The following is a 72,089-nucleotide window of genomic DNA, read 5'->3' as shown; positions in this document are numbered from 1 at the left end:
TTAGGATTCGCGTCAATTAGGGTGTCTGTTCCCTAATTCTTAGATTACCAGACTTAATAAAAAGGGGCATATTCGATTTCAATAATTCAACCATAGAATGTAGTTTCACGTACTTGTGTCTATTTTGTAAATCATTTATAAAACCTGCATGTATTCTCATCCCAAAAATATTAGATATTAAAAGTGGGACTATAACTCACTTTCACATATTTTTACTTCGTCGGGAAGTAAGACTTGGCCACTGGTTGATTCACGAACCTATAACAATATATACATATATATCAAAGTATGTTCAAAATATATTTACAACACTTTTAATATATTTTGATGTTTTAAGTTTATTAAGTTAGCTGTCCTCGTTAGTAACCTACAACTAGTTGTCCACAGTTAGATGTACAGAAATAAATCGATAAATATTATTTTGAATCAATCCACGACCCAGTGTATACGTATCTCAGTATTGATCACAACTCAAACTATATATATTTTGGAATCAACCTCAACCCTGTATAGCTAACTCCAACATTCACATATAGAGTGTCTATGGTTGTTCCGAAATATATATATAGATGTGTCGACATGATAGGTCGAAACATTGTATACGTGTCTATGGTATCTCAAGATTACATAATATACAATACAAGTTGATTAAGTTATGGTTGGAATAAATTTGTTACCAATTTTCACGTAGCTAAAATGAGAAAAATTATCCAATCTTGTTTTACCCATAACTTCTTCATTTTAAATCCGTTTTGAGTGAATCAAATTGCTATGGTTTCATATTGAACTCTATTTTATGAATCTAAACATAAAAAGTATAGGTTTATAGTTGGAAAAATAAGTTACAAGTCGTTTTTTTAAAGGTAGTCATTTCAGTCGAAAGAACGACGTCTAGATGACCATTTTAGAAAACATACTTCCACTTTGAGTTTAACCATAATTTTTGGATATAGTTTCATGTTCATAATAAAAATCATTTTCTCAGAATAACAACTTTTAAATCAAAGTTTATCATAGTTTTTAATTAACTAACCCAAAACAGCCCGCGGTGTTACTACGACGGCGTAAATCCGGTTTTACGGTGTTTTTCGTGTTTCCAGGTTTTAAATCATTAAGTTAACTATCATATAGATATAGAACATGTGTTTAGTTGATTTTAAAAGTCAAGTTAGAAGGATTAACTTTTGTTTGCGAACAAGTTTAGAATTAACTAAACTATGTTCTAGTGATTACAAGTTTAAACCTTCGAATAAGATAGCTTTATATGTATGAATCGAATGATGTTATGAACATCATTACTACCTTAAGTTCCTTGGATAAACCTACTGGAAAAGAGAAAAATGGATCTAGCTTCAACGGATCCTTGGATGGCTCGAAGTTCTTGAAGCAGAATCATGACACGAAAACAAGTTCAAGTAAGATCATCACTTGAAATAAGATTGTTATAGTTATAGAAATTGAACCAAAGTTTGAATATGATTATTACCTTGTATTAGAATGATAACCTACTGTAAGAAACAAAGATTTCTTGAGGTTGGATGATCACCTTACAAGATTGGAAGTGAGCTAGCAAACTTGAAAGTATTCTTGATTTTATGTAACTAGAACTTGTAGAATTTATGAAGAACACTTAGAACTTGAAGATAGAACTTGAGAGAGATCAATTAGATGAAGAAAATTGAAGAATGAAAGTGTTTGTAGGTGTTTTTGGTCGTTGGTGTATGGATTAGATATAAAGGATATGTAATTTTGTTTTCATGTAAATAAGTCATGAATGATTACTCAAATTTTTGTAATTTTATGAGATATTTCATGCTAGTTGCCAAATGATGGTTCCCACATGTGTTAGGTGACTCACATGGGCTGCTAATAGCTGATCATTGGAGTGTATATACCAATAGTACATACATCTAAAAGCTGTGTATTGTACGAGTACGAATACGGGTGCATGCGAGTAGAATTGTTGATGAAACTGAACGAGGATGTAATTGTAAGCATTTTTGTTAAGTAGAAGTATTTTGATAAGTGTATTGAAGTCTTTCAAAAGTGTATAAATACATATTAAAACACTACATGTATATACATTTTAACTGAGTCGTTAAGTCATCGTTAGTCGTTACATGTAAGTGTTGTTTTGAAACCTTTAGGTTAACGATCTTGTTAAATGTTGTTAACCCAATGTTTATAATATCAAATGAGATTTTAAATTATTATATTATCATGATATTATCATGTATGAATATCTCTTAATATGATATATATACATTAAATGTCTTTACAACGATAATCGTTACATATATGTCTCGTTTAAAAATCATTAAGTTAGTAGTCTTGTTTTTACATATGTAGTTCATTGTTAATATACTTAATGATATGTTTACTTATCATAGTATCATGTTAACTATATATATATATCCATATATATGTCATCATATAGTTTTTACAAGTTTTAACGTTCGTGAATCACCGGTCAACTTGGGTGGTCAATTGTCTATATGAAACATATTTCAATTAATCAAGTCTTAACAAGTTTGATTGCTTAACATGTTGGAAACATTTAATCATGTAAATATCAATCTCAATTAATATATATAAACATGGAAAAGTTCGGGTCACTACAGATATTGCTTCTGATTCTGAATGGAGCCCGAGTAACTGTCCTTGTATTCATATCATGGATCTCGCTCTTCGTGTAATTCAACGAATGGTTGCACATAATATTACACATAGAAGAAGTGGGAACGAGAAGGTCTCTTTACCGGATCTTTGGTATGTGAACCAATTCCGAACCAAAACACCTACTTCGGTTGCTTATGGAGTGGCTTATTTTCTTAAACACCAGGGTAGTGGACTTCATTCTGGGGAAAGTCCGATTAGAGGTGGTCATTTTATCACGAGGATTGCATCGGTTTTTGAGATTGATAGATCGGATATGGAGCGAATTATTACTGAGGCGGTTGTGTTAGGAGAAAATGTTTTTCGAGGAGCAAGAGTAATATCTATTGAGCATGGTCAGGTTATTCCGTATAGGGTTCGTCGTCGTCGTCCCCGAGATGCGCAGGGGGCACAGGAGAAGGATGAAGAGATGGCTGAAGGTGGTCAAGATGCGGGTCAAGGTGTCGGGGGTCAATGTTTTACTAACCGAGATTTAATGGAACAGATGCGTAATATGCAGCTTTATAATGAGGAAACCCGAGCACGCTCGGAAAGTCAGATTGCATATGGCATTAGTGAGGTTACGTATCATCACGATTGGCATTGACACAACATGGAGCTTGTTTCTCCTAATACCATCTTTACTCCTTATGGCACTCGTGTTCCATGGACTCCGGAGTCAACAGGTCCTTATCGGGTTTATGATCGCACAGCAGCTCAGGAAGTTTGGGAGGATATGGTTTGACGTAGAGGAGCAGGTTCTAGTTCTCAGTATGATGAAGGTAACCAGGGAGGTCAGTCAGGTGGTGGAGGTCCTTATGGTGGGCAGTATGATGGCTCTTATGGAGGGTATAACCCTTGGTGATTGGATGCGGTGGTGATCGTGTGGTGGCAAGCAAAACAAAAACTTTTTAATATCGTTTAATTGTTTTTTATTTTGGATGACTGTAATCTTAATTAGGATGATGGTAGTTGTTAGTGTTTAAACTTAATACTTTGGATTTATAATGGGGCGTTTCGGTACCGTGGTGGTACCACCCCATTAGTTATGGTATGTTTTCGTTTCAGGTTCCACGGTGGTTGTGCTTTATTATTTTTCAAAGTCTGGCAGTAAGCTCAGCACCTTACTTAATTATGATGTTTTGGTGATCGAGTGGATGCCGATGTTCTTATGCTGGCAGTAAGTTCAGCACCATCGTGCACCGTCTTTCCGCGATCTACGGATCTAAAAATCCGGGTTTTTCTTTTCTTTTCTTTTCCCTTTTCACTATTTTGTCCTCTCGAATTTATTTTTGATTTTCTGATTTCATGTAAATGAGGGCATTACATGATCTTAAGTGTGGGGGGAGAGATAAATTCTCGCGGATTTTTGAAATTTTTGCATGTTTTAATTGCCTAGTGGTCAAAATTTGTGGAGTTTTTAAACTTTTTAAGGTTATAATTGAGATGTTTACCCATGAGAGCACCCGTAGTGATTAGGGGTTGACTTGGAATTTTTGGTTTTGGCCGGTGAGGTTTATTAGTTTTAAGCTAATTGTTAGTGGTTTGTTAATTATGAATGACCTTTTTGACCATGACTTAGGAATTCTGAGTGTATAAGTGCTTGAGGAAAGATAATTGATGAAAGGTGGAAAGTAAAAAGGGATAAATGTTGGATAAATTTGGTTAAAAATGTTAAAAATTTAATCTTATTTTATCTAGTTTAGTTTTTGTTTCAAAGATGACAATGCAACTTATTTGTGTCAAGAAATGAAGAATAACGGTATTTAGGGCTTTAGGGTAAAATGCGAGAAAAATGGTTTAATTAGAGATTAGGATATAAATGGCTTCATATTTTGTGTTTATGGCTTTTTGACTCTCTTAAAGAAGTGTTATGCTCAAAAGTGCTAGGTATGTAAGCTTGAAGAGGAAAAATCACAAATCTCTGACTCCAATGGACCCTTTAAGGGGTGGCTGTTGCTGACTATGGTGTGAATGGTATTGCTTTATGTCATGAGTTAAAGACTTCCTACAACAAATCATTCATCATCATTGATCACATCATTATCCATCTGCTACATCATACATTACGGGTTCTACAAAATCACAAATTGAAGACGAGGAAGACATTCAAAGAGAGTACTATTGAAAAAAAATGAAAAAAAAAGAAAGAAAAAATGCTTATGAGATCCGAGCTTAAGTAGTAGTTTCTAAGACTCGAGCCGATAGATCCTTTGGGGTGCTAGATCACCTAACCACCTAAGACCTTTTTCCGGTTTGGGATCGGTTGGTTGAAGGTTCGCTACACGGGTCAAGGACGTTACTATCTCAAGGCAAGGTGATCATCTTTAGGTACTCGTCTCATATTTATGCAGCAGTGATCCTCTTTGGCTCATGATGTGGGAAATGCCTAATAAGACTAGACCTTGGGAAGAGTTACCTTTGCGGGGTACTTTGGATAAGAGAGATGTGACCAGTATGTGGATAGCTTGCATATTTAGAAATTATCAGCATGAAATGGAATCAAGAGAGTTAAAAAGTTAAACGGATTTCTCTACATAAACACATGTATGAATCTATTTATAACTGGATCTTTGATTAAATTGTGAAGTATTGGTATTTGCAATAGCGCCTTAAATATTGTTAGTAGGCTATCTTGATGCGAATAAGGGTCATGTTACAAATACTAAACCTTATAACGTAAGATTGTTTTTACCATTTGAAATCATTTTTACACCAATTATTATCCGAGTTATACCTACCTCATTAAATAAACACAGGTGTAGAAACAACCCGAAAATGTGTGTTTCTTTTGACACGATGTGTAGGAATTTGAATGTTTATTGGTGATTAGTTATTGAGGTTGGAAAGTTAAGTCTTAAGGGTTGATTAATGCGAAGAAAAGAAGGATATTGAAAGCCTAGTAATGTGATTTTTAAGGAAAGTTAAGTGAGAAGAGTTTAGGCTTTGAGATGAAAGGTTTTTGTTAAGAAGTAAAGTTATGGAAATTTTTGGAGTTTGAGTTCTCAACCCAAATTGTCTTTACATCTCAATTCATGACCTAGAAAGGATGTTTTATGAAAATTTGTTTGCAATAAGGGCCACTTAGGATATTGATTTTGAAAAGTGTTTGAATGAAAATGGGGGAGAAAGGGGGGTGCGTTTGATGGTTTGTATGTTGTTTTGTAAGTGACAGGAATGTGAGGAATTGTTTTGTGAGGAAATAAGCTTGTTCGTGAAAAGATGAAGAGTACGAGAGCTTGTGGAGGATTGAATTGAAGGCTTGAATCTTGCGGAAATTTGTTGAAGATTATACGTACAGTTATTGGTTCGAGATTGACTTGCTTGAGGACAAGCAAGGTTCAAGTGTGGGGGATTTTGATAACGCCATTTTCATACATATATTTTGGGCGTTATCTTGTTCCATTTGCTAGTATTTTGAAGACTTTGATTAAGATATCGAGTTGTTTGAGTTTAAAATGAAGAAAGTGTCAAGATATGGTTCGTTGGCTCATTATTGTTGATTTTATTGAAGATATAGCCAAAACGAAGTTAGAGTTGAAGATAAACGTGCCCCGGGTGAAAAAGTCAGTTTCCATCACTTCAGGATGAGTTTTATCGCGTTTTGGTCATCGTGATACGTGACAAAGTGCATCAGAACACGACATGGAAAAGGGGCCGTTCTGACCAATCTGTCGCGTAGTAAGCAGCTTTGTCGCATCCTGTTTATCGCGTTACGCGATGAGGATGTCGCGGATCGCGATGATGTGTCGCGAAATGCGACATGAGTCGGTTTCAGCTGTTTTTCCAGATTCTATAAATAGACGAATTTTACCCCAATTTAGGGTATGCAGTTTTATTTACGAATTTTCTTCCACAGCAACATTAGTTACGAATTTCTTTGTCTTTCTTCATTATTTTACAAGGGTTTAAGCTACAATAGCATTCTTGGTTAGTTTTATCTTTGTATTAACTTTAATTACTTTTATTAATTTGTTCTTCAATTCAATGATTATGTTTAATTGTTCTTCTTATTTATTTGTTCTTTACTTTACCATGAGTAGCTAAATATTTAGTATTCACTTAGATGCATGAACCTAGGTGATGGATTGCGATCTTTTGGTTAATAACAATTAATTAAAATTACACAAGTTTATGTCTAGCTAAGATCCACCGTTATTAAAGCTTATTGATTGTTAGATCGCGGAAGTTATTGGTTAACTAACGACAGTTAAATTGATTAATAGCTTTTACTAGATTATTGAACGTGAATAATTTAGGAATACGTGAGATTTTATGAGGGACACCGATAATAAAATTAATCGTATAGTGGTTGAGCTTGAAATTAGTTGCAATAATTGTGAGGTTGTAAGGGACACCAAACCAACCTAAGTTAGATTATAATCTATCATTGTGAATTGGTTAGTAACTCTAGGTTAACGACAGTTATACTTAGGTTATTAGTCTTAAACTGTAGGAATCGACAGATAAATACAGTGTCACATCATTGTAATTGTTTAATTAATGGGTTTAAACGAGCAATCCTAGCCTAGGGAATTGAATCTAAGTGGATACGTTTGCTTCTTATTGAGTTAAGTTTAATTTACTTTCGCGTTTAATCAGTTTTACAACAAAACCCCCTTTTAAATCTTAGAATAATTAATAGTTCAAGTTTTCAATTACCTGCTCTCTGTGGAACGAATTGGTCAAATACTTGTTTAATTACTACACGAACTGGTTATAGTTGTCTGTATTGTGTGATAATTGATAGGTATTTAGCTAATAATTTAGAGTACGAAATTACACATCAGGACTTATTCGGACATAGCCGGGTATAGCATAGTTTAATAGTTGGTACTGATATTTAGACTAGACTTTCAAGTTTGCCCCGTAACAAGTTATCGTTTATACTTGTTGGTTGGGGACTTGCTGGTCATAGCCCAACATATCACAGTTTAATAGTTGATACTTGTGTCTAACGTATAAAACAGTTATAAAAGTTTCGCATGTATTCTCAGCCCAAAAATATAGATAAAAAGGGAGCTATGAAAACTCACGATACGATACGATAGTTGTAGTAATTATACGTTTGATGGCACTGAACAAGCACAGAGTTGTCCTCGGATTCACGAACCTATATCCAGTTTATATATTAACACGTATAATCGTAATCGAACACATTTATATGTATTATTATTAATAATATGCTTGTTGTATTGTATGTTATCTTAAAATAGTGAATTAAATATATTTATAGGATATATTTTAAATAAATGAGCAATGTTTATTATAAAAATATAAACATAGTTATATTATAAGTTTTAAACTAGTATTTAGTTGATAAAATAATATTAATAGTTATAAATAAAAATTGTATCTTTTTATGATAATGATAATAATAACTTAAATGAAATTTTAATAAGGTGAATTTGGTTGGTGGAAGGGATCACCTTCTTCTTGTCTCCATTGATTGAGTCGGCTACGAACCCATCCCCAATTCATCCAGAATAGATGATGGCTGATTGGTTCGTTTGTTCCGGTTACGCTGCCGTTGGAGCTCAAAGAGTTTGAGGAATCCATATTATGTGTTTAGAGTAGGGTTTGATATGAAATGGGTATTGAATACCGAATGATATATTCGTCTCCTTGAATATGTATTTATAGCAAAAATATTTCCGTAATTTACGAAGGAAATTTAGGAAAAGTGTTAGACAAAGTCCATTGGGATAGATATGATAAGATATGATGTGTCCTCCATTTATGTAATAATGGTGGTATGACGTTGAGATTATAAATAATAAGTTTATAACCAGATATTGATTAAAGAATTTCAATTCGTATACTGTGATAACCCAATGACATTTTCTGGTTCGCAAACCGATGCATAAAGGCATAAGATACGTGAGTATTTGGAGTAGTAGCAGGAGCTTGTAGACGAACCATTATCTTCAATAACATAAGGGTGTATAGAAGTTTGATAATCTGATAGGTCATAAGTTTGAAAAAAAATTAAGTGGGATAAAGATGAATATGATATAAACGAAACACTTTATTTTATTAAGAACGAGGCTTTAAACAAGCCTTCTTATTACACGATTCGGGGATAGAAATAGTTTAAGGCCTAGCCTTTACATAGATAGAAAATAGAAAAAAATAACTAGGAAATATTAAGATTGAAGTAGTCTTCATATTTCTTTTTCTCGTCCTCAACCTTCTTCATAAACTTTTCAACTTTCTCGTTCTTCTCCTTTTGTTCCTCATAAAGATACTCGAGGTTATCATAAAAATTGGAAACATGATTGTTGATTACATGGTACATGTAGTCCCTCATAGAAAGTTGATTATTCATGTGGTCTTCCTCCATCTTAAATCTAAGGTCAACATCTTCTCTCAAATAGGCAAGAGATTGTTTTCCCCAGCGGGTATTGCGTTCTTCATCGTCCTTCACTTTCATCACCTTCTCCATCACTTTTTCTGTGTTATACTTTACAAGTTCTTCTAGCCTTTCAGTTTGAGTTTCGAAGGATTTTATGATGATCTCTTTCAAGATTTTGTTTTCTTTCTCTAGGTTATTTAGACGAGCCTCTATCTGAGCGATGTTTTCACGAGATGGTGATCTAACCCTTTTTGATGGACCGGTTTCATCAGCAGTAGCGGTTTCGGTTTGCTTTCTCTTTAGAGATAAGTTTTTAGATGATTCCTCAATAGGCTCTTTTTCGGGCTCGTAGCCTGAGTAGTCACCATTGTAGTTAGGAAGGATTTGAATAGCTTCCCATTCAGAAGTACTCGTTGGTTTATATACCGGTGAGTGATTAGAGCCAGAGTCAGCAGAATCAATAGGTGTCGCATTTGAATGTGGTGGCATAATTGGAGAGTAGACAGAGTTCTCGGATTGGCTCGGCATTCTAGAAATATTAAAGAATTTAATAAGCATAGTTTCTAAGGCATAGTGTAGCATTTAACAGTTAAAGGCAACAATTAAAAGAACTATGGTCAGAGAAAGTTGTAGTCCTATATTGCTAAGGTACCTAATTGTATAAGGCATACATAAAATGCAATCCTGGTTCTCTACAACAACCTGCTCTGATACCAATCTTTGACACCCCCAAATTGGCCTTGGGTATTTGTGTCTAATTATATCAAATCACAGTTGTATAAACGAGAACGACTCTACATGAGACGTTTTGTTGAGTTTTGCAGTGGAAGATAAATATGTCTTTAATTGATATGATATGAAATGAAGACTCCAAGCATAGCAAGCAATCATCATCAAAGCAGTAGATATACAGCGGAAGCAATATTTAAGTACCTGAGAATAAACATGCTTAAAAAGTCAACACGAGGTTGAGTGAGTTCATAGGTTTGTCATAAATAATGATTTTAGTAATAGTGTTAGACCACAAGATTTAGTTTGTAAAGTAGATCTCGCAAGATCCAAAAGTTGATCTCCCGCAGGATCAAAAAGTTATGCCAGTGCGTGATATTTAGACTAAACGTTCAAGTTTGCCCCGTGACAAGTTGTTCTGTCCTTGTCGTTTAATTTCATTATCAAGTAATACAAAGACTTAGTCAAATGTATCGGGGATGTTACTCCCGATGGGCCTATCCCCAATAATTAAGAATGCCGCAGCAATTAAAAATATCACTGTAGGGACTTAGTCAGACATAGCCGGGTATAGCATAGTTTAATAGTTGGTACTGATATTTAGACTAGACTTTCAAGTTTGCCCCGTAACAAGTTATCGTTTATACTTGTCTGTTGGGGACTTGCTGGTCATAGCCCAAAGTTTAATAGTTGGTACTTGTGTCTAATGTATAAAATAGTTATAAAAGTTGATCATGTATTCTCAGCCCAAAAATATAGATAAAAAGGGAGCTATGAAAACTCACGATACGATACGATAGTTGTAGTAATTATGCGTTTGATGGCACTGAACAAGCACAGAGTTGTCCTCGGATTCACGAACCTATATCAAGTTTATATATTAACACGTATAATCGTAATCGAACACATTTATATGTATTATTATTAATAATATGCTTGTTGTATTGTATGTTATCTTAAAATAGTGAATTAAATATATTTATAGGATATATTTTAAATAAATAAGCAATGTTTATTATAAAAATATAAACATAGTTATATTATAAGTTTTAAACTAGTATTTATTTGATAAAATAATATTAATAGTTATAAATAAAAATTGTATCTTTTTATAATAATGATAATAATAACTTAAATGAAATTTTAATAAGGATTATAACTTTAATTAAAATGATACTTTTAATAAAATGATAATAGTAATAATAATGCTAGTAGTACATATGATAATAATAATCGTAATAATAATACAGTTTTAATAATAATAAAATGTTATATGTTAATAATAATAATAATAATAATAATAATAATAATAATAATAATAATAATAATAATAATAATAATAATAATACTAAATGATACTAATACTTAGTAATAATAATACTAATAATAATATTACTGCTTAATAACAATAATAATAACATAATAATAATAATGAGAATGAAACTACCTTATTCCAAAAAAATTGCCCAAGACGGGACTCGAACCCACGACCTCTCGAATACCCGAACACTCACAAGACCATTGTGCTATTTCTGTCTTTCTGTTTATATTTATAACTTGAATATATTTAACTCGATTCTTTATTTCATCTTCTTCTTCTTTTCAAATTAAAATCGACCAGAGGTAACGATCATTACATCAAGACTTTGAATTGGTTTTTAAGATTTATAAATTAAACAAAAATGACTTGGTTGAGTGTTTGAAATTAACAGAAGAAGAAAATTAAAAAAAAAAATTAAACAGCTGCTACTGCAGCTCGTAAAGAAAAACAAAAAAAAAATCGTGATTTTGGATTCGATAACATTTTAGACAAAGATTATAATACGAAATGTGTTTCAAATCACTCCTAGAATGTTTATCAATCATCAATTTAACTGGAACATTAAAAACGACCTCGAATTTCTTGATTGAACAATTGTTTGACTTTTTACAATTAACTTTGACTTCGAAAATTAGAACTCGAAATTAGGAATTAAGATTTGAAACTTTACAGATAGTTTGAGTAATCGATTACTAACCAAACTACATTTACAGATTTTTGAATTTAAAACGAAATCAAGGTTTTGAATTTTTTTATCATGAACAGAGGTATTCGAATATTTTTTTCTGTTTTGTTTTCCCTTTTTTCACTAATTACAGCAAATTATATATAGAATCAGTTGTGGATTAGTGTTGTATCCATTTAGATTAATCGGTTGATTTATATAAATAAATGGGTGTCGATAAGGATTCAATCAGTTGATAAAAAAAAATACCACGATCAATAATAACAAAAAACATATAATATATAAAAATATAAAAACATGTCATAACCTAAAAAATATAATAAAAGCTGCTAATGGTGATACCTAATTTAGGTATATGTCCGATTTTTTTTTTCTTTTTATATTTTTATTTAGTATTAGTAATTAATAGGTACTTTAATAATAATACTAATAATTATTATTATTATGTTAATAATAATAATAAATATAATTAATAATGAGAATAATATGATAATTAATAATAATATTAATAATAATGATAATAAGTATATAACAATAATATTAGTAATAATAATACTAATAATGATAATAATAATAATAATAATAATAATAATAATAATAATAATAAATTATGTTAATAATACTAATAATCATATTAACCATAATAATAATAAATGATATGATAATGATAATAATACTTTTGGTAATAATAGTATTAATAATAATAGTAATAATGATATTTCATTACTTTAATATTAATGTTAAGTATTAATACTAATACTAATATATTAATAATATATTAGTAATTATATTAATGATAATGATAATTAATAATAATAATAATATTTATGATACTTGATAGTAATAATAATGATGTATATACACACACAATTATATTTACATATCTTTTACAACCGGTTATTCGTGAATCGTCGAAAATAGTCGAAGTTTTAATGAAATCATATAAAGTTTTTGTTTAAATCAACTCGGAAATTTCCGTGTTATCACAGTATCCCCCTGTTAATAGAAATTTCGTCCCGAAATTTTAGTTGTTGCCATCCATCGGCGTTGTTTGTAAACAGGTGAGGATATTTTTGTTTTATTTGGTTTTCACGTTCCCAGGTATACTCGGGGCCTTGCATGAATTCCAACAAATAGAATATCGTTTTGTTTCTAGCGTTTAAATCTTACGATCATAAATTCTACGAAGTGTATTTTATTATTAATGTGGAGGTTATCTAAAGGATTTAACAAGAGTGTCATTTGATTAGGTTTCCTCAGAAGGATTGATGACGCTATACAAGCATTTCAATACACATGAAATGTGTTATGAATAATAGTGAGCTTATTTAAACCTTGAGCGTTTATGTCACAATATTTGGGTAGATAAACAGAGAGGAATTCATGAAAATCACGGTCATGAAATTTTGATAGAGATCATCATTGTTTACAACAAGAATGATGAATATGAGTTGAAAATTAGAGTTTTATCGACATTAAATAATATGAATAAAATGATTTGATTATAGAAAGAGTATAAACGAAGCTATCGTAAAAGAGTGAATGAGAAAACTAAATGTTCGCCTTAATTTTTAACGTAGTTACGATTGATTTCCGGATTTCAAGGAATTAAAGAAATCTTCGAAATCTTTATAAGATTTGATTTTCCGGTAATTACGGAAATTAGGATTTTCTTTAATTAAATGCGGTGAATTACCTCGATTGCTGTGTCTGGAATTTTGCTATAAATTAGCTTCTTCCATTTCATTATCTTCACCACTTCTATACTTTCTTTCTCAATTCATACTTCCAAAAGTTTTGTTAATATGCTCAATCCAGTTCTTGTTCTTGACCTTATATTAGTTATCGCCACAATCATCCTTCTTTTCCAACTTCCACCAGAGGAGCCTGTTTACTTCTACTATGCTCTAGGATTTATTGTGTTTTTAGTTCTCCCGTGTCTTTATATTGCTATACGCATTGATATACACGGTTTGTAATTTCGGTATCGTTATCGGGCTTTATATTTTCCCTTATATGTCGAAGCTTCATGCTTTTGTAAAGCAAGTAACGGTCCAGAATTCGTAGGTATGAAGTTTCAAATGAACCTATTGTTCTAAGCAGTAATTTCACAATTTGATTTGTTAAATTATCAGAATTATTGAGGATAGAACTATCAAGAAAATATGTTCTTGATATGTTTAGAGATTTAAGTAGAATGTAAGAGTCGTGTAACATGGCAAATGATGATTATAAAGTCTATGAATCATCATCTTCCATTAAAAATTTAGCATGACTTACTGTAATATAATCACGTCGGCCTGACGTCATTATATTATACTAACTCATGCTTCAATTCCCAACACTTCTTCGAAACATTTTTAACTTGAATTTTACAGAATATAGAAACTAATATAGTTTCCTTTATGATGTAATAAAGATATCGCAAAGAGATAATTAATTGCGGACAAGAATCGTTATGAAGATATCTTCATAAATATAGAGGATATTTATAACGAAGGATACGATGATATCTTAGAATTTCTAAGATCCAATGACGAGGAAAATTCTTTTGTTTCCTCTGCATTTAATGCTACCATATCTGAATCATTGGTTATCAATCCGAGATGGTTTCAAGAAATTTTATTTTTAGATGATTAAACGCTGATTGTAATCGTTAACAGATCTAATGGTTAACGAATAGGCGTTGTTGATTTCAAAAGTAATGAATGATAATTTTGGTGGTTTGATGTGATAATTCATTGCAGAATACAAATGAATATAATTCGTGAATGTAGTGATCTTTAGGAAGATAACACTTGCTAAAGCTTTACTTGAATTCCGATATGTTAATTTCAGAATGTGTAATTGATTTTGTATGAAGATGATTGTGTATCATTGTAAAGGTAGTGCGTATAATTAATGATTTATGAATCGAAATTGAAGAATGTACAGTGTATTAATGTGAGATGTAAATATTTCTCGGGTATTACCTACCTGTTAAAATATTTCCACAATTAACAGTTTGTACAACAGAATTTACAATCTTTATGAAGATATACGTTCATATATGTATTCTTCATATATAATCATGGATTTAATGTGTTAATATATATTAAACTCATCTGATTTGCGGTTTGGAACGAGAGTAAATAATCTCCAAAACCTTAGAGATTTCATAATTGTCGCGAAATATTTCGCTAATGAAGTTATGAATCAATACATTCATCGTTACACTTGATTTATTATGAAATGGAGTTTATTGTGTTGAAGCAGTGATTAACAATTGTTTAGTCATTAACGAAGGGTGTACATCATAGCATACTAGTGATATGAACTAACCAAGTAGTACATACTAGTTGAGATTCTCATGTAATTGCTTAGTACGATAAGATTTATTATTGTTTCAAATCATATATATATAAGGTATACATATATAATTCTTCACGAAGAATGAGTCAATACATCTTAACTCTTTATTATTAATATTCCTTGGTATCTATGGGCGTATGATGTTGATGTTTGAGGTACTGAGTGTGATGTTGAGGCGTGGGATGCGGATGTTGTTGTTGATGAAGCTGATGTTGTTGGTGGTGATGTTGATGGTACTGTTGGTACTGGTGGTGATGCTGGTTATGCTACTGATGCTTGTAGAATTCTCACCATATTCTCCAGAGCCACCACTCGAGCGCGAAGCTCGTTGACTTCTTCTACTATTCCGGGATGATTGGCGGTTGGAACAAGGGGGTGAATAAGATCTAAAATCTTCGATATTATATATTCGGATATCCTGGAAAGAAGAGAGAAAATGGTGTTTCGGACTGGTTCGCCGGTAAGTGCTTCAGGTTCTTCGCCAAGAGGTGAATTTGGTTGGTGGAAGGGATCACCTTCTTCTTGTCTCCATTTATTGAGTCGGCTACGAACCCATCCCCAATTCATCCAGAATAGATGATGGCTGATTGGTTCGTTTGTTCCGGTTACGCTGCCGTTGGAGCTCAAAGAGTTTGAGGAATCCATATTATGTGTTTGGAGTAGGGTTTGATATGAAATGGGTATTGAATACTGAATGATATATTCGTCTCCTTGAATATGTATTTATAGCAAAAAGATTTCCGTAATTTACGGAGAAAATTTAGGAAAAGTGTTAGACAAAGTCCATTGGGATAGATATGATTAGATATGATAAGATATGATGTGTCCTCCATTTATGTAATAATGGTGGTATGACGTTGAGATTATAAATAATAAGTTTATAACCAGATATTGATTAAAGAATTTCAATTCGTATACTGTGATAACCCAGTGACATTTTCCGGTTCGCAAACCGATGCATAAAGGCATAAGATACGTGAGTGTTTGGAGTAGTATCAGGAGCTTGTGGACGAACCATTATCTTCAATAACATAAGGGTATATAGAAGTTTGATAATCTGATAGGTCATAAGTTTGAAAAAAAAATTAAGTGGGATAAAGATGAATATGATATAAACGAAACACTTTATTTTATTAAGAACGAGGCTTTAAACAAGCCTTCTTATTACACGATTCGGGGATAGAAATAGTTTAAGGCCTAGCCTTTGCATAGATAGAAAATAGAAAAAAATAACTAGGAAATATTAAGATTGAAGTAGTCTTCATATTTCTTTTTCTCGTCCACAACCTTCTTCATAAACTTTTCAACTTTCTCGTTCTTCTCCTTTTGTTCCTCATAAAGATACTCGAGGTTATCATAAAGATTGGAAACATCATTGCTGATTACATGGTATATGTAGTCCCTCATAGAAAGTTGATTATTCATGTGGTCTTCCTCCATCTTAAATCTAAGGTCAACATCTTCTCTCAAATAGGCAAGAGATTGTTTTCCCCAGCGGGTATTGCGTTCTTCATCGTCCTTCACTTTCATCACCTTCTCCATCACTTTTTCTGTGTTATACTTTACAAGTTCTTCTAGCCTTTCGGTTTGAGTTTCGAAGGATTTTATGATGATCTCTTTCAAGATTTTGTTTTCTTTCTCTAGATTATTTAGACGCGCCTCTATCTGAGCGATGTTTTCACGAGATGGTGAGCTAGCCCTTTTTGATGGACCGGCTTCATCAGCAGTAGTGGTTTCAGTTTGCTTTCTCTTTAGAGATAAGTTTTTAGATGATTCCTCAATAGGATCCTTTTCGGGCTCGTAGCCTGAGTAGTCACCATTGTAGTTAGGAAGGTTTTGAATAGCTTCCCATTCAGAAGTACTCGTTGATTTATATACCGGTGAGTGATTAGAGCCAGAGTCAGCAGAATCAATAGGTGTCGCATTTGAATGTGGTGGCATAATAGGAGAGTAGACAGAGTTCTTGGATTGGCTCGGCATTCTAAGAAATATTAAAGAATTTAATAAGCATAGTTTCTAAGGCATATTGTAGCATTTAACAGTTAAAGGCAATAATTAAAGGAACTATGGTCAGGGAAAGTTGTAGTCCTACATTGCTAAGGTACCTAATTGTATAAGGCACACATAAAATGCAATCCTGGTTCTCTACAACAACCTGCTCTATACCAATCTTTGACACCCCCAAATAGGGCCTGGGGTATTTGTGTCTAATTATATCAAATCACAGTTGTATAAACGAGAACGACTCTACATGAGACGTTTTGTTGAGTTTTGTAGCGGAAGATAAATATGTCTTTAATTGATATGATATGAAATGAAGACTCCAAGAATAGCAAGCAATCATCATCAAAGCAGTAGATATACAGCGGAAGCAATATTTAAGTACCTGAGAATAAACATGCTTAAAAAGTCAACACGAGGTTGAGTGAGTTCATAGGTTTGTCATAAATAATGATTTCAGTAATAGTGTTAGACCACAAGATTTAGTTTGTAAAGTAGATCTCGCAAGATCCAAAAGTTGATCTCCCGCAGGATCAAAAAGTTATGCCAGTGCGTGATATTTAGTCTAAACGTTCAAGTTTGCCCCGTGATAAGTTGTTCTGTCCTTGTCGTTTAATTTCATTATCAAGTAATACAAAGACTTAGTCAAATGTATCGGGATCGTTACTCCCGATAGGCCTATCCCCAATAATTAAGAATGCCGCAGAAATTAAAAATATCACTGTAGGGACTTAGTCGGACATAGCCGGGTATAGCATAGTTTAATAGTTGGTACTGATATTTAGACTAGACTTTCAAGTTTGCCCCGTAACAAGTTATCGTTTATACTTGTCGGTTGGGGACTTGCTGGTCATAGCCCAACATATCACAGTTTAATAGTTGGTACTTGTGTCTAACGTATAAAACAGTTATAAAAGTTGCGCATGTATTCTCAGCCCAAAAATATAGATAAAAAGGGAGCTATGAAAACTCACGATACGATACGATACGATACGATAGTTGTAGTAATTATGCGTTTGATGGCACTGAACAAGCACAGAGTTGTCCTCGGATTCACGAACCTATATCAAGTTTATTATTAACACGTATAATCGTAATCGAACACGTTTATATGTATTATTATTAATAATATGCTTGTTGTATTGTATGTTATCTTAAAATAGTGAATTAAATATATTTATAGGATATATTTTAAATAAATAAGCAATGTTTATTATAAAAATATAAACATAGTTATATTATAAGTTTTAAACTAGTATTTATTTGATAAAATAATATTAATAGTTATAAATAAAAATTGTATCTTTTTATGATAATGATAATAATAACTTAAATGAAATTTTAATAAGGATTATAACTTTAATTAAAATGATACTTTTAATTAAATGATAATAGTAATAATAATGCTAGTAGGACATATGATAATAATAATCGTAATAATAATACAGTTTTAATAATAATAAAATATTATATGTTAATAATAATAATAATAATAATAATAATAATAATAATAATAATAATAACAATAATAATACTAAATGATACTAATACTTAGTAATAATAATACTAATAATAATATTACTGCTTAATAACAACAATAATAATAACAATAATAATAATAATGAGAAGGAAACTACCTTATTCCAAAAAAATTGCCCAAGACGGGACTCGAACCCACGACCTCTCGAATACCCGAACACTCACAAGACCATTGTGTTGTTTTTATCTTTCTGTTTGTATTTATAACTTGAATATATTTAACTCGATTCTTTAGTTCATCTTCTTCTTCTTTTCAAATTAAAATCGACCAGAGGTAACGATCATTACATCAAGACTTTGAATTGGTTTTTAAGATTTATAAATTAAACAGAAACGACTTGGTTGAGTGTTTGAAATTAACAGAAGAAAAAAATTAAAAAAAAATTAAACAGCTGCTACTGCAGCTCGTAAAGAAAAACAAAAAATAATCGTGATTTTGGATTTGATAACGTTTTAGACAAAGATTATAATACGAAATGTGTTTCAAATCACTCCTAGAATGTTTATCAATCATCAATTTAACTGGAACATTAAAAACGATCTCGAATTTCTTGATTGAACAATCGTTTGACTTTTTACAATTAACTTTGACATCCAAAATTAGAACTCGATATTAGGAATTAAGATTTGAAACTTTACAGATAGTTTGAGTAATCGATTACTAACCAAACTGCATTTACAGATTTTTGAATTTAAAACGAAATCAAGGTTTTGAATTTTTTTATCATGAACAGAGGTATTCGAATATTTTTTTCTGTTTTGTTTTCCCTTTTCTTCACTAATTACAGCAAATTATATATAGAATCAGTTGTTGATTAGTGCTGTATCCATTTAGATTGATCGGTTGATTTATATAAATAAACGGGTGTCGACAAGGATTCAATCAGTTGATAAAAAAAATACCACGATCAATAATAACAAAAAACATATAATATATAAAAATATAAAAACAGGTCATAACCTAAAAAATATAATAAAAGCTGCTAATGCTGACACCTAATTTAGGTATATGTCCGATTTTTTTCTTTTTATATATTTATTTAGTATTAGTAATTAATAGGTACTTTAATAATAATACTAATAATAATTATTATTATGTTAATAATAATAATAAATATAATTAATAATGAGAATAATATGATAATTAATAATAATATTAATAATAATGATAATAAGTATATAACAATAATATTAGTAATGATAATACTAATAATAATAATAATAATAAATTATGTTAATAATACTAATAATCATATTAACCATAATAATAATAAATAATATGATAATAATAATACTTTTGGTAATAATAGTATTAATAATAATAATAATAATAATAGCAATAATGATATTTCATTACTTTAATATTAATGTTAAGTATTAATACCAATACTAATATATTAATAATATATTAGTAATTATATTAATGATAATGATAATTAATAATAATAATAATATTTATGATACTTGATAATAATAATGATGTATATACACACACAATTATATTTACATATCTTTTACAACCGGTTATTCGTGAATCGTCGAAAATAGTCGAAGTTTTAATGAAATCATATAAAGTTTTTGTTTAAATCAACTCGAAAATTTCCGGGTTGTCACAGTATCCCCCTGTTAATAGAAATTTCGTCCCGAAATTTTAGTTGTTGCCATCCATCGGCGTTGTTTGTAAACAGGTGAGGATATTTTTGTTTTATTTGGTTTCGGGGCCTTGCGTGAATTCCAACAAATAGAATATCGTTTTGTTTCTAGCGTTTAAATCTTACGATCATAAATTCTACGAAGTGCATTTTATTATTAATGCGGAGGTTATCTAAAGGATTTAACAAGAGTGTCATTTGATTAGGTTTCCTCAGAAGGATTGATGACGTTATACAAGCATTTCAATACACATGAAATGTGTTATGAATAATAGTAAGCTTATTTAAACCTTGAGCGTTTATGTCACAATATTTGGGTAGATAAACAGAGAGGAGTTCGTGAAAATCACGGTCATGAAATTTTGATAGAGATCGTCATTGTTTACAACAAGAATGATGAATATGAGTTGAAAATTAGAGTTTTATCGACATTAAATAATATGGATAAAACGACTCGATTATAGAAAGAGTATAAACGAAGCTATCGTAAAAGAGTGAATGAGAAAATTAAATGTTCGCCTTAACTTTTGACGTAGTTACGATTGATTTCCGGATTTCAAGGAATTAAAGAAATCTTCGAAATCTTTATAAGATTTGATTCTCCGGTAATTACGGAAATTAGGATTTTCTTTAATTAAATGCGGTGAATTGCCTCGATTGCTGTGTCTGGAATTTTGCTATAAATTAGCTTCTTCCGTTTCATTATCTTCACCACTTCTATACTTTCTTTCTCAATTCATACTTCCAAAATTTTTGTTAATATGCTTAATCCAGTTCTTGTTCTTGACCTTATATTAGTTATCGCCACAATCATCCTTCTTTTCTAACTCCCACCAGAGGAGTCTGTTTACTTCTACTATGCTCTAGGATTTATTGTATTTTTAGTTCTCCCGTGTCTTTATATTGCTATACGCATTGATATACACGGTTTGTAATTTCGGTATCGTTATCGAGCTTTATATTTTCCCTTATATGTCGAAGCTTCATGCTTTTGTAAAGCAAGTAACGGTCCAGAATTCGTAGGTATGAAGTTTCAAATGAACCTATTGTTCTAAGCAGTAATTTCACAATTTGATTTATTAAATTATCAGAATAATTGAGGATAGAACTATCAAGAAAATATGTTCTTGATATGTTTAGAGATTTAAGTAGAATGTAAGAGTCGTGTAACATGGCAAATGATGATTATAAAGTCTATGAATCATCATCTTCCATTAAAAATTTAGCATGACTTACTGTAATATAATCACGTTGGCCTGATGTCATTATATTATACTAACTCATGCTTCAATTCCCAACACTTCTTCAAAACATTTATAACTTGAATTTTACAGAATATAGAAACTAATACAGTTTCCTTTATGATGTAATAAAGATATCTCAAAGAGATAATTAATTGCGGACAAGAATCGTTATGAAGATATCTTCAGAAATATAGAGGATATTTATAACGAAGGATACGATGATATCTTAGAATTTCTAAGATCCAATGACGAGGAAAATTCTTTTGTTTCCTCTGATTTTAATGCTACCATATCTGAATCATTGGTTATCAATCCGAGATGGTTTCAAGAAATTTTATTTTTAGATGATTAAATGCTGATTGTAATCGTTAACAGATCTAATGGTTAACGAATAGACGTTGTTGATTTCAAAAGTAATGAATGATAATTTTGGTGGTTTGATGTGATAATTCATTGCAGAATATAAATGAATATAATTCGTGAATGTAGTGATCTTTAGGAAGATAACACCTACTAAAGCTTTACTTGAATTCCGATATGTTAATTTCAGAATGTGTAATTGATTTTGTATGAAGATGATTGTGTATCATTGTGAAGGTAGTGCGTATAATTAATGATTTATGAATCGAAATTGAAGAATGTACAGTGTATTAATGTGAGATGTAAATATTTCTCGGGTATTACCTACCTGTTAAAATATTTCCACAATTAACAGTTTGTACAACAGAATTTACAATCTTTATGAAGATATACGTTCATATATGTATTCTTCATATATAATCATGGATTTAATGAGTTAATATATATTAAACTCATCTGATTTGCGGTTTGAAACGAGAGTAAATAATCTCCAAAACCTTAGAGATTTCATAATTGTCGCGAAATATTTCGCTAATGAAGTTATGAATCAATACATTCATCGTTACACTTGATTTATTATGAAATGGAGTTTATTGTGTTGAAGTAGTGATTAACAATTGTTAAGTCATTAATGAAGGGTGTACATCATAGCATATTAGTGATATGAATTAACCAAGTAGTACATACTAGTTGAGATTCTCACGTAATTGCTTAGTACGACAAGATTTATTATTGTTTCAAATCATATATATATAAGGTATACATATATAATTCTTCACGAAGAATGAGTCAATACATCTTAACTCTTTATTATTAATATTCCTTGGTATCTATGGGCATATGATGTTGATGTTTGAGGTACTGAGTGTGATGTTGAGGCGTGGGATGCGGATGTTGTTGTTGATGAAGCTGATGCTGTTGGTGGTGATGTTGATGGTACTGTTGGTACTGGTGGTGATGCTGGTTATGCTGCTGGTGCTGCTGATGCTTGTAGAATTCGCACCATATTCTCCAGAGCCACCACTCGAGCGCGAAGCTCGTTGACTTCTTCTACTATTCCGGGATGATTGGCGGTTGGAACAAGGGGGTGAATAAGATCTAAAATCTTCGATATTATATATTCGTGATGGGATACCCTGGAAAGAAGAGAGAAAATGGTGTTTCGGACTGGTTCGCCGGTAAGTGCTTCAGGTTCTTCGCCAAGAGGTGAATTTGGTTGGTGGAAGGGATCACCTTCTTCTTGTCTCCATTGATTGAGTCGGCTACGAACCCATCCCCAATTCATCCAGAATAGATGATGGCTGATTGGTTCGTTTGTTCCGGTTACGCTGCCGTTGGAGCTCAAAGAGTTTGAGGAATCCATATTATGTGTTTGGAGTAGGGTTTGATATGAAATGGGTATTGAATACTGAATGATATATTCGTCTCCTTGAATATGTATTTATAGCAAAAAGATTTCCGTAATTTACGGAGGAAATTTAGGAAAAGTGTTAGACAAAGTCCATTGGGATAGATATGATAAGATATGATGTGTCCTCCATTTATGTAATAATGGTGGTATGACGTTGAGATTATAAATAATAAGTTTATAACCAGATATTGATTAAAGAATTTCAATTCGTATACTGTGATAACCCAGTGACATTTTCTGGTTCGCAAACCGATGCATAAAGGCATAAGATACGTGAGTGTTTGCAGTAGTAGCAGGAGCTTGTGGACGAACCATTATCTTCAATAACATAAGGGTGTATAGAAGTTTGATAATCTAATAGGTCATAAGTTTGAAAAAAATTTAAGTGGGATAAAGATGAATATGATATAAACGAAACACTTTATTTTATTAAGAACGAGGCTTTAAACAAGCCTTCTTATTACACGATTCGGGGATAGAAATAGTTTAAGGCCTAGCCTTTGCATAGATAGAAAATAGAAAAAAAAATAACTAGGAAATATTAAGATTGAAGTAGTCTTCATATTTCTTTTTCTCGTCCTCAACCTTCTTCATAAACTTTTCAACTTTCTCGTTCTTCTCCTTTTGTTCCTCATAAAGATACTTGAGGTTATCATAAAAATTGGAAACATGATTGTTGATTACATGGTACATGTAGTCCCTCATAGAAAGTTGATTATTCATGTGGTCTTCCTCCATCTTAAATCTAAGGTCAACATCTTCTCTCAAATAGGCAAGAGATTGTTTTCCCCAGCGGGTATTGCGTTCTTCATCGTCCTTCACTTTCTTCACCTTCTCCATCACTTTTTCTGTGTTATACTTTACAAGTTCTTCTAGCCTTTCGGTTTGAGTTTCGAAGGATTTTATGATGATCTCTTTCAAAATTTTGTTTTCTTTCTCTAGGTTATTTAGACGCGCCTCTATCTGAGCGATGTTTTCACGAGATGGTGAGCTAGCCCTTTTTGATGGACCGGCTTCATCAGCAGTAGCGGTTTCGGTTTGCTTTCTCTTTAGAGATAAGTTTTTAGATGATTCCTCAATAGGCTCTTTTTCGGGCTCGTAGCCTGAGTAGTCACCATTGTAGTTAGGAAGGCTTTGAATAGCTTCCCATTCAGAAGTACTCGTTGGTTTATATACCGGTGAGTGATTAGAGCCAGAGTCAGCAGAATCAATAGGTGTCGCATTTGAATGTGGTGGCATAATTGGAGAGTAAACATAGTTCTCGGATTGGCTCGGCATTCTAAGAAATATTAAAGAATTTAATAAGCATAGTTTCTAAGGCATAGTGTAGCATTTAACAGTTAAAGGCAACAATTAAAGGAACTATGTGAAATGTCCCGTTCTTATTGATTAAAAACGTTCCATATTAATTGATTTCGTTGCGAGGTTTTGACCTCTATATGAGACGTTTTTTAAAGACTGCATTCATTTTAAAACAAACCATAACCTTTATTTCATCAATAAAGGTTTAAAAAGCTTTACGTAGATTATCAAATAATGATAATCTAAAATATCCTGTTTACACACGACCATTACATAATGGTTTACAATACAAATATGTTACAACAAAATAAGTTTCTTGAATGCAGTTTTTACACAATATCATACAAGCATGGACTCCAAATCTCGTCCTTATTTAAGTATGCGACAGAAGCTCTTAATAATCACCTGAGAATAAACATGCTTAAAACGTCAACAAAAATGTTGGTGAGTTATAGGTTTAACCTATATATATCAAATCATAATAATAGACCACAAGATTTCATATTTCAATACACATCCCATACATAGAGATAAAAATCATTCATATGGTGAACACCTGGTAACCGACATTAACAAGATGCATATATAAGAACATCCCCATCATTCCGGGACACCCTTCGGATATGATATAAATTTCAAAGTACTAAAGCATCCGGTACTTTGGATGGGGTTTGTTAGGCCCAATAGATCTATCTTTAGGATTCGCGTCAATTAGGGTGTCTGTTCCCTAATTCTTAGATTACCAGACTTAATAAAAAGGGGCATATTCGATTTCGATAATTCAACCATAGAATGTAGTTTCATGTACTTGTGCCTATTTTGTAAATCGTTTATAAAACCTGCATGTATTCTCATCCCAAAAATATTAGATTTTAAAAGTGGGACTATAACTCACTTTCACAGATTTTTACTTCGTCAGGAAGTAAGACTTGGCCACTGGTTGATTCACGAACCTATAACAATATATACAAATATATCAAAGTATGTTCAAAATATATTTACAACACTTTTAATATATTTTGATGTCTTAAGTTTATTAAGTCAGTTGTCCTCGTTAGTAACCTACAACTAGTTGTCCACAGTTAGATGTACAGAAATAAATCGATAAATATTATCTTGAATCAATCCACGACCCAGTGTATACGTATCTCAGTATTGATCACAACTCAAACTATATATATTTTGGAATCAACCTCAACCCTGTATAGCTAACTCCAACATTCACATATAGAGTGTCTATGGTTGTTCCGAAATATATATAGATGTGTCGACATGATAGGTTGAAACATTGTATACGTGTCTATAGTATCTCAAGATTACATAATATACAATACAAGTTGATTAAGTTTTGGTTGGAATAGATTTGTTACCAATTTTTACGTAGCTAAAATGAGAAAAATTATCCAATCTTGTTTTACCCATAACTTCTTCATTTTAAATCCGTTTTGAGTGAATCAAATTGCTATGGTTTCATATTGAACTCTATTTTATGAATCTAAACACAAAAAGTATAGGTTTATAGTCGGAAAAATAAGTTACAAGTCATTTTTGTAAAGGTAGTCATTTCAGTCGAAAGAACGACGTCTAGATGACCATTTTAGAAAACATACTTCCACTTTGAGTTTAACCATAATTTTTGGATATAGTTTCATGTTCATAATAAAAATCATTTTCTCAGAATAACAACTTTTAAATCAAAGTTTATCATAATTTTTAATTAACTAACCCAAAACAGCCCGCGGTGTTACAACGACGGCGTAAATCCGGTTTTACGGTGTTTTTCGTGTTTCCAGGTTTTAAATCATTAAGTTACATATCATATAGATATAGAACATGTGTTTAGTTGATTTTAAAAGTCAAGTTAGAAGGATTAACTTTTGTTTGTGAACAAGTTTAGAATTAACTAAACTATGTTCTAGTGATTACAAGTTTAAACCTTCGAATAAGATAGCTTTATATGTATGAGTCGAATGATGTTATGAACATCATTACTACCTTAAGTTCCTTGGATAAACCTACTGTAAAATAGAAAAATGGATCTAGCTTCAACGGATCCTTGGATGGCTCGAAGTTCTTGAAGCAAAATCATGACACGAAAACAAGTTCAAGTAAGATCATCACTTGAAATAAGATTGTTATAGTTATAGAAATTGAACCAAAGTTTGAATATGATTATTACCTTGTATTAGAATGATAACTTACTGTAAGAAACAAAGATTTCTTGAGGTTGGATGATCACCTTACAAGATTGGAAGTGAGCTAGCAAACTTGAAAGTATTCTTGATTTTATGTAACTAGAACTTGTAGAATATATGAAGAACACTTAGAACTTGAAGATAGAACTTGAGAGAGATCAATTAGATGAAGAAAATTGAAGAATGAAAGTGTTTGTAGGTGTGTTTGGTTGTTGGTGTATGGATTAGATATAAAGGATATGTAATTTTGTTTTCATGTAAATAAGTCATGAATGATTACTCATATTTTTATAATTTTATGAGATATTTCATGCTAGTTGCCAAATGATGGTTCCCACATGTGATAGGTGACTCACATGGGCTGCTAAGAGCTGATCATTGGAGTGTATATACCAATAGTATATACATCTAAAAGCTGTGTATTGTACGAGTACGAATACGGGTGCATACGAGTAGAATTGTTGATGAAACGGAACGAGGATGTAATTGTAAGCATTTTTGTTAAGTAGAAGTATTTTGATAAGTGTATTGAAGTCTTTCAAAAGTGTATAAATACATATTAAAACACTACATGTATATACATTTTAACTGAGTCGTTAAGTCATCGTTAGTCGTTACATGTAAGTGTTGTTTTGAAACCTTTAGGTTAACGATCTTGTTAAATGTTGTTAACCCAATGTTTATAATATCAAATGAGATTTTAAATTATTATATTATCATGATATTATCATGTATGAATATCTCTTAATATGATATATATATACATTAAATGTCTTTACAACGATAATCGTTACATATATGTCTCGTTTAAAAATCATTAAGTTAGTAGTCTTGTTTTTACATATGTAGTTCATTGTTAATATACTTAATGATATGTTTACTTATCATAGTATCATGTTAACTATATATATATCCATATATATGTCATCATATAGTTTTTACAAGTTTTAACGTTCGTGAATCACCGGTCAACTTGGGTGGTCAATTGTCTATATGAAACATATTTCAATTAATCAAGTCTTAACAAGTTTGATTGCTTAACATGTTGGAAACATTTAATCATGTAAATATCAATCTCAATTAATATACTTAATATACTTAATGATATGTAGTTCATTGTTAATATACTTAATGATATGTTTACTTATCATAGTATCATGTTAACTATATATATATCCATATATATGTCATCATATAGTTTTTACAAGTTTTAACGTTCGTGAATCACCGGTCAACTTGGGTGGTCAATTGTCTATATGAAACATATTTCAATTAATCAAGTCTTAACAAGTTTGATTGCTTAACATGTTGGAAACATTTAATCATGTAAATATCAATCTCAATTAATATATATAAACATGGAAAAGTTCTGGTCACTACAGTACCTACCCATTAAATAAATTTCGTCCCGAAATTTTAAGCTGTTGAAGGTGTTGACGAATCTTCTGGAAATAGATGCGGGTATTTCTTCTTCATCTGATCTTCACGCTCCCAGGTGAACTCGGGTCCTCTACGAGCATTCCATCGAACCTTAACAATTGGTATCTTGTTTTGCTTAAGTCTTTTAACCTCACGATCCATTATTTCAACGGGTTCTTCGATGAATTGAAGTTTTTCGTTGATTTGGATTTCATTTAACGAAATAGTGAGATCTTCTTTAGCAAAACATTTCTTCAAATTCGAGACGTGGAAAGTGTTATGTACAGCCGCGAGTTGTTGAGGTAACTCAAGTCGGTAAGCTACTGGTCCGACACGATCAATAATCTTGAATGGTCCAATATACCTTGGATTTAATTTCCCTCGTTTACCAAATCGAACAACGCCTTTCCAAGGTGCAACTTTAAGCATGACCATCTCTCCAATTTCAAATTCTATATCTTTTCTTTTAATGTCAGCGTAGCTCTTTTGTCGACTTTTGGCGGTTTTCAACCGTTGTTGAATTTGGATGATCTTCTCGGTAGTTTCTTGTATAATCTCCGGACCCGTAATCTGTCTATCCCCCACTTCACTCCAACAAATCGAAGACCTGCACTTTCTACCATAAAGTGCTTCAAACGGCGCCATCTCAATGCTTGAATGGTAGCTGTTGTTGTAGGAAAATTCTGCTAACGGTAGATGTCGATCCCAACTGTTTTCGAAATCAATAACACATGCTCGTAGCATTTCTTCAAGCATTTGTATCGTCCTTTCGCTCTGCCCATCAGTTTGTGGATGATAGGCAGTACTCATGTCTAGACGAGTTCCTAATGCTTGCTGTAATGTCTGCCAGAATCTTGAAATAAATCTTCCATCCCTATCAGAGATAATAGAGATTGGTATTCCATGTCTGGAGATGACTTCCTTCAAATACAGTCGTGCTAACTTCTCCATCTTTTTATCTTCTCTTATTGGCAGGAAGTGTGCTGATTTGGTGAGACGATCAACTATTACCCAAATAGTATCAAAACCACTTGCAGTCCTTGGCAATTTAGTGATGAAATCCATGGTAATGTTTTCCCATTTCCATTCCGGGATTTCGGGTTGTTGAAGTAGACCTGATGGTTTCTGATGCTCAGCTTTGACCTTAGAACACATCAAACATTCTCCTACGTATTTAGCAACATCGGCTTTCATACCCGGCCACCAAAAATGTTTCTTGAGATCCTTGTACATCTTCCCCGTTCCAGGATGTATTGAGTATCTGGTTTTATGAGCTTCTCTAAGTACCATTTCTCTCATATCTCCAAATTTTGGTACCCAAATCCTTTCAGCCCTATACCGGGTTCCATCTTCCCGAATATTAAGATGCTTCTTCGATCCTTTGGGTATTTCATCCTTTAAATTTCCCTCTTTTAAAACTCCTTGTTGCGCCTCCTTTATTTGAGTAGTAAGGTTATTATGAATCATTATATTCATAGATTTTACTCGAATGGGTTCTCTGTCCTTCCTGCTCAAGGCATCGGCTACCACATTTGCCTTCCCCGGGTGGTAACGAATCTCAAAGTCGTAATCATTCAATAATTCAATCCACCTACGCTGCCTCATATTCAGTTGTTTCTGATTAAATATGTGTTGAAGACTTTTGTGGTCGGTATATATAATACTTTTGACCCCATATAAGTAGTGCCTCCAAGTCTTTAGTGCAAAAACAACCGCGCCTAATTCCAAATCATGCGTCGTATAATTTTGTTCGTGAATCTTCAATTGTCTAGACGCATAAGCAATCACCTTCATTCGTTGCATTAATACACAACCGAGACCTTGCTTTGATGCATCACAATAAATCACAAAATCATCATTCCCTTCAGGCAATGACAATATAGGTGCCGTAGTTAGCTTTTTCTTCAATAACTGAAACGCTTTCACTTGTTCATCCTTCCATTCAAATTTCTTCCCTTTATGCGTTAATGCAGTTAAGGGTTTTGCTATTCTGGAAAAGTCTTGGATGAACCTTCTGTAGTAACCAGCTAGTCCTAAAAACTGGCGTATGTGTTTCGGAGTTTTTGGGGTTTCCCACTTTTCAACAGTTTCTATCTTTGCCGGATCCACCTTAATACCTTTTTTGTTCACTATGTGACCGAGGAATTGAACTTCTTCCAACCAAAATGCACACTTTGAAAATTTAGCGTACAATTCTTCCTTCCTCAATACTTCTAAGACCTTTCTCAAATGTTCACCGTGTTCTTGGTCATTCTTTGAGTAAATAAGTATGTCATCAATGAAAACAATGACAAACTTGTCAAGGTATGGTCCACACACTCGGTTCATAAGGTCCATGAACACAGCTGGTGCATTAGTTAAACCAAACGGCATGACCATAAACTCGTAATGACCGTAACGTGTTCTGAAAGCAGTCTTTGGAATATCATCTTCTTTCACCCGCATTTGATGATACCCGGAACGTAAGTCAATCTTTGAATAAACAGACGAGCCTTGTAGTTGATCAAATAAGTCGTCGATTCTCGGTAGTGGGTAGCGGTTCTTGATGGTAAGTTTGTTCAACTCTCGGTAGTCGATACACAACCTGAATGTACCATCTTTCTTCTTGACAAACAAAACAGGAGCTCCCCACGGTGATGTGCTTGGTCGAATGAAACCACGCTCTAAAAGTTCTTGTAATTGGCTTTGCAGTTCTTTCATCTCGCTGGGTGCGAGTCTGTAAGGAGCACGAGCTATTGGTGCAGCTCCTGGTACAAGATCTATTTGAAATTCAACGGATCGATGTGAGAGTAATCCCGGTAATTCTTTCGGAAATACATCAGGAAATTCTTTTGCAATGGGAACATCATTGATGCTCTTTTCTTCAGTTTGTACTTTCTCGACGTGTGCTAGAACAGCATAGCAACCTTTTCTTATTAGTTTTTGTGCCTTCAAATTACTAATAAGATGTAGCTTCGTGTTGCCCTTTTCTCCGTACACCATTAAGGGTTTTCCTTTTTCTCGTATAATGCGAATTGCATTTTTGTAACAAACGATCTCTGCTTTCACTTCTTTCAACCAGTCCATGCCGATTATCACATCAAAACTCCCTAACTCTACTGGTATCAAATCAATCTTAAATGTTTCGCTAACCAGTTTAATTTCTCGATTCCGACATATATTATCTTCTGAAATTAATTTACCATTTGCTAATTCGAGTAAAAATTTACTATCCAAAGGCGTCAATGGACAACTTAATTTAGCACAAAAATCTCTACTCATATAGCTTCTATCCGCACCCGAATCAAATAAAACGTAAGCAGATTTATTGTCAATAAGAAACGTACCCGTAACAAGCTCCGGGTCTTCCTGTGCCTCTGCCGCATTAATATTGAAAACTCTTCCGCGGCCTTGTCCATTCGTGTTCTCCTGGTTCGGGCAATTTCTAATAATGTGGCCCGGTTTTCCACATTTATAACAAACTACATTGGCATAACTTGCTCCGACACTACTTGCTCCGCCATTACTCGTTCCGACACCATTTGTTCCTTTCGTTCTATTAACCCCTGGTCCGTAGACCTCACACTTCGCCGCGCTATGACCATTTCTTTTACACTTGTTGCAAAATTTGGTGCAGAACCCCGAGTGATACTTTTCACACCTTTGGCATAGCTGCTTCTGATTGTTGTTGTTGTTGCGGTTATTATTGTTGTTGGGATGATTGTTGTAGTTGCTGTTGTTGTTGTTGTTGTTGTTGTTGGGCCGTTTGTTGTAGTTGCGATTGATGTTGCGATTATTGGGATAATTGTTGCGATTATTGTTGTAATTGCTGTTGTTGTTGTATTGGTGATTCTTATCACCGTTTTCCTCCCACTTTCTTTTGACTTGCTTCACATTGGCCTCTTCAGCAGTCTGTTCTTTAATTCTTTCTTCAATCTGGTTCACTAGTTTGTGAGCCATTCTACATGCCTGTTGTATGGAGGCGGGCTCGTGTGAACTTATATCTTCTTGGATTCTTTCCGGTAATCCTTTCACAAACGCGTCGATCTTCTCTTCCTCATCTTCGAATGCTCCCGGACACAATAGGCACAATTCTGTGAATCGTCTTTCGTACGTGGTAATATCAAATCCTTGGGTTTGTAACCCTCTAAGTTCTGTCTTGAGCTTATTGACCTCGGTTCTGGGACGGTACTTCTCGTTCATCAAGTGCTTGAATGCTAACCACGGTAGTGCGTATGCATCGTCTTGTCCCACTTGCTCTAGATAGGTATTCCACCATGTTAACGCAGAACCTGTGAAGGTATGCGTAGCGTACTTCACTTTGTCCTCTTCAGTACACTTAGTTATGGCAAACACCGATTCGACATTCTCGGTCCACCGTTTCAATCCGATCGGTCCTTCGGTTCCATCAAATTCCAAAGGTTTGCAGGCAGTGAATTCTTTGTAGGTGCATCCTACACGATTTCCTGTACTGCTAGACCAAGGTTATTGTTGGTATGTAGCGCAGCCTGTACCGCGGCTATGTTTGAAGCTAGAAAAGTACGGAATTCCTCTTCATTCATATTCACGGTGTGTCGAGTAGTCGGTGCCATTTCCTTCAAAATAGTCAAATGGAACAAGTTAATCATACAGAATATTAAGAGTAGTTAATAGTATTTCGTAGCATAATATGAACTCATTTATAAAAGCTTTTTCTTCATATTAGCGTTTTATAAGTTTAAATTCGGGTAGTACCTACCCGTTAAGTTCATACTTAGTAGCTAATATACAATTCAACTACTACAATTCTATATGAAAAACTAATTATAATAATATTTCGCGTTCAAACTTTTACACAATATTTTACAAACTTACAATACCGCTTATTTTACATATAGCATGAAATATAGCACACAATAAATTTGATACAAGATGGTTGTGAAGATAATTCTAGCTAGTACACAAGTCGTTCAGCAAAGGCAATAAAGACACGTAATTCATACGTCCAGAAACAAGTCATGCATTCTGGTTTTACTAGGATTACTTCCCATCCTTGGTCTTGTGGAACATAACTGTTATGGCCGTTGATAAGACAGCGTGTTGTAACATCGTCAAAGGGACGAGGGTTACGTAATGTCCAACAGTCCCGTAACAATCTAAAAACCTCATTTCTTACCCCAATTACTGACTCCGTCACTTGTGGAAACGTTTTGTTTAATAGTTGTAGCCCGATGTTCTTGTTCTCACTTTGGTGAGAAGCGAACATTACTAATCCGTAAGCATAACATGCTTCTTTATGTTGCATGTTAGCCGCTTTTTCTAAATCACGAAGTCCAATATTCGGATATATTGAGTCAAAATAATTTCTTAACCCATTGCGTAAAATAGCATTTGGGTTCCCCGCAATATATGCGTCAAAGTAAACACATCGTAACTTATGGATTTCCCAATGTGATATCCCCCATCTTTCGAACGAAAGCCTTTTATAAACCAAGGCATTCTTGGAACGTTCTTTGAATGTCTTACAAACTGATCTCGCCTTAAATAGTTGTGCCGAAGAATTCTGACCGACTCTAGACAAGATTTCATCAATCATGTCTCCGGGTAGGTCTCTTAAAATATTGGGTTGTCTATCCATTTTGTATTTTTATACTGTAAAATAGACAAGAGTTAGATTTATAAAAAAAAATACTTATTAATACAAGAAATTTTTACATATATCATAAAGCATAAGCACACTATATTACATATATTACACCACACGAATACAACTATCCTATTCCGAATCGCTTGTTTCTTCTTCTTCGGTTTTGGTTCGTTTTGCCAAGTTTCTAGGGATATATGATGTTCCCCTAATACGAGCCGTCGTTTTCCACATTGGTTTAGAAAAACCTGGTGGTTTAGAGGTTCCCGGGTCATTGTTACAACTTAAGGACTTCGGGGGTTGACGATACATATAAAGTTCATCGGGGTTGGAATTAGATTTCTTTATTTTTATGCCCTTTCCCTTATTATTTTCTTTTACCTTTTTAAATTCAGTTGGGGTAATTTCTATAACATCATCGGAATTCTCGTCGGAATCCGATTCATCGGAGAATTGGTAATCCTCCCAATATTTTGCTTCCTTGGCGGAAACACCATTGACCATAATTAACCTTGGTCGGTTGGTTGAGGATTTTCTTTTACTTAACCGTTTTATTATTTCCCCCACCGGTTCTATTTCTTCATCCGGTTCCGATTCTTCTTCCGGTTCCGACTCTTCTTCCGGTTCCTCTTCGGGAACTTGTGAATCAGTCCACGAATCATTCCAATTTACATTTGACTCTTCATTATTATTAGGTGAGTCAATGCAACTTGTTCTAGAGGTAGACATCTATCACATAATATCAAAAGCGTTAAGAGATTAATATATCACATAATATTCACATGTTAAAAATATATAGTTTCCAACAAAATTTGTTAAGCAATCATTTTTCAAGTAAACACGGTCGAAGTCCAGACTCACTAATGCATCATAACAAACTCGATAAGACACACTAATGCAAAATTCTGGTTCTCTAAGACCAAAGCTCGGATACCAACTGAAATGTCCCGTTCTTATTGATTAAAAATGTTCCATATTAATTGATTTCGTTGCGAGGTTTTGACCTCTAAATGAGACGTTTTTTAAAGACTGCATTCATTTTAAAACAAACCATAACCTTTATCTCATCAATAAAGGTTTAAAAAGCTTTACGTAGATTATCAAATAATGATAATCTAAAATATCCTGTTTACACACGACCATTACATAATGGTTTACAATACAAATATGTTACAACAAAATAAGTTTCTTGAATGCAGTTTTTACACAATATCATACAAGCATGGACTCCAAATCTCGTCCTTATTTAAGTATGCGACAGCGGAAGCTCTTAATAATCACCTGAGAATAAACATGCTTAAAACGTCAACAAAAATGTTGGTGAGTTATAGGTTTAACCTATATATATCAAATCATAATAATAGACCACAAGATTTCATATTTCAATACACATCCCATACATAGAGATAAAAATCATTCATATGGTGAACACCTGGTAACCGACATTAACAAGATGCATATATAAGAACATCCCCATCATTCCGGGACACCCTTCGGATATGATATAAATTTCGAAGTACTAAAGCATCCGGTACTTTGGATGGGGTTTGTTAGGCCCAATAGATCTATCTTTAGGATTCGCGTCAATTAGGGTGTCTGTTCCCTAATTCTTAGATTACCAGACTTAATAAAAAGGGGCATATTCGATTTCGATAATTCAACCATAGAATGTAGTTTCACGTACTTGTGCCTATTTTGTAAATCGTTTATAAAACCTGCATGTATTCTCATCCCAAAAATATTAGATTTTAAAAGTGGGACTATAACTCACTTTCACAGATTTTTACTTCGTCGGGAAGTAAGACTTGGCCACTGGTTGATTCACGAACCTATAACAATATATACATATATATCAAAGTATGTTCAAAATATATTTACAACACTTTTAATATATTTTGATGTCTTAAGTTTATTAAGTCAGCTGTCCTCGTTAGTAACCTACAACTAGTTGTCCACAGTTAGATGTACAGAAATAAATCAATAAATATTATCTTGAATCAATCCACGACCCAGTGTATACGTATCTCAGTATTGTTCACAACTCAAACTATATATATTTTGGAATCAACCTCAACCCTGTATAGCTAACTCCAACATTCACATATAGAGTGTCTATGGTTGTTCCGAAATATATATAGATGTGTCGACATGATAGGTCGAAACATTGTATACGTGTCTATGGTATCTCAAGATTACATAATATACAATACAAGTTGATTAAGTTTTGGTTGGAATAGATTTGTTATCAATTTTTACGTAGCTAAAATGAGAAAAATTATCCAATCTTGTTTTACCCATAACTTCTTCATTTTAAATCCGTTTTGAGTGAATCAAATTGCTATGGTTTCATATTGAACTCTATTTTATGAATCTAAACACAAAAAGTATAGGTTTATAGTCGGAAAAATAAGTTACAAGTCGTTTTTGTAAAGGTAGTCATTTCAGTCGAAAGAACGACGTCTAGATGACCATTTTAGAAAACATACTTCCACTTTGAGTTTAACCATAATTTTTGGATATAGTTTCATGTTCATAATAAAAATCATTTTCTCAGAATAACAACTTTTAAATCAAAGTTTATCATAGTTTTTAATTAACTAACCCAAAACAGCCCGCGGTGTTACAACGACGGCGTAAATCCGGTTTTACGGTGTTTTTCGTGTTTTCAGGTTTTAAATCATTAAGTTAGCATATCATATAGATATAGAACATGTGTTTAGTTGATTTTAAAAGTCAAGTTATAAGGATTAACTTTTGTTTGCGAACAAGTTTAGAATTAACTAAACTATGTTCTAGTGATTACAAGTTTAAACCTTCGAATAAGATAGCTTTATATGTATGAGTCGAATGATGTTATGAACATCATTACTACCTTAAGTTCCTTGGATAAACCTACTTTAAAAGAGAAAAATGGATCTAGCTTCAACGGATCCTTGGATGGCTCGAAGTTCTTGAAGCAGAATCATGACACGAAAACAAGTTCAAGTAAGATCATCACTTGAAATAAGATTGTTATAGTTATAGAAATTGAACCAAAGTTTGAATATGATTATTACCTTATATTAGAATGATAACCTACTATAAGAAACAAAGATTTCTTGAGGTTGGATGATCACCTTACAAGATTGGAAGTGAGCTAGCAAACTTGAAAGTATTCTTGATTTTATGTAACTAGAACTTGTAGAATATATGAAGAACACTTAGAACTTGAAGATAGAACTTGAGAGAGATCAATTAGATGAAGAAAATTGAAGAATGAAAGTGTTTTTAGGTGTGTTTGGTCGTTGGTTTATGGATTAGATATAAAGGATATGTAATTTTGTTTTCATGTAAATAAGTCATGAATGATTACTCATATTTTTGTAATTTTATGAGATATTTCATGCTAGTTGCCAAATGATGGTTCCCACATGTGTTAGGTGACTCACATGGGCTGCTAAGAGCTGATCATTGGAGTGTATATACCAATAGTACATACATCTAAAAGCTGTGTATTGTACGAGTACGAATACGGGTGCATACGAGTAGAATTGTTGATGAAACTGAACGAGGATGTAATTGTAAGCATTTTTGTTAAGTAGAAGTATTTTGATAAGTGTATTGAAGTCTTTCAAAAGTGTATAAATACATATTAAAACACTACATGTATATACATTTTAACTGAGTCGTTAAGTCATCGTTAGTCGTTACATGTAAGTGTTGTTTTGAAACCTTTAGGTTAACGATCTTGTTAAATGTTATTAACCCAATGTTTATAATATCAAATGAGATTTTAAATTATTATATTATCATGATATTATCATGTATGAATATCTCTTAATATGATATATATACATTAAATGTCTTTACAACGATAATCGTTACATATATGTCTCGTTTAAAAATCATTAAGTTAGTAGTCTTGTTTTTACATATGTAGTTCATTGTTAATATACTTAATGATATGTTTACTTATCATAGTATCATGTTAACTATATATATATCCATATATATGTCATCATATAGTTTTTACAAGTTTTAACGTTCGTGAATCACCGGTCAACTTGGGTGGTCAATTGTCTATATGAAACATATTTCAATTAATCAAGTCTTAACAAGTTTGATTGCTTAACATGTTGGAAACATTTAATCATGTAAATATCAATCTCAATTAATATATATAAACATGAAAAAGTTCGGGTCACTACACTATGGTCAGGAAAAGTTGTAGTCCTACATTACTAAGGTACCTAATTGTATAAGGCACACATAAAATGCAATCCTGGTTCTCTACAACAACCTGCTCTGATACCAATCTTTGACACCCCCAAATAGGGCCTGGGGTATTTGTGTCTAATTATATCAAATCACATTTGTATAAACGAGAACGACTCTACATGAGACGTTTTGTTGAGTTTTGCAGCGGAAGATAAATATGTCTTTAATTGATATGATATGAAATGAAGACTCCAAGCATAGCAAGCAATCATCATCAAAGCAGTAGATATACAGCGGAAGCAATATTTAAGTACCTGAGAATAAACATGCTTAAAAAGTCAATACGAGGTTGAGTGAGTTCATAGGTTTGTCATAAATAATGATTTCAGTAATAAAGTTAGACCACAAGATTTAGTTTGTAAAGTAGATCTCGCAAGATCCAAAAGTTGATCTCCCGCAGGATCAAAAAGTTATGCCAGTGCGTGATATTTAGACTAAACGTTCAAGTTTGCCCCGTGACAAGTTGTTCTGTCCTTGTCGTTTAATTTCATTATCAAGTAATACAAAGACTTAGTCAAATGTATCGGGGACGTTACTCCCGATAGGCCTATCCCCAATAATTAAGAATGCCGCAGCAATTAAAAATATCACTGTAGGGACTTAGTCGGACATAGCCGTGTATAGCATAGTTTAATAGTTGGTACTGATATTTAGACTAGACTTTCAAGTTTGCCCCGTAACAAGTTATCGTTTATACTTGTCGGTTGGGGCTTGCTGGTCATAGCCCAACATATCACAGTTTAATAGTTGGTACTTGTGTCTAACGTATAAAACAGTTATAAAAGTTGCGCATGTATTCTCAGCCCAAAAATATAGATAAAAATGGAGCTATGAAAACTCACGATACGATACGATAGTTGTAGTAATTATGCGTTTGATGGCACTGAACAAGCACAGAGTTGTCCTCGGATTCACGAACCTATATCAAGTTTATATATTAACACGTATAATCGTAATCGAACACATTTATATGTATTATTATTAATAATATGCTTGTTGTATTGTATGTTATCTTAAAATAGTGAATTAAATATATTTATAGGATATATTTTAAATAAATAAGCAATGTTTATTATAAAAATATAAACATAGTTATATTATAAGTTTTAAACTAGTATTTATTTGATAAAATAATATTAATAGTTATAAATAAAAATTGTATCTTTTTATGATAATGATAATAATAACTTAAATGAAATTTTAATAAGGATTATAACTTTAATTAAAATGATACTTTTAATAAAATGATAATAGTAATAATAATGCTAGTAGTACATATGATAATAATAATCGTAATAATAATACAGTTTTAATAATAATAAAATGTTATATGTTAATAATAATAATAATAATAACAATAATAATACTAAATGATACTAATACTTAGTAATAATAATACTAATAATAATATTACTGCTTAATAACAACAATAATAATAACAATAATAATAATAATGAGAAGGAAACTACCTTATTCCAAAAAAATTGCCCAAGACGGGACTCGAACCCACGACCTCTCGAATACCCGAACACTCACAAGACCATTGTGTTGTTTCTGTCTTTCTATTTATATTTATAACTTGAATATATTTACCTCGATTCTTTATTTCATCATCTTCTTCTTTTGAAATTAAAATCGACCAGAGGTAACGATCATTACATCAAGACTTTGAATTGGTTTTTAAGATTTATAAATTAAACAGAAACGACTTGGTTGAGTGTTTGAAATTAACAGAAGAAGAAAATTAAAAAAAAAAATTAAATTGCTGCTACTGCAGCTCGTAAAGAAAAACAAAAAAAAAATCGTGATTTTGGATTCGATAACGTTTTAGACAAAGATTATAATACGAAATGTGTTTCAAATCACTCTTAGAATGTTTATCAATCATCAATTTAACTGGAATATTAAAAACGATCTCGAATTTCTTGATTGAGCAATCGTTTGACTTTTTGCAATTAACTTTGACTTCGAAAATTAGAACTCGATATTAGGAATTAAGATTTGAAACTTTACAGATAGTTTGAGTAATCGATTACTAACCAAACTGCATTTACAGATTTTTGAATTTAAAACGAAATCAAGGTTTTGAATTTTTTTATCATGAACAGAGGTATTCGAATATTTTTTCTGTTTTGTTTTCCATTTTCTTCACTAATTACAGCAAATTATATATAGAATCAGTTGTTGATTAGTGCTGTATCCATTTAGATTGATCGATTGATTTATATAAATAAATGGGTGTCGACAAGGATTCAATCAGTTGATAAAAAAAATACCACGATCAATAATAACAAAAAACATATAATATATAAAAATATAAAAACAGGTCATAACCTAAAAAATATAATAAAAGCTGCTAATGGTGATACCTAATTTAGGTATATGTCCGATTTTTTTTCTTTTTATATATTTATTTAGTATTATTAATTAATAGGTACTTTAATAATAATACTAATAATAATAATAATTATGTTAATAATAATAATAAATATAATTAATAATGAGAATAATATGATAATTAATAATAATATTAATAATAATGATAATAAGTATATAACAATAATATTAGTAATAATAATACTAATAATGATAATACTAATAATAATAATAATAATAATAAATTATGTTAATAATACTAATAATCATATTAACCATAATAATAATAAATGATATGATAATAATAATACTTTTGGTAATAATAGTATTAATAATAATAATAATAATAATAATAATAATAATAATAATAATAATAATAATAATAATAATAATAATAATAATAATAATAGTAATAATGATATTTCATTACTTTAATATTAATGTTAAGTATTAATACTAATACTAATATATTAATAATATATTAGTAATTATATTAATGATAATGATAATTAATAATAATAATAATAATATTTATGATACTTGATAATAATAATGATGTATATACACACAATTATATTTACATATCTTTTACAACCGGTTATTCGTGAATCATCGGAAATAGTCGAAGTTTTAATGAAATCATATAAAGTTTTTGTTTAAATCAACTTAGAAATTTCCGGATTGTCACACCAACCCTGCATTATTCAGTATCGCCGTATACATATTTTTACTACAAAATATCCTATGGTGAGTTCATTTGCTCTCTTTTTACTCTTTACATTTTTGGGACTGAGAATACATGCGCTGTTTTTATAACTGTTTTATGAAATGCTTTTGAAATATATTTTGAACTGAAAATACATGAAATTCTTTTATAAATGTTTGACGAGATAGACACAAGCAAAACATTCCTCGAATGAATTATTATGCAGACAGAAGTTCTGTGGATTATTATTGAATTAGTTGGACGTGATAATTGCCACTAATTGTTGTGAATATTTCCCCTAATTATTATTGCTTGGTAACCTAAGAATTAGAATCGGGTATGGCCCTAATTCACACGAATCCTAAAGGTAGCTACCGGGTTTAACACCCCCACCCAGAATGTTCACTAGACGGAAGGGCTAGTGGGCGTGGTGTTTAGTACTTCGAAGTTTATATGATTATTATATAGACGAGATGTTCTGTTTTGGGGATATTATTATGCGCATTATATGTTAAGGTCGGTTACCAAGCCAAGCTATGAAAGAAATGAAAAGTGAATGTTATGTATCGAGAGAATGATTTTATACACAGGTTATGTGTATGTTATTTTGTGCACGAGATATGTGAACGGTTACTAAGATTTATGAAAGATGATTTCGTACACGAGAAATGTGTACTGTATTTAAAAGATATCGCATGTACATTATAGGTGGGTATAGGATTCGGGCCCATTTGTACCATGCAGGATTTAAATATTGTGGTCTATCAAAATGATGAATTTTATTGTTTTATGATAAACATATGAACTCACCAACCTTTTGGTTGACACTTGAAAGCATGTTTATTCTCAGGTATGAAAGAAATCTTCCGCTGTGCATTAGCTCATATTAGAGACATTACTTGGAGTCATTCATGACATATTTCAAAAGACGTTGCATTCGAGTCGTCGAGTTCATCAAGATTATTATTAAGTCAATTATAGATGGATATATTATAAAAGGGTATGCATGCCGTCAACTTTCGATGCAAATGAAAGTTTGTTTTTTAAAAACGAATGCAATGTTTGTAAAATGTATCATATAGAGGTCAAGTACCTCGCAATGAGATCAACTATTGTGAATCGTTTATAATGTATATGAACGGGTCCTTTCACATCGACTACTACGAGATATGCTTGTAGAACACGTGTATAATCTTCCACCTCATTATCGTATTCGACATGTTCCAACAAGAAATCCAAACAATCAAGTTGAGGCAGGACCTTCACACGTTAACGATGACGAAGACGAAGACGACGTTGAAGAAAAAGGCGAAGAGTAGTTTTTTAATTTTAATGTAATTTTTTCTTTCAAATTTTAATGTAATTTTTAATTTTAATTAGGGTTAAAGCCAAAAATAGGCTACATACTTACACAAATGTACCGATGTCGCCCACAAACTCATTTCCGTCCTACTGTCGCCTACAAACTTTCAAAAAATGTGCTAATATCAACATTTTATAGTTTTGACCTGTTACATACTAATTTTGACCTGATCTTTATTTTTTTTTTTTAAGAATTAAGATTCAATCCACGAACGACACGTGTTGATTTTAACCAGTTTAGCCGGTAGCAAGTCATTTTTTTTTTACATTGGTACACTTTTTAAAAGTTTTTGTTTACATTGGTACACTTTTTGAAAGTTTGTATTGTGGGCGACATCGGTATATTTGTGTAAGTTTGTAGCCTATTTTTGGCTTTAACCCTTTTAATTATTGTAATGTTTTTAATTTTAAATAAAAGTTTAGTTTTATTTTAATAAATATTGTTTTGAAAAAAATTAAAAGTAATAAAAAAAAATGGAAGAAATGTATAACTGTTGGGAGTGTTTAGTCATGGGAATGAAGTGTTGATGTGGCGCTGAGGTGGCGTCTAATCCCGGAGGACTAAGGCGAAACCTTTGGGAGTGCTCTTACTGTATCAATCTAAAAACCTATTTTCAATTAAGTTGTAAATTAGAAAGAACTGCACAAAATTGACGGTGAACAAAACATATCTAAACACAAACCATCTTGAACATTTGACCTATATAAACAGCAAACTGTGAACAATCAACCACTCCAGCCAACCTCCGATGATCACCATTGACGGTTGAAAAACAAACTCCCAAACTCCGGTGACTCACATGAAAGCAAAAACACCCAAACAATCGAACCAGCCACCGAAATAGAACACAAATGGAAGATCCACCATGTTTGCCGCCTGCAACAATAGCCGGGGAGAGCCGGGGAGAGAGAAGTGAGGCTCCACATAGAAGCCACAGGCTTGGAGATGAAAATGAGGAAAGGATCAGAAGAAACGAAAGAGGAGAAAATGAAGGGTCACCGGACCACCGTCGAGATGCTTGTGGATGGAGGAGATGAGATGATATGAGCATGGGTTAACCACAAAATTCACATTGTTATCCAACACGTTTTGTTTAAAGAAGTCAAGCTAATGGCAAGCTACATAATTTGGTTGTACGACTAGAAGGGTTGGTAGTTAGAGGGATTGTCAGGTAATGCAATAACATTTCATTCGACTAGAAGGTATAGAGGAGTACAAGCACCACATTAACTATCTTTTTTCTTCCTAATACTAATACTAATGGGTAAATAGTACATACTTCTATTGAGATGAATGTGACAAATATTATAGGCCACAAGATTTGATATAATAAAACATTGGAACTACTTTCATGGAACAACAATATTAAAAACAAATAGCAAAGTCAAGATACAGCAATTACAGGTGATTGATCTTTTAAGCTATCATATATTTGTTTTACCTATTATAGACATATAACAAGTTCGAGCATAATACATATCAACAAGTTTAATGAAAAAATCAAAAGGACACTGTATTTTACAATAACGAGTAAATTTGAACGAATACACTAGGCATGGTGGCTCTTTTTTGCTTGCATAATTCGTCCAAAATTGTTTGTGTTGCAAAAACTAGCATCTTAACATTCTTACAAAAACGGTGTATATTTAATATATAATTCGCGAAGAATGTCCAAATAAAAAGGTGCAACAACACATTTCTCAAATAAAAGATGACTTTAAGGCTAATCTCTTTTTTTACATTTCCCTATCTTAATTTACACCAACATCACTAATCCACAATTATGGAGCTGGAAACATAATAAGAATAACACAATTTATCTATTTTGCCTGCCATTAGCATCTCCATATGTCTACCAACCATTCTTATCCTTGTTCTATCATATATTATCTCTTTTCATTCAGGTTGTCGTTAAGAACTTGAAGATGAACGAATACCCAATAAAGATCATAATCTTACCTTTAAAAGAAACCCGACAATCAAATCAAGCTTTGCACATGCAAGGTGTTAAAGGGTTCTCCCAAATGTCATAGTTGGGGAACGTTGCCTCTGGAAGCCCAGTGCGGGTCTGATGGGTCATGACAACATCTTCAACAAAGGTGGCCCAGCCCATGTAGGGATCACCTAAAGATTTGGAAAGCAGGCCTTTGTCAGGTTTTATGGATTTTTGTCGGTGACCCATGTACCGTCTTGCACCGATAATTAGTTTCGCAAAGTTGCCCCCATGGGTCATCACAAATACATCTGATTTCAAGCACACTAAGAAATCTAAAGCAGCCAAGCTTGTGACGTGTTTTCTAAAACCGTCTAATTCATCTTTTGTTGTTAATTCCTCCTTTGTTACCTGTTACAAACCCTCATAACAATCAGACGTACTGAAAAAAAAAAAAAAAAAATTAACCTAATGATTTTCAAATGGTCATGCATTGTTTTATAATCAAAGTGGCAAATTAAACCCTTTTCTTATGAATGAGTCAAATTGTGTTATGTTTTCTCTCTAACCGTCAAATGGGTAGAATAAAAAACTAAATTAAGAGCGAAATGGATCAAAGATGTTTAGAGTTACACAAATTGCATTTCGAAAGCATACAGTGTGTGAAATCGATACATTCAAGAAGCTAAACTATTACTATTGAAGTATAATTTATGCAAAAATATTACTCTTTAAGCACTTTAATTACTTTATATAACTTTCTATAAGGGCAAACAAAGTTTGGACTAATAGTGTTTCAGGGTCAACCCAACCAGATGTAACCCTTTATCACTAGCATAGCATAGTACGCATATGACCCGTTACCCAACATGCCAACCCCACCCAGTTTACCACCTAAAGTCTTAAAATTGAACAAAGCTGTCAGTTAAAAGATTGAAAAGATGTCCATACAAGATTAGGAAACATGTTCCTAAGTGGAGCCATACGGTTTTGTCCACCGTAGACCTGACCAGAAGCTACATATATTTGAGTTTCTTTCGGGTAACCCATGGCCCGGAGCATCACTGCCACTTCCCCAGGCTCGAGAGGACATCGTCCTTCTTTCCTTTTTTGTAGGGCAAGTGGCCATAAATGTGAACCATCCTACATCACAAACATCTTCTGTTACACTTCGTTTTAATTTCTACTTTCAGTATGATAACATCATAACAATAAACGTAGAATTACCAGAAATTTATACAATCGTATTCTAATTACAAATATTTACAGTTACACCTTACCTTAAAGCGCCTAGGCCATTCTTTTAACCTGTACAATCCCATCAAAGCTTTCTCTGCCCTTGTCCCCACAAAGTCACAAAATGATAGTCCTACCATCCCTTTCTCAAATCTAAGATGAAGAGCCCTGTTGAAGTTCATATTATTTTAAGTTGTTAACAGTTGGAAATAACAATGCACACAATTTCAATCACACCAACTTCAATCATGGATCCTAAAAGTGGCAAGACCGAGTTGGTGACAGGTTGAAACAGGAAAACTTTATTGTACGGCTTGAAACAGACCGGTTGACCCACTAACACTCTTTTGACCATGTTTTATTGTTGATAAAATAAGAGTGCCATAATTAGGATTACAGAAACAATACACTATTTAACACAACAATAATCTACACTATCCATTAAAAATAAATTTTGAGCGACTTCTAACACATTTGATCAATCTGGATAGCTTATTTGCGTGTCTTGCAGTTTTGCCATTCTGGCTGAAATGTATTCATCCACATTTGTTGTACTTAACTGTTTTTACGAGTTATAATATTTACCAGCTCCTTTGTGACCCTTTTAACCAGAAAGAAGCATGTTTGAAATAAAACAGAAATTGGATTGACCCATACACAAGTAATGACGTAAATGGGTTGAAACCACTACCTCTAGTGGAACCACTTAAGAACACTTACATAAAAGGATTTGGACTGCCGGTGCGATTTTTCATCCTTGCTACAAGCTGATTAGCCATTTCATCAATCTCAGGAAGAAACTTGAGTGCATGATAGTTAACTCTGCACCTGAGCCTGTTTATTTCTTGAGGGACATTATCATAGCTAGACAAGAACAAACACATATAAGGTTAAGAATAAACAAATGAACTACAATTCATGAATAATGAAATTCCCTACTACATACCCAAGTCGATCTACAAACGGCTTCAAGGCCATTATCTTTTTCTCTTTGATCCGGGGCAAGACATTGTCAATATAGAATTGTGCGGGTGCATATTTGGGAATGTTCTTCACTGTCCGTCTATCATGCAATAAAACATGATTTGCTTATCAAACCGAATTAGATACACATTAACCTCGCTGTGTCTATAGGTGGCGAATTGGGCAATGGGCCCACTTCAAAATATATACTCGTATTATTTTTTTGTACGCATTGCCAAAGAACATCTTTTGCCAAAACATTTATGTGTTTTTAAAAACCACTAGTACATCATAAATGATCGCAAGAATTGTATTATATAAATATTGACGATTTTGAAAATGGTATCAAATGTTGGAAATTTATCCATTAAGAATACACTTGGGGAACTTTTGATACCTCTGACCAATTTCCTTTTCAATTTGTTAGTTAACCCATTGAAGATAAAATATACCTGATTTGACCATTTACAAGAAAAAATGGGTAGATACTTCAATTTATAGAGTTTAAACACAATCAGAATCCTATAGCAAGTGCAAGTGAAAGAGCTTGCGGTAAGAGAAAGAACCTTATGCTTGTAAACAGCTCTGACTTATCAGTAAACCATGATGGAATGTCACGCACAATCTGCACATCATCCTTCAAGTAGTCGATGAAATGATCCACATCAAATATGTCCTCAAATTTTCTGAAAACAAAAATATACATAAATAAATAAATAAAAATATATGAAACAAGAAAAGGTTAAAAAATTTGGAGTGTTGATACATAAACAGATGAGTATGACACATGTTGATGTTAAATAAACAAACATTATAAATGTATTCAACCTTGCTTAAAAAAAACCTACGCATATTAACATTGATTATGGTTGCTTGTCAAATGTTTATTATACCCATACTCATCATAAAGTTTCTAGTAAAGATAACTCACGTTTGGTCCTTCCAGATCTGGTCTTGTTTTAACACTGGCAGAATAAGAGTGGCATTCATGATTTTGGCGACAGCAACAGCGTTACATATCTACATGAAAAGACAGATGATTGTACTGTAACAGTCAGCATCTGAAAAGACAGGTATATGTAACATATGCAATTGATAGGCTTTAAACTGACGAGTTTAAAAGAATAAAAGCATACAGCAATTCTTTGCTGATTTAGCCCGCCCTCAGCATGAATAAAAATGTATCCATTTGTTTCATTTGCTTCAGGAAGATCTGCACAGAATCAAGAAGCGAATATCATATGAACAATGATCACTAAGAATGTCATACAAATCTTATGGATTAGAGTTACACTACATCAAGAAATATGGGAACGCTGAAACTAAGTGAACTACAAATGCTTCCTAGTCCAAATACCTGTCATGAGAATCACCCACTTAATTTCAACTAATTATGTATGTAATGGGCCACGATATTTAAAAATTCTCATTTTTGGTAATGGAGCAACTAAATGTACTGTGTAAACCCATTCGTATATATATATCAAGAAATATATGTGTGAATGTAAGTCATCTTTGAAATTGTATATGCAACTATGTATAAGAAGTTCATTGCGAAGAGTCATTTGGCATTCACATACACATTTCCAGAATTCAATTTATATGGGATTCCAAGAATAATAATGCATAGCTGATCCCTAAGAAATTGACAATTTACTAAATTAAATATTGATGAAGTCGCATGACACTTTATTGCAAAAGTTAAAGTCCAGTGTAAAGATTATTCTCGCTGAGCTTAATGACTGTGCAACAATTAAAGAGAGACTAGATATAAATGACGAACATATCATGAACATATCAACTGGCCAAATTCAGACAACCATAAGAATTTTTTTCACAAGTGTTTCTAATTGATCCGTTGGCATAGATCTAAACACCTCTACTATTTATACAAATGTAGTAAGAAAAGTTCTTATATACATCAATCAAAAAGTATCATCATACTTCGGGAGCAAAATGAAGAAAAAAAAAGATAACCATATCTACCAATTGCAGTTATGTTAACCATTGGTTATGTATGTTAAATTTATGGCCATCTACATGCCTACCTATACTTGACTTTAATTTATTCTTAATTTCTCTGCTTCGACTCATATGCGCTTTCTATCAATCATAGATCTATATTCTTGTTCCTTATCCACTTCAACTACAGATCTATATACTTGAAGTGATTTATATATTCTATACCTCAATTCTCATTTCACTTTCCACATAAGATTTCGATACTGAATGTTTTACCTGAGATTGCACCAATGCGTCTTTCAGCGCATGACTTCCAAGAAGTAGTAGCCGATAAAGGATTCTCCCACAACGACGGGGCCTCCTTAACCTAATTGCAACAAAAAATCAAACACAACTTCAAATTCCAAATGATCACGATCGCATACAGTATAACATTAACAACGAATACAGTTTGGTATAACTTACACGTGGACAACGCAACGTAATGCCATCTTTCGTGCACAGATATGGTGCATTCTACGAACAATTACAATTAAGTAACATCAGTACAAATGAAATCCCTAAATCTATACAAAGTAATCAGATTCGTAACTTAAACTAAAGTATAATAATGTGCTACATATACTGTGTGTAAGTCTATAACAATTACATTACATTTAATTAAGAACTATAGGCTAATTAATTATCAGGATCGATTAAAATTAAAAATTATAATTACTTACTAGATGACTAATGACCGAATAAACGGAATAGATTCCAGCAAATGCGAGGATAATGATACCAATAAGCAAGATCTTGAAGTTGTAGGGATAAACCCTAGCAGTGTCATCTAATAACTGAAAATGATTAGAGAAGAATGAACGAAACCGATCTCTAGGGTAACGATCTCGGCCGCCGTCATCATCGTCGTTATAATGAGGGGTATGGTTTTCAGATGAGAGTGGTGAAGTGACGTCATCACGTTTTCTAGGTGACGGTGTTGCTCTGCCGCCGATCGAGCTAGAGTGACGGAGCTCCGCCATGGCTCGTTTCGGACTATAGGCCAGTTTACCTTCTTTTCTTCTTTTTAGTTTACTCGCAACTTGACGAGCGTGAACTCTACTGCTTTAGCAACTGTATACGTTTTGCTATTTTTAGAAATATACTCCATTAGCCCTTCCTTTTTTGTTGAGCTTACATTTTGGTTACATGAGTTTGGATATATTTACGTTGTGATATTCACTTAATGTAAAGTGATTTTATAAAAAAAAAAAAATGTGGTCAAAATGTTTACAAGTATATAAGGATTTGTGCTTTTGAAGCTTAGTTAATTACGTTTTACCTTATTAAAGTTGTGATAATGCCTTTATCTGCGCAACAACTAAGGGTAAGTTTGTGTGTTACTCAATTATATGATTCGATCTTGCTAACTTATAACTATGACTGGAAATTGGGCAACATGCAATACCCGTGTAAAGTGTTTTTTTATAAAAAAAATTTGTGGTCAAAATGTTTACAAGTATATAAGGATTTGTGCTTTTGAAGCTTAATTAATTACGTTTTACCTTACCAAACTTGTGATAATACCTTTATCTGCGCAACAACCAAGGGTAAGTTTGTGTGTTACTCAATTATATGATTCGATCTTGCTAACTTATAACTATGACTCGAAATTGGACCACATGCAATACCCGTGTAAAGTTTAATGTCATGCGCTCTAGGTCGTGCACATCACATTAAACCGGAGGACTAAATGATACGCGTTTCGCAAATGGCGCTTGTGCGTATTATGCACATTTATTTCAGTAAATCTCGCGTATAATAAAGGGCGCGCCGCATAGCTTTGCTTGCCGCGCACGGAAACAATCTTAAACGATCTTATCCTTAATTAAATCATAGTCCTTTGCTAACTATAATCTCGTTATTTTATGGTTATTATTCGGGAAGGATCTAGAACGAAATAAAGGATATCTAGGGTTAGAGCTTCACTATAAACTTAACTCTAATCTCATTCATTCATACAAGAACGTTTTCTGTATAACTCGACTCTTGATTGCATTCAGGATACTAGCTTATGGTAACAGGTATGTTCTCCGAACATAAACCCTATGCAACCACCCTAGTGGCCATTATTGCAGCAACTGCCATCAATGGTGGACTGGTTTTAAACACCCTTTCGTAGATCATCATCTCAATGAGGGTTATTCACGGTAAACCAGACCAGAGATTAAAACCACATTGTCCTTAAACCCTCACACTTAGAACTCAACATGAATCATGTCTTAGCAACAAATTTATATTCGATCACTTGCACTTGAACCCGAACTCGAACTTGTGAACTATCTGTTATTAAATTGTGAGTTTCATAGTCCCTTTTTAAATGTTGTACATTATGAGATGAGAATCATGCTTGTTTTATGTTTGACATTATGGACACAAGTACTTCAACTATATTCTATCGAGTGTCGGTTACATAGTTTATTAAATATCGATTCAAGTATCGTTAATTACTGTTTGATGTAAACGCGAATAATGTGAAGAGAACTATTTGGGTCTCACACCCCACATGTACTTCGATCCTCTAGCACTTTAGACTATGAGTGACTACTTTGTTTTACAAGTACTTTATTGGTTAATTTTGATATCGGGAACTCAGATATGGAATGTTTTGTTTATGCTTGAAATCTCATGTCCATTTACTTTACATGTTATATTGAACATATGAACTCACCAAAATTATGTCGACATTTTAAGCATGCATTTATCAGGTTCTTAGTCCACGCTTCTGATCATTTTGGATTAGAAGTCGAGCATGGTTGCATCGTACATGTCATCAAGTCTTCTCATGTTGAACAATTATTTACGCTACTCGCTTACATTCATTTCGCTTTTGTATTAAAATACATTGTTGCAAATCGGATTTGGTCTTTTGTAATATGTTGCATTGAATTGTAAAATGAATGCACTTTTATTAGGCCACTTGCTATGGTACAACTCTTTTACTATCATTTTCCCTGCAACACCAGCGCCACATCAGCACAAACCCTTTAACATTTTCTTTCACATTCCTTTCACTAAATACTCACTATCATACACTCCATTTCAAACTTTAACCAATTTAAAATTATTATTTAAATACAATAAATAAATACAAATAACATTTTATTAAATAAAATAAAAACATTACATTATTAAAAATTAAAAACATTACATAATTAAAAAATAAAAGACAATACATAAATAAAAAAACACAATAAATAACGGTAATTGTTTCGAACAATATAATCATCCGGGAGTGTCCAAATGTGTTCGATCAAATTGTTGCAAAGGATATGATGCGCTCTTTTATCTCGCATCTCTGGATCCACTCGATCTTGGAGCGCAACTCTCTCCGCCCAAGTAGGCCGCGGCATGTTTTCTCGATTGCGGAGATAATCTTCTTCGAGGTCGCATATGTTGCGCTCGTTGTCTTCGGTGATCATGTTGTGAAGTATAACTAATAGTGCTCCAAATGAACATATATTTAGGCACAATATCCTTCCAATATGTAAAGCTTTTAGTTGTAATTGTTCTATTTTTATGTAATATTCGTTTAAATAAATAAGTGCGAAGACAAAAGAAGAAAACGACGATTTGAAGACGCAAATGACCAAAAAGCTCAAAAGTATAAAGTACAATCCAAGTGGTTCAATTTATTGATAAGAAACGTCTCAAAATTACAAGAGTACGAGCCGCGAAACGCAAAGTACAAGATATTAAATAGTACGCAAGGACGTTCGAAAATCCGGAACCGGGACCAGAGTCAACTCTCAACGCGCGACGCAACGGAGCTAAAATTACAAGTCAACTATGCACATTAATATAATATAATATATAAATAATTCTTAAAATTATATATATATTATATTATATAATAAAACGTAGGCAAATAAGAAAACAAAAATATGTGAGCTGTCCCAGGCGGCCATGCGATCGCATGGCCAGAAGGCACAAAATCCATGCGATCGCATGGGCATCAGAATCTAGCCAAATGCTATAAATAGCCACGAATTCGGACGAGCTCAACACCTCTTTTTCATTTTCCTTTCTTTCTGTAAACAATATAATATATATATATATATTATTAATTATAATTTTAATTTTAATTTAAGTTAATAATAATAAGGTTATTGTAAGAATGTTTTACGGATTTTAATTCGAAATTCTGTCCGTGCAACTCTACGCAATTAATCACCACTTTAAGCTATGTTCTTCCATTTTAAATTAATGTCTCGTAACTAAGTTATTATTATGCTTATTTAAGCCAAAGTAATCGTGATGTTGGACTAAAAATTAAGATTGGGTTATTGGATTTTGTACCATAATTAAGGTTTGGACAAAAGACCGACACTTGTGGACATTGGACTATTGACTATTAATAGATAGGGGTATTGTCTAATCGAATGACAACTCATTAGAATCTGTTGAACCTATCTTCAAATTAGTTAATCTAATAATTATTAAAATGATTATGTATGTTTTATTTAGTGACGTTTATACGACATCTTTTACGATCATTTAATTAATTATTTGGGTTGGGTAATTGATTATTCATTCTGATCAAGTGGGTAAATTAATATTCATATCTCATTAAAACAGGGGTGGATTACATACAAGGATAATTGGTGTAATTGTTAACAAAGTAATAAAACCTTGGATTACATGCAGTCGCATGGCCCAGCCACATAACACTCATGCGATCGCATGAGGCTGTCTGACAGGTCTGATCCCAGCAATTATTACGCAGTAGGGTTTTATTATTTATTATTATTATTAATTAACCCTAATTAGGTTTTAATTAATTAATTAGTTTTTAAATTTAGTTTTAATTTATATTTAGTAATATTAAGTTTTAATATTATTATTAATTATATAAATTAATACTTTTATAAAATAAATATAAAAATAATATTTTTATAAAAATAAGTAATTTTATCACTTTTTATATCTTTTTATATTTCGTATCTTTTTAATCGTTTATTCGTAAATTGTATATTTATCGTTCGTAATTAGTTTTAAGTTTAGTATTTTGTCGTAGTTATTTTATATTTCTATATTTTTAGGCTTTGCCGTAAAATCCCTTAAGTGCTTTTTCTTTAGACTAAGATTTAGGTGGTTTAGAATTTTGCGACGCCTTTTCAAGATTTTAGTACCTTTTTAAGTTATTACAGTTTTGGATATAGAATTCCTTTTAAGCTTTAATACCTTTAGGCGCAACTTTTAGACTTAAGTTTTTAGAATTCTAAGTTTCGACGCTTTATTTTCTTATTTTTATTTTTTGACTTTTTATTTTTCAACGTTTTTCGACGCGCTCTTTTTCTTTCTCATTTCTCGACGCTCTAGTTTTTAGGACATAGAATTTTCTATTTCTTCTCTAAAATTTCAAAACGAAAAATTATTTTAAGCGGTTAAATTGATAGACATCCAAAATTTTCTGGTTTGTAGTAATAGTTGGATTTGTTAGTGGCGAGTTGTGGGCTTCCGATTTAAAGGGTCCTGGCTACCTGCTGCATCTATTGCCTATGATGTCGTGCGAGGTGTATATAAAATAGCTATTAAATTTTACAGGAAATACTATTAAATACGATACAATTTTACACAAGATATTTATTTATTTAGAGAATGGATATACTTAAACCTTGCTACAACACTTATAGGCAGTGTACCTAATCGTACAGTAGTGTAGTTTTTAGTAAGTCCGGTTCGTTCCACAGGGAAAATCTTTAAACAAAGCTTAACGCTATATTAGTTTACTTTTATAAAAATACAAATATATATATAAGTAATATTATTATTATAAAGGGGGGGTTTTACCGTTTAATGACCGGTTTGTCGATTTTAAAACTTTAGTCGCAGTTAAAACCAAATGTAAAATATTAAAAATAAATACAAGACTTAAATTAAAGCGTAAAGTAAATAACGATAATGAAATTGCGAATAATAAAAGTGCGATAAAATAAACTTGCGATAATTAAAAAGTACGATAATTAAAAGTGCAATTAAATACAATAACAATAAATAAAAATGCAATAATTAGAAGTGCAATTAAATATAAAATAAAGGAAATTAAATATGAAATAAAAGAATTATGCTTATTTAATCTTCCGTAATCATGATGTTTGACGTGTTGATTTTAGTTTTATGCCCATGGGTTAATTGTCCTTTGTCCTGGATTATTTAATATGTCCGTCTGGTTTTTGTCCATAACAGTCCATCAGTCATAAATATAAAGTGCGAGTGTCCTCGTCAAATTATCCTTATACCCGAAGTTAAATATTCCAACTAATTGGGGACTTAAACTGTAACAAGATTTTAATACTTTGTTTAATAATTACACCAGGATGTCGACTGAGTGTAACCCAAGGTTTTAATATTTTGTTATCAATTATACCAAGTGTCCTTGTACATAATTTCACCCCTGTTTTAATTATTCTAGTGGCTATTAATCCATTCCCGTGTCCGGTTAAATGAAGGATTATTCGTACATATAAATACCCCGCCCATCGTGTCCGATCGAGTGTATATGGTAATTTATAGGGACGCCCAATTGTAAATCTTTATATTAACATTAACAAACTATCATTTAGTTAAACAAATATAAAGCCCATTAATAGCCCATAGTCTAATTTCCACAAGTGTCGTTCTTTTGTCCAAACCCCAATTATGGTACAAAGCCCAATTACCCAATTTTAGTAATTAGCCCAACATCATGATTACTTCGTTTTAAATAAGCATAATAATAACTTAGCTACGAGACATTAAATTAAAAAGGTTGAACATAACTTACAATGATTAAAAATAGCGTAGCGTTACACGGACAGAATTTTGACTTACACCTTTACAACATTCGCTAACATACCCTTATTATTAGAATTATAATTAAAATTAAAATTAAAATATAAAATATAAATATAAATATTACGATATAGATAGAGAGATGGATATATGAGTTATGAAAAATGATCAGAATTCGGTTGGCTTTATAGGGAATTGAGTTCAGGTATACTCCGGGACTCGCGGCATTTTTTGCCTTCAAACTCCGCGAGTCGCGGAGTTTGAAAATACAGCTCACTCCATCTTGGAGTCTTTCTTGCCGACGGTTTATTTTATTTATATAATATATAAATAATTATAAGAATTATTTAAATATTATATTATATTTATGTGCATAGTTGACTTGTAATTTTTAGTCCGTTGCGTCGAGCGTTGAGAGTTGACTCATGTCCCGGTTCCGGATTTTCGAACGTCCTTGCGTACAATTTAATATCTTGTACTTTGCGTTTTGAATCTTGTACTCTTGTAATTTCGAGACGTTTCTTATCAATAATTGGAACCTCTTTGATTGTATTTTGTACTTTTGAGCTTTTTGGTCGTTTGCGTCTTCAATTCGTCGAATCTGTCTTTTGTCTTCACCTTTTATTATTTAAACGAATATCACTTTTAAATAGAACAATTGCAACTAAAAGCTTGTCTTTCTTGAGGAATAATGCTATGAAATATATGTTCGTTTTTAGCATTATCAGGCTATTCGAAACGTGGGCAAAATCAGAAAAGTCTATTAATTTGATAACTTATATAATTTTTATTTTTATAACTAATAGGATATTCAGTGAATGCACCGAACAAAACGTTCACCACCTTTCATACGTTCACCACCTGTAACTCGATCAAGACATCTAGCCAACATTATCGCTGTTGATTTTTCTCTAGAATCGTCATCTAGTCGACCAAGTACTCCAATTCAAATTTACGGTAATCCATTTTTTGAACCCAACCTCACAATTGAGAATCCGGAGGATATTCAGGGACAATTCGGAGATCCTGAACCACTAATCATTCCTCCTGAACCACAAATTACTCATCCAGAGATTGTCGAGGAAGAAACCATTAAATCAGAATCCTCTAGTGATTCAGATTCAACAAATTCAATTATGGAAGTAACAGAACCTCTAAGTATGGAAGACCGAATGAGTGCCACACGCATGGGCCAAGGTCACGCCATTATTAAGCCAGATGTTAATGCGCCAGATTATGAAATCAAAGGACAAATCCTACACATGGTAACTAATCAATGCTGATAGTGCTCCAAATGAACATATATTTAGTAGCAATATCCTTCCAATATGTAAAGTTTTCAGTTGCAATTGTTCTATTTTCAAGTAATATTCGTTTAATTAAATAAGTGCGAAGACAAAAGGCGAAAACGAAGATTCGAAGATAAAACCGTCCAAAAAGCTCAAATGTACAAGATAAAATCCAAGTGGTTCAATTTATTGATAAGAAACGTCTAAAAATGACAAGAGTACAAGTTGCGGAACGCAAAGTACAAGATATTAAATTATACGAAAGGACGTTCGAAAATCCGGAACCGGGACCTGAGCCAACTATCAACGCCCGACGCAACGGACTAAAAATTATAAGTCAACTATGCACAAGAATATAATATAATATTTAAATAATTATATAAATTATTTATATATTATATATATTTAAATAAAACGTCGACAAGCAAATGGCCAAAAATTGGTGAGCTGCCCCAGGGAACTCCGCACTCGCGGAGCTGTGAAGGCTTAAACCTCCGCACTCGCGGAGCAGCCAAAATCAGAAATGTCCTATAAATGCAAAGAGCTTCTGCCGATTTTTACACACAAAAATAAAAATAAATAATACTCCCTTTGTAATAATAATAATATATAATATATATATATATATATATATATATATATATATATATATATATATATATATATATATATATATATATATATATATAGTATAGTTTAGTTTTATATTAGTTAGTTTGGGTTATGTTAAGGTTATTTTACGGGTTTTGAAGTCGAAATTCTGTCCGTGTAACACTACGCGATAAATAATCAATGTAAGTTATGTCCTCCTTTTTAAAATTAACGTCTCGTAACTAAGTTATTATTATGCTTATTTAATGCCGAAGTAATCGTGATGTTTGACTAAAAATATTAAAATTGGGTAATTGGGCTTTGTACCATAATTGGGGTTTGGACAAAAGAACGACACTTGTGGAAATTAGACTATGGGCTATTAATGGGCTTTATATTTGTTTAACTAAATGATAGTTTGTTAATTTTAATATAACGATTTACAATTGGACATACCTATAAATAACCATATACACTCAATCGGACACGATGGGCGGGATATTTGTATGTACGAATAATCGATCATTTAACCGGACACGGGAATGGATTAATAGTTAATAGACTTATTAAAACAAGGGTGAAATTATGTACAAGGACACTTGGCATAATTTTTAACAAAGTATTAAAACCTTGGGTTACACGCAGTCGACATCCTGGTGTAATTATTAAACAAAGTATTAAAACCTTGTTACAGTTTAAGTCCCCAATTAGTTGGAATATTTGACTTCGGATATAAGGATAATTTGACGAGGACACTCGCACTTTATATTTATGACTGATGGACTGTTATGGATAAAAACCAGACGGACATATTAAATAATCCAGGATAAAGAACAATTAACCCATGGGCATAAAACTAAAATCAACACGTCAAATATCATGATTACGGAAGTTTAAATAAGCATAATTCCTTTATTTTCAAATTTAATTGTACTTCTAATTATCACATTTTTATTTATTGTCATTGTATTTAATTGTACTTTTAATTATTGTACTTTTTAATTATCGCAATTTTATTTATCGCAATTTCATTATCGTTATTTATTTTACGTTTTAAATTAAGTTATATTTATATATTTTACACTCGATTTTAACTGCGATTAAAGTTTTAAAATCGACAAATCGGTCATTAAACGGTAAAAACCCCCTTTTATAATAATAATATTACTTATATATATATTTGTATTTTTATAAATTAAAACTAATATAGCGTTAAGCTTTGTTTAAAAGATTTCCCCGTGGAACGAACCGGATTTACTAAAAACTACACTACTGTACGATTATGTACACTGCCTATAAGTGTTGTAGCAAGATTTAGGTATATCCATTCTATAAATAAATAAATATCTTGTGTAAAATTGTATCATATTTAATAGTATTTCCTAGTAAAATATAAGCTATTTCATATACGCCTCGCATAACATCAAGTATTTTTGGCGCCGCTGCCGGGGAACATAAACGCCGAAAGCGCAACGCTATATTTAAAAAAAAAAAGTTTTTATCAAGTTCTTTTTATAAAAATATAAGTTTTTAAAATAAAAAAAAACTGAACCTATAGAAATCGAACCCTTCTGAGCTGAAATTGAACCCTCCGCGACTCGCGGAGAATTTGAACTGGACCATACCGCACTCGCGGAGGTCCTCTGACAAGTCAAACCTGCTACTCATTTAATGCGAAATTAGGGTTTAATTATATTAATATTAATATTAATTAGGTTTTAATTTTAAATTAATTAGTTTTAGTTTTTATTTAATTTGAATTTTTAAGTTATATTAAGTTTTATTAAATATATAAAATAAATAGTTTTATATAAAAATAATATTTTTATAAAAATTGTACTTTTTACAACTTTTAGTATATTTTTTATATTTTGTATCTTTTTATTCGTTTTAGCGTAATTTTTGTATTTTTCGCTCGTATTTAGTTTTAAGTCATAGTTTTTGCCATCGTTATTTTTACTTCTAGATTTTTAAGATTTGTCATAAAATCCCTTAAGTGCTTTTTCTTTAGACTAAGATTTAGGTGCTTTAGAATTTTGCGACACCGTTTTTAGTTTTTAGTTTCTTTTTAAGTTATTGCCATTTGGGATATAGTATTTCTTTTAAGCTTTAATATTTTTAGACGCAACTTTTAATTTTTAGTTTTTAGTGCCTTTTTAAGTTTAGACGCGCTACTTTCTTATTTTTATTTTTCAACATTTTTTTTCGACGCGTAATCTTTTTCTTTCTTATTTCTCGACACGCTAGTTTTTAGGACATAGATTTTCTATTTTGTAGTGACCCGAACTTTTCTATGTTTATATATATTAATTGAGATTGATATTTACATGATTAAATGTTTCCAACATGTTAAGCAATCAAACTTGTTAAGACTTGATTAATTGAAATATGTTTCATATAGACAATTGACCACCCAAGTTGACCGGCGATTCACGAACGTTAAAACTTGTAAAAACGACATGACGATATATATATGGATATACATATGGTTAACATGAGATTATGATAAGTAAGTATCTCCATAAGTATATTAACAATGAGTTATATACATATAAACAAGACTACTAACTTAAGGATTTCGAAACGAGACATATATGTAACGATTATCGTTGTAACGACATTTAAATGTATATATATCATATTAAGATATATTAATATATCATAATATCATGATAATATAATAATTTAACATCTCATTAGATATAATAAACAATGGGTTAACAACATTAATTGAGATCGTTAACTTAAAGGTTTCAAAACAACACTTACATGTAACGACTAACGATGACTTAACGACTCAGTTAAAATGTATATACATGTAGTGTATTTAGATGTATTAAAATACTTTTGGAAGACTTCAAGACATATATCAAAACACTCATACTTAACGAAAATGGTTACAGTTACTTTTCCATTCTTTTCTTTCATCAAGAATTCTAGTCGTATTTTTACCCGTATTATACACAGCTTCAAAACGTACTTACTATGAGTATATACCAATAGGAACTAGCATGGGATTCCACTCTTGATTATGTCATGTATGACTAATCAATTTTAACTTCTACCATGAGCTAGTCAACTAACTAGAACTCCTTTTAACCCCACTCACCACTCACCAATTACCTCTCATCATTCACTCCATTTCACTTCCAATTCTCTTTCTAATTCTCTCTCAACACACATACACTATTATGAACGTATTTTTCCAGTAGTTAATCATCATCTTCATCAAAAATCACTTCAAGAATCAAGCTATAATCATCATAGGAAGAACACTTCAAGAACACTTCAAAAATCTCTTCAAGCTTACTAATTTACTTCCAAGCTTTCTAATCCATTCCAAGTAATCATCTAAGATCAAGAAACCTTTGTTATATACAGTAGGTTATCTTTCTTATTCAAGGTAATATTCATATTCAAACTTTGATTCAATTTCTATAACTATAAACTATCTTAATTCGAGTAAAAATCTTACTTGAACTTGTTTTTGTGTCATGATCCTACTTCAAGAACTTTCAAGCCATCCAAGATCCTTTGAAGCTAGATCATTTCTTGTCACTTCCAGTAGGTTTACCTACTAAACTTGAGGTAGTAATGATGTTCATAACATCATTCGATTCATATATATATAACTATCTTATTCGAAGGTTTAAACTCGTAATCACTAGAACATAGTTTAGTTAATTCTAAACTTGTTCGCAAATAAAAGTTAATCCTTCTAACTTGACTTTTAAAATTAACTACACACACGTTATATATCTATATGATATGCTAACTTAATGATTTAAAACCTGGAAACACGAAAAACACCGTAAAACCGGATTTACGCCGTCGTAGTAACACCGCGGGCTGTTTTGGGTTAGTTAATTAAAAACTATGATAAACTTTGATTTAAAAGTTGTTATTCTGAGAAAATGATTTTTATTATGAACATGAAACTATATCCAAAAATTATGGTTAAACTCAAAGTGGAAGTATGTTTTCTAAAATGGTCATCTAGACGTCGTTCTTTCGACTGAAATGACTACCTTTACAAAAACGACTTGTAACTTATTTTTCCGACTATAAACCTATACTTTTTCTGTTTAGATTCATAAAATATAGTTCAATATTAAACCATAGCAATTTGATTCACTCAAAACGGATTTAAAATGAAGAAGTTATGGGTAAAACAAGATTGGATAATTTTTCTCATTTTAGCTACGTGAAAATTGGTAACAAATCTATTCCAACCATAACTTAATCAACTTGTATTGTATATTATGTAATCTTGAGATACCATAGACACGTATACAATGTTTCGACCTATCATGTCGACACATCTATATATATTTCGGAACAACCATAGACACTCTATATGTGAATGTTGGAGTTAGCTATACAGGGTTGAGGTTGATTCCAAAATATGTATAGTTTGAGTTGTGATCAATACTGAGATACGTATACACTGGGTCGTGGATTGATTCAAGATAATATTTATCGATTTATTTCTGTATATCTAACTGTGGACAACTAGTTGTAGGTTACTAACGAGGACAGCTGACTTAATAAACTTAAAACATCAAAATATATTAAAAGTGTTGTAAATATATTTTTAACATACTTTGATATATATGTATATATTGTTATAGGTTCGTGAATCAACCAGTGACCAAGTCTTACTTCCCGACGAAGTAAAAATCTGTGAAAGTGAGTTATAGTCCCACTTTTAAAATCTAATATTTTTGGGATGAGAATACATGCAGGTTTTATAAATGATTTACAAAATAGACACAAGTACGTGAAACTACATTCTATGGTTGAATTATCGAAATCGAATATGCCCCTTTTTATTAAGTCTGGTAATCTAAGAATGAGGGAACAGACACCCTAATTGACGCGAATCCTAAAGATAGATCTATTGGGCCTAACAAACCCCATCCAAAGTACCGGATGCTTTAGTACTTCGAAATTTATATCATGTCCGAAGGAGGATCCCGGAATGATGGGGATATTCTTATATATATGCACCTTGTTAATGTCGGTTACCAGGTGTTCACCATATGAATGATTTTTATCTCTATGTATGGGATGTGTATTGAAATATGAAATCTTGTGGTCTATTGTTACGATTTGATACATATAGGTTAAACCTATAACTCACCTACATTTTTGTTGACGTTTAAAGCATGTTTATTCTCAGGTGAATACTAACAGCTTCCGCTGTTGCATACTAAAATAAGGACATGATTTGGAGTCCATGTTTGTATGATATTGTGTAAAAACTGCATTCAAGAAACTGATTTCGATGTAACATATTTGTATTGTAAACCATTATGTAATGGTGGTGTGTAAACAGGATATTTTAGATTATCATTATTTGATAATCTACGTAAAGCTTTTAAACCTTTATTTATGAAATAAAGGTTATGGTTTGTTTTAAAAATGAATGCAGTCTTTGAAAAACGTCTCATATAGAGGTCAAAATCTCGCAACGAAATCAATTAATATGGAACGTTTTTAATCAATAAGAACGGGACATTTCAGTTGGTATCCGAGCGTTGGTCTTAGAGAACCAGAATTTTGCATTAGTGTGTCTTATCGAGTTTGTTAGGATGCATTAGTGAGTCTAGACTTCGACCGTGTTTACTTGAAAAATGATTGCTTAACAAATTTTGTTGGAAACTATATATTTTTAACATGTGAATATTATGTGATATATTAATCTCTTAACGCGTTTGATATTATGTGATAGATGTCTACCTCTAGAACAAGTCCCATTGACTCACCTAATAATAATGAAGAGTCGAATGTAAATTGGAATGATTCGTGGACTGATTCACAAGTTCCCGAAGAGGAACCGGAAGAAGAGTTGGAACCAGAAGAAGAATCGGAACCGGAAGAAGAATCGGAACCGGATGAAGAAATAGAACCGGTGGGGGAAATAATAAAACGGTTAAGTAAAAGAAAATCCTCAACCAACCGACCAAGGTTAATTATGGTCAACGGTGTTTCCGCTAAGGAAGCAAAATATTGGGAGGATTACCAATTCTCCGATGAATCGGATTCTGACGAGAATTCCGATGATGTTATAGAAATTACCCCAACTGAATTTAAAAAGGCAAAAGAAAATAATAAGGGAAAGGGCATAAAAATAGAGAAATCTAATTCCAACCCCGATGAACTTTATATGTATCGTCAACCCCCGAAGTCCTTAACTTGTAACAATGACCCGGGAACCTCTAAACCACCAGGTTTTTCTAAACCAATGTGGACAACGACGGCTCGTATTAGGGGAACATCATATATCCCTAGAAACTTGGCAAAACGAACCAAAACCGAACAAGAAGAAACGAGCGAGTCGGAATAAGATAGTTGTATTCGTGTGGTGTAATATATGTAATATAGTGTGCTTATGCTTTATGATATATGTAAAAATTGCTTGTATTAATAAGTATTTTTTTATGAATCTAACTCTTGTCTATTTTACAGTATAAAAACACAAAATGGATAGACAACCCAATATTTTAAGAGACCTACCCAGAGACATGATTGATGAAATCTTGTCTAGAGTCGGTCAGAATTCCTTGGCACAACCATTTAAGGCGAGATCAGTTTGTAAGACATTCGAAGAACGTTCCAAGAATGCCTTGGTTTATAAAAGGCTTTCGTTCGAAAGATGGGGGATATCACATTAGGAAATCTATAAGTTACGATGTGTTTACTTTGACGCATATATTGCGGGGAACCCAAATGCTATTTTACGCAACGGGTTAAGAAATTATTTTGACTCAGTATATCCGAATATAGGACTTCGTGATTTAGAAAAAGCGGCTAACATGCAACATAAAGAAGCATGTTATGCTTACGGGTTAGTAATGTTCGCTTCTCACCAAAGTGAGAACAAGAACATCGGTCTACAACTATTAAACAAAACGTTCCCACAAGTGACGGAGTCGGTAATTGGGGTAAGAAATGAGGTTTTTAGGTTATTACGAGACTGTTGGTCATTACGTAACCCTCGTCCCTTTGACGACGTTACAACACGCTGTCTTATCAACGGCCATAACGGTTATGTTCCACAAGACCAAGGATGGGAAGTAGTCCTAGTAAAACCAGAATGCATGACTTGTTTCTGGACGTATGAATTACGTGTCTTTATTGCCTTTGCTGAACGACTTGTGTACTAGCTAGAATTATCTTCACAACTATCTTGTATCAAAGTTATTGTGTGCTATATTTCATGCTTTATGTAAAATAAGCGGTATTGTAAGTTTGTAAAATATTGTATAAAAGTTTGAACGCGAAATATTATTACAATCAGTTTTTCATATAGAATTGTAGTAGTTGAATTGTATATTAGCTACTAAGTATAAACTTAACGGGTAGGTACTACCCGAATTTAAACTTATAAAACGCTAATATGAAAAAAAGCTTTTATAAATGAGTTCATATTATGCTACGAAATACTATTAACTACTCTTAATATTCTGTATGATTAACTTGTTCCATTTGACTATTTTGAAGGAAATGGCACCGACTACTCGACACACCGTGAATATGAATGAAGAAGAATTCCGTACTTTTCTAGCTTCAAACATAGCCGCAGTACAGGCTGCGCTACATACCAACAATAACCTTGGATCTGGCAGTACAGGAAATCGTGTAGGATGCACCTACAAAGAATTCACTGCCTGCAAACCTTTGGAATTTGATGGAACCGAAGGACCGATCGGATTGAAACGGTGGACCGAGAAGGTCGAATCGGTGTTTGCCATAAGTAAGTGTACTGAAGAGGACAAAGTGAAGTACGCTGCGCATACCTTCACAGGTTCTGCGTTAACATGGTGGAATACCTATCTAGAGCAAGTGGGACAAGATGATGCGTACGCACTACCGTGGTCAGCATTCAAGCACTTGATGAACGAGAAGTACCGTCCCAGAACTGAGGTCAATAAGCTCAATACAGAACTTAGAGGGTTACGAACCCAAGGATTTGATATTACCACGTACGAAAGACGATTCACAGAATTGTGCCTATTGTGTCCGGGAGCATTCGAAGATGAGGAAGAGAAGATCAACGCGTTTGTGAAAGGATTACCGGAAAGAATCCAAGAAGATATAAGTTCACACGAGCCCGCCTCCATACAACAGGCATATAGAATGGCTCACAAACTAGTGAACCAGATTGAAGAAAGAATTAAAGAACAGACTGCTGAAGAGGCCAATGTGAAGCAAGTCAAAAGAAAGTGGGAGGAAAACGGTGATAAGAATCACCAATACAATAACAACAGCAATTACAACAATAATCGCAACAATTATCCCAACAATCGCAACATCAATCGCAACTACAACAAACGGCCCAACAACAACAACAACAACAACAACAACAACAACAACAACAACTACAACAATCATCCCAACAACAATAATAACCGCAACAACAACAACAATCAGAAGCAGCTATGCCAAAGGTGTGAAAAGTATCACTCGGGGTTCTGCACCAAATTTTGCAACAAGTGTAAAAGAAATGGTCATAGCGCGGCGAAGTGTGAGGTCTACGGACCAGGGGTTAATAGAACGAAAGGAACAAATGGTGTCGGAACGAGTAATGGCAGAGCAAGTAGTGTCAGAGCAAGTTATGCCAATGTAGTTTGTTATAAATGTGGAAAACCGGGCCACATTATTAGAAATTGCCCGAACCAGGAGAACACGAATGGACAAGGCCGCGGAAGAGTTTTCAATATTAATGAGGCAGAGGCACAGGAAGACCCGGAGCTTGTTACGGGTACGTTTCTTATTGACAATAAATCTGCTTACGTTTTATTTGATTCGGGTGCGGATAGAAGCTATATGAGTAGAGATTTTTGTGCTAAATTAAGTTGTCCATTGACGCCTTTGGATAGTAAATTTTTACTCGAATTAGCAAATGGTAAATTAATTTCAGCAGATAATATATGTCGGAATCGAGAAATTAAACTGGTTAGCGAAACATTTAAGATTGATTTGATACCAGTAGAGTTAGGGAGTTTTGATGTGATAATCGGTATGGACTGGTTGAAAGAAGTAAAAGCAGAGATCGTTTGTTACAAAAATGCTATTCGCATTATACGAGAAAAAGGAAAACCCTTAATGGTGTACGGAGAAAAGGGCAACACGAAGCTACATATTATTAGTAATTTGAAGGCACAAAAACTAATAAGAAAAGGTTGCTATGCTGTTCTAGCACACGTCGAGAAAGTACAAACTGAAGAAAAGAGCATTAATGATGTTCCCATTGCAAAAGAATTTCCCGATTTATTTCCGAAAGAATTACCGGGATTACCCCCACAGCGATCCGTTGAATTTCAAATAGATCTTGTACCAGGAGCTGCACCAATAGCTCGTGCTCCTTACAGACTCGCACCCAGCGAGATGAAAGAACTGTAAAGCCAATTACAAGAACTTTTAGAGCGTGGTTTCATTCGACCAAGCACATCACCGTGGGGAGCTCCTGTTTTGTTTGTCAAGAAGAAAGATGGTACATTCAGGTTGTGTATCGACTACCGAGAGTTGAACAAACTTACCATCAAGAACCGCTACCCACTACCGAGAATCGACGACTTATTTGATCAACTACAAGGCTCGTCTGTTTATTCAAAGATTGACTTACGTTCCGGGTATCATCAAATGCGGGTGAAAGAAGATGATATTCCAAAGACTGCTTTCAGAACACGTTACGGTCATTACGAGTTTATGGTCATGCCGTTTGGTTTAACTAATGCACCAGCTGTGTTCATGGACCTTATGAACCGAGTGTGTGGACCATACCTTGACAAGTTTGTCATTGTTTTCATTGATGACATACTTATTTACTCAAAGAATGACCAAGAACACGGTGAACATTTGAGAAAGGTGTTAGAAGTATTGAGGAAGGAAGAATTGTACGCTAAGTTTTCAAAGTGTGCATTTTGGTTGGAAGAAGTTCAATTCCTCGGTCACATAGTGAACAAAGAAGGTATTAAGGTAGATCCGGCAAAGATAGAAACTGTTGAAAAGTGGGAAACCCCGAAAACTCCGAAACACATACGCCAGTTTTTAGGACTAGCTGGATACTACAGAAGGTTCATCCAAGACTTTTCCAGAATAGCAAAACCCTTGACTGCATTAACGCATAAAGGGAAGAAATTTGAATGGAATGATGAACAAGAGAAAGCGTTTCAGTTATTGAAGAAAAAGCTAACTACAGCACCTATATTGTCATTGCCTGAAGGGAATGATGAATTTGTGATTTATTGTGACGCATCAAAGCAAGGTCTCGGTTGTGTATTAATGCAACGAACGAAGGTGATTGCTTATGCGTCTAGACAATTGAAGATTCACGAACAAAATTATACGACGCATGATTTGGAATTAGGCGCCGTTGTTTTTGCATTAAAGACTTGGAGGCACTACTTATATGGGGTCAAAAGTATTATATATACCGACCACAAAAGTCTTCAACACATATTTAATCAGAAACAACTGAATATGAGGCAGCGTAGGTGGATTGAATTATTGAATGATTACGACTTTGAGATTCGTTACCACCCGGGGAAGGCAAATGTGGTAGCCGATGCCTTGAGCAGGAAGGACAGAGAACCCATTCGAGTAAAATCTATGAATATAATGATTCATAATAACCTTACTACTCAAATAAAGGAGGCGCAACAAGGAGTTATAAAAGAGGAAAATTTAAAGGATGAAATACCCAAAGGATCGGAGAAACATCTTAATATTTGGGAAGACGGAACCCGGTATAGGGCTGAAAGGATTTGGGTACCAAAATTTGGAGATATGAGAGAAATGGTACTTAGAGAAGCTCATAAAACCAGATACTCAATACATCCTGGAACGGGGAAGATGTACAAGGATCTCAGGAAATATTTTTGGTGGCCGGGTATGAAAGCCGATGTTGCTAAATACGTAGGAGAATGTTTGACGTGTTCTAAGGTCAAAGCTGAGCATCAGAAACCATCAGGTCTACTTCAACAACCCGAAATCCCGGAATGGAAATGGGAAAACATTACCATGGATTTCATCACTAAATTGCCAAGGACTGCAAGTGGTTTTGATACTATTTGGGTAATAGTTGATCGTCTCACCAAATCAGCACATTTCCTGCCAATAAGAGAAGATGACAAGATGGAGAAGTTAGCACGACTGTATTTGAAGGAAGTCGTCTCCAGACATGGAATACCAATCTCTATTATCTCTGATAGGGATGGCAGATTTATTTCAAGATTCTGGCAGACATTACAGCAAGCATTAGGAAATCGTCTAGACATGAGTACTGCCTATCATCCACAAACTGATGGGCAGAGCGAAAGGACGATACAAACGCTTGAAGACATGCTACAAGCATGTGTTATTGATTTCGGAAACAGTTGGGATTGACATCTACCATTAGCAGAATTTTCCTACAACAACAGCTACCATTCAAGCATTGAGATGGCGCCGTTTGAAGCACTTTATGGTAGAAAGTGCAGGTCTCCGATTTGTTGGAGTGAAGTGGGGGATAGACAGATTACGGGTCCAGAGATTATACAAGAAACTACCGAGAAGATCATCCAAATTCAACAACGGTTGAAAACCGCCCAAAGTCGACAAAAGAGCTACGCTGACATTAAAAGAAAAGATATAGAATTTGAAATTGGAGAGATGGTCATGCTTAAAGTTGCACCTTGGAAAGGCGTTGTTCGATTTGGTAAACGAGGGAAATTAAATCCAAGGTATATTGGACCATTCAAGATTATTGATCGTGTCGGACCAGTAGCTTACCGACTTGAGTTACCTCAACAACTCGTGGCTGCACATAACACTTTCCACGTCTCGAATTTGAAGAAATGTTTTGCTAAAGAAGATCTCACTATTCCGTTAGATGAAATCCAAATCAATGAAAAACTCCAATTCATCGAAGAACCCGTCGAAATAATGGATCGTGAGGTTAAAAGACTTAAGCAAAACAAGATACCAATTGTTAAGGTTCGATGGAATGCTCGTAGAGGACCTGAGTTCACCTGGGAGTGTGAAGATCAAATGAAGAAGAAATACCCGCATCTATTTCCAGAAGATTCGTCAACACCTTCAACAGCTTAAAATTTCGGGACGAAATTTATTTAACGGGTAGGTACTGTAGTGACCCGAACTTTTCCATGTTTATATATATTAATTGAGATTGATATTTACATCATTAAATGTTTCCAACATGTTAAGCAATCAAACTTGTTAAGACTTGATTAATTGAAATATGTTTCATATAGACAATTGACCACCCAAGTTGACCGGCGATTCACGAACTTTAAAACATGTAAAAACGACATGACGATATATATATGGATATACATATGGTTAACATGAGATTATGATAAGTAAGTATCTCCATAAGTATATTAACAATGAGTTATATACATATAAACAAGACTACTAACTTAAGGATTTCGAAACGAGACATATATGTAACGATTATCGTTGTAACAACATTTAAATGTATATATATCATATTAAGATATATTAATATATCATAATATCATGATAATATAATAATTTAACATCTCATTAGATATAATAAACAATGGGTTAACAACATTAATTGAGATCGTTAACTTAAAGGTTTCAAAACAACACTTACATGTAACGACTAACGATGACTTAACGACTCAGTTAAAATGTATATACATGTAGTGTATTTAGATGTATTAAAATACTTTTGGAAGACTTCAAGACATATATCAAAACACTCATACTTAACGAAAATGGTTACAGTTACTTTTCCATTCTTTTCTTTCATCAAGAATTCTAGTCGTATTTTTACCCGTATTATACACAGCTTCAAAATGTACTTACTATGAGTATATACCAATAGGAACTAGCATGGGATTCCACTCTTGATTATGTCATGTATGACTAATCAATTTTAACTTCTACCATGAGCTAGTCAACTAACTAGAACTCCTTTTAACCCCACTCACCACTCACCAATTACCTCTCATCATTCACTCCATTTCACTTCCAATTCTCTTTCTAATTCTCTCTCAACACACATACACTATTATGAACGTATTTTTCCAGTAGTTAATCATCATCTTCATCAAAAATCACTTCAAGAATCAAGCTATAATCATCATAGGAAGAACACTTCAAGAACACTTCAAAAATCTCTTCAAGTTTACTAATTTACTTCCAAGCTTTCTAATCCATTCCAAGTAATCATCTAAGATCAAGAAACCTTTGTTATATACAGTAGGTTATCTTTCTTATTCAAGGTAATATTCATATTCAAACTTTGATTCAATTTCTATAACTATAAACTATCTTAATTCGAGTAAAAATCTTACTTGAACTTGTTTTTGTGTCATGATCCTACTTCAAGAACTTTCAAGCCATCCAAGATCCTTTGAAGCTAGATCATTTCTTGTCACTTCCAGTAGGTTTACCTACTAAACTTGAGGTAGTAATGATGTTCATAACATCATTCGATTCATATATATAAAACTATCTTATTCGAAGGTTTAAACTCGTAATCACTAGAACATAGTTTAGTTAATTCTAAACTTGTTCGCAAACAAAAGTTAATCCTTCTAACTTGACTTTTAAAATTAACTACACACACGTTATATATCTATATGATATGCTAACTTAATGATTTAAAACCTGGAAACACGAAAAACATCGTAAAACCGGATTTACGCCGTCGTAGTAACACCGCGGGCTGTTTTGGGTTAGTTAATTAAAAACTATGATAAACTTTGATTTAAAAGTTGTTATTCTGAGAAAATGATTTTTATTATGAACATAAAACTATATCCAAAAATTATGGTTAAACTCAAAGTGGAAGTATGTTTTCTAAAATGGTCATCTAGACGTCGTTCTTTCGACTGAAATGACTACCTTTACAAAAACGACTTGTAACTTATTTTTCCGACTATAAACCTATACTTTTTCTGTTTAGATTCATAAAATATAGTTCAATATTAAAGCATAGCAATTTGATTCACTCAAAACGGATTTAAAATGAAGAAGTTATGGGTAAAACAAGATTGGATAATTTTTCTCATTTTAGCTACGTGAAAATTGGTAACAAATCTATTCCAACCATAACTTAATCAACTTGTATTGTATATTATGTAATCTTGAGATACCATAGACACGTATACAATGTTTCGACCTATCATGTCGACACATCTATATATATTTCGGAACAACCATAGACACTCTATATGTGAATGTTGGAGTTAGCTATACAGGGTTGAGGTTGATTCCAAAATATGTATAGTTTGAGTTGTGATCAATACTGAGATACGTATACACTGGGTCGTGGATTGATTCAAGATAATATTTATCGATTTATTTCTATATATCTAACTGTGGACAACTAGTTGTAGGTTACTAACGAGGACAGCTGACTTAATAAACTTAAAACATCAAAATATATTAAAAGTGTTGTAAATATATTTTGAACATACTTTGATATATATGTATATATTGTTATAGGTTCGTGAATCAACCAGTGACCAAGTCTTACTTCCCGACGAAGTAAAAATCTGTGAAAGTGAGTTATAGTCCCACTTTTAAAATCTAATATTTTTGGGATGAGAATACATGCAGGTTTTATAAATGATTTACAAAATAGACACAAGTACGTGAAACTACATTCTATGGTTGAATTATCGAAATCGAATATGCCCCTTTTTATTAAGTCTGGTAATCTAAGAATGAGGGAACAGACACCCTAATTGACGCGAATCCTAAAGATAGATCTATTGGGCCTAACAAACCCCAT

General features: G+C 32.7%; 1 protein-coding gene across 1 annotated transcript; it reads right to left on the bottom strand.

Moving 5' to 3' along the window:
- Positions 1-44,045: 44,045 nt before the first annotated feature.
- On the bottom strand, positions 44,046-49,688 carry LOC139847117 (protein PECTIC ARABINOGALACTAN SYNTHESIS-RELATED). The gene is made up of 11 exons (XM_071836727.1): positions 49,340-49,688; positions 49,083-49,133; positions 48,894-48,984; positions 47,792-47,868; positions 47,587-47,675; positions 47,222-47,341; positions 46,639-46,755; positions 46,413-46,556; positions 45,737-45,860; positions 45,408-45,599; positions 44,046-44,867 (listed from the first exon to the last, which is right to left on the bottom strand). The coding sequence occupies exons 1-11, from the start codon at positions 49,637-49,639 to the stop codon at positions 44,508-44,510; spliced, it is 1,665 nt and encodes a 554-aa protein (XP_071692828.1). The 5' UTR covers positions 49,640-49,688; the 3' UTR covers positions 44,046-44,507.
- Between the last annotated feature and the right edge of the window lie 22,401 nt (positions 49,689-72,089).

This window comes from Rutidosis leptorrhynchoides, chromosome 5 (genome assembly GCF_046630445.1).
Source record: "Rutidosis leptorrhynchoides isolate AG116_Rl617_1_P2 chromosome 5, CSIRO_AGI_Rlap_v1, whole genome shotgun sequence".
NCBI classification, from domain to species: Eukaryota; Viridiplantae; Streptophyta; class Magnoliopsida; order Asterales; family Asteraceae; genus Rutidosis; species Rutidosis leptorrhynchoides.
The sequence above is the reverse complement of the archived record's forward strand: the minus strand, read 5'-3'. Positions and strand labels throughout refer to the sequence as shown.

Coding starts and splice junctions, on each gene's coding strand:
- LOC139847117 (XM_071836727.1), bottom strand. CDS start 49,639: ATGGCGGAGCTCCGTCACTCTAGCTCGATCGGCGGCAGAGCAACACCG. Junction 49,134..49,339: donor ATTCGGTCATTAGTCATCTA/GTAAGTAATTAT, acceptor AATTGTTCGTAG/AATGCACCATATCTGTGCAC. Junction 45,600..45,736: donor AATGGCCTAGGCGCTTTAAG/GTAAGGTGTAAC, acceptor TTTGTGATGTAG/GATGGTTCACATTTATGGCC.